The sequence below is a fragment of the Spea bombifrons genome, chromosome 7 (genome assembly GCF_027358695.1).
Source record: "Spea bombifrons isolate aSpeBom1 chromosome 7, aSpeBom1.2.pri, whole genome shotgun sequence".
NCBI classification, from domain to species: domain Eukaryota; kingdom Metazoa; phylum Chordata; class Amphibia; order Anura; family Pelobatidae; genus Spea; species Spea bombifrons.
The window spans coordinates 37570172-37642260 of NC_071093.1; the positions used below are offsets into that span (position 1 = coordinate 37570172).

At 40.6% G+C, this 72089-nt stretch overlaps 1 protein-coding gene across 1 annotated transcript; it reads right to left on the reverse strand.

Annotated features, from left to right (window-relative positions):
- Positions 1-10421: 10421 nt before the first annotated feature.
- CYTH3 (cytohesin 3) lies at positions 10422-60276 on the reverse strand. The gene is made up of 13 exons (XM_053471224.1): positions 60121-60276; positions 37689-37771; positions 35483-35547; positions 33296-33362; positions 32453-32571; positions 27593-27673; positions 26603-26715; positions 26324-26472; positions 23494-23605; positions 12426-12502; positions 11375-11446; positions 10799-10953; positions 10422-10537 (listed from the first exon to the last, which is right to left on the reverse strand). Exons 1-13 carry the CDS (start codon positions 60137-60139, stop codon positions 10465-10467), a joined length of 1185 nt encoding a protein of 394 aa, XP_053327199.1. The 5' UTR covers positions 60140-60276; the 3' UTR covers positions 10422-10464.
- Positions 60277-72089: the final 11813 nt, after the last annotated feature.

Consider the following 72089-nt stretch of genomic DNA (forward strand, 5'->3'; position numbering starts at 1 on the left):
TGATGACCCACAGGTGTTCCATTGAATGGAAGTAAATATTTGCGTGTCCTCCAGTGATGTTCAATACCATGATAAGGAGAAGACAATGTACACCAGACAGGTAAGCAATGAATGACTTTATACGCCCCGCCACATCCGTGCCAATCAAATGTCGTCTATTCTTCTATGATTAATAAATGTTATATTCTTCATTTCCCTTCAGGTGTTGAACACGACTTTAGTTTAGTTTTCTATTTTATTTACCGCTTGTTAGAAGGAACGTAAATATTTCAGATTTACTCTGAAGTGAGAAGAGTCTATTCTTTCAGTCGGTTCATTCTTTTATGTTCAGCACCAAAGTAAATTGAATCGGTAAAACAATGATGTGTTTTTCTTTACTTCGATGAACATGTCCTTGTATCACCCCATTCACTAACAACTAATCTGATTTTTTCCCTCCCTCTGACAGCAGTTTTAACTCAAGATATGTTGCACAAAAAGCATTGCTGTAGAAATGACGATCTGTTTTCATTTTCACTCAAGATAGAACTGATTATTTCAAAGTATAAACTGCCCTTATGGATGTTGGTGATAAATATAAATCTATATTCTGAGTAAAATGTACAATTCTATATTTGGGATATCACCTTCCAACCTTTCCAATGGTCAATGGATCTCTTGAAATGCTATAAATAAATACAATTACTTTCAAGGTATAAAGTGAATATAGAGGCAAAGGTGATTATTGTTAACCTTATTTGCATGCACCTACCCAGAATCCCTTGTGGTTGTGGCAGCACCATGAGATTTCTGTGAAACAACAAGCCTTTTGGCTTGTGTGGTGTCTGTAGATGAGTGTTTAATAATACTTCTACTTCCTCTTAAATTTAAATTGAAGGGTTGCCTTCACCTTTACCCACCATAACTTATGTAATGGTAAATATACACACACACACAAACGCACGCACGCACACACACACACTTTATAATATAAATGGTTATTTATTAATTTCAATAATCACAAAGTATACATATACATCTCTAGCATATTTAGTAGAGGTCTAAGTCTGCTTTCAAGGCCTCTTCTTGAATGTTGTCAAGTTTAGCTGCCATCCTGTTCTTCATTAGGGTGATGGCTTTCTTGATCTCATCTCTGGGTCAATGTCTGGTGGATTTGGTAATGCTGGCCAAGGGCTCTGCCCATCTCTTCATCTGTTGTACTATCCTTGTGATGGTCTTGTGTGGCTTTGATGGGGCGTTCTGGTTTGCTGAGCTTTCCAGACGGTTGTTTGGAAACATCTGTTTCACGTTGCTGCTTGTTCCGCTTCTGCTCACGGTCTGTCCACTCTTGTACTTCCTGACATGCATCTTCACTATTATTATTATCTTTTATTTATATGGCGCCACCAATTTACACAGCGCTTAATACAATACATATATTTAAGGGGTATGACAAGACAAGAATTGACAGACTAAGACAAACCGATAAATTAAGTGGAGATTAGGTGGAGGTCCTATCCTGTGGACCTCACCATACTCTTCTTTGGTTTTGGCTGCTCTAGTCCTGCTGTTGTTGACTGCTACCTTCTTCTTTCTGTCTTTTATCTTGGCCAAGGCCTCTGCTGTGATCCACTCTTTCTGCTGGTGTTTGACTCTGACTACATTCTAAAAAAATATGGATAATTATATTTTTCACAGTTTTGTTCAATGAATGGCATTTTCGGAGAAATTAGTTTACATTTGCTATCACTGAGATCAGAATATGTTTAGTTATGAAAAACTTTATTTTAGATTCTCATTTTTCGTTAAATCTCCAAGCCCCAGAGGAAATGTCAGGGATGCCAAAATTTCTTATGAGGATAAAATTGTTAAATGGTGAACCCATTTTCCATTTCAAAGAAGGTCATAATCAAATAGACGTATTAAACTCAAGTTCATAGGGTACCTTTTATCGACTTTTTTTAAACTATATTATTAATCTTCAAGATTTTCAGTCTTTGATTAATACTTTTCAAGCCGTTGAATTCTTCGGCAACGCGTATTAGTCCATGCTGTGATATTGCAAAGTGTGTTGATTGATTAGATGAACCCCTTACCCTCTGTTCTGCAGCAATTTCTTCAAATACTTGGACGCTGGCTAAAAAATATATAGCTGACTATTGATTTCCTGGGCACTGCTTAAGGGCTTTCTCTGCAAAAGCACGGTTCTTTATGACTTTCAATAATTCTGTTGAACACTGAGAACATCTTAACAATTTTACTTAGTGGTTTGCAATTCTCCGTTTTATGGAACACATTCTTAAAAAACTTTTTTTATGACTCGTGTTGAGACATGATTATATATCTTTCGGGTTAGCTTTACACTCCTACGTATTATGCCGTTTCTTGTCTACATGTTTTTTTTTACGTACAAAAAAGTGTACTGCTACTTAGGAGCATTTCAGCTTTTAGCTCTTTTTGGCCATTGTTTAAGAAAAGTCTCCTGTGGCAAACCGGTCTAGAAGCAAAACGCAAGAAACCGTCCTCTGGACAAGGGAACCAACAACTCCAGATGTACCTTTTTGGCTTTCAAAGGCCTAAAAAGTGTGTGCAGTCCGTATCTCTCTACAAACATGTGAGCAAGGAGGTCCATGTCTGGACTCATTTTTACACTTGGGATGAACCGCAAGAGATCCCCAAATGGGGACATTATTGCGTATTCTGCCACGGGAACCTTTCATGCTCTAGATCTCATACATCTGTGGTTGTTCGTTCCTTCAGATAAAGGAAATTTGTCTTGCCTTTAGGTTCTAGATTGCCATTGTGGGCAGGATCAGACTGAAATGTTGATGGAGATTGTTCCTCTACAATGACACTAGTGAGAACCTTGAGAAGCTCCTGAGCGGGGATACACAGGAGGCTAATAAGCTGTTATCGGTTCTCAAAGTTGTACTTTATGCATGTAACTGGTTGAATTTGTAAAATTATACGGTATAGAAAGGGCTCTTCTGTGGTGTAGGAATTTCATGGAACCTCAAAAATTGATTTTGTTGGACTTGGGAGAAATTCTCCCCTCAGAGGCATCGCTGTTTTCCCTATAAGATCCTGCAAAACAACACATCAATCTTTAACAAATGAACCTGGGGACTTGTTTTCCATATGTAAGTGTGATCACAGCGCTAATGTTTTATATGAGTTAACGTGAGGCAGACTATTTAACCTCTTATGAAGGGAACACAGTTGTAAATTCCCAAAGCTCGGTATGCTCTTAATAAAACATAGTCGCTGTGAGTCGATCTGTATTTATCTTGCATCAAATTGTTAACAACAAAATATTTGTTTGCATTTGAATCAGAGAGACACATTAGGGATACAACAATACAAAGAATCAGTGCGCAGAGAATACTATATAATGCCATCTCTCTGAAGTATAAATATTGGGGGATTCTGTCAACTTCTATCTAATTTACATGACTAGATGGTTGCCATGGAGCTGAATCAGTGGGACTGCGCTGCCCTTTAACCCACTGAGACTCTCATGCAAAATATTAGGTAATTTGATGTAGTGGCGGGCTGAGCAATATATGGTTATATAATGTGATGGAGTCCCCAATATTTATGCTTCTGACAGAGGTGTGCGCTGATTCGTTGTTTTATTGTACATAATAGTCATTTCCGCAGCACCAGGAATCTGAATGCATATGCTTTTTTAGGGTGCACTTAGCTTTCTATGTTTGTTTGTGTGCACATTAAGGATACAGACACTCCACCCTGCCAGGAATGGCCATCTGGCTCACCAGGTAAATGCCCGGTGGCCCACAGGCCATCTGTACCTCATACTCGTCCACGTGGAACATGAAAACGTAGCATGTAGCCGCACATATACTGTTGTCAGCCACACGTACTTCATCAGACGGCTGCTGGACTTAAAGTGCAGGGCCACCTTATGATTGTCAATCTGGCTCTGCACCCCCTCTATTGGCAGGGTGGTCAAAGTCATGGAAACAACATGGTGATGGTGAGTTGGCTCCTTTAACCGAAGACAGGTGGGAACATATAAGGGACTTCTTTAAGTTTGACCCAACGTCTCCTACTGAGGCACTACAGTTGTCTGGGGGCAGTTTCTTCTTTCTTCGCCCATATGAATGATATTTGGCCAAAGTTACTGCCTGCCAACCTTCCACTTAGCCCTTAGTGGATGAAGACTGTCTGGGGCTAGCTTCTCATGTGCAACTACCCCTATGCATGGCTAGTCCCAAGCTTTTACAAATCTCCAGGTAACCTACCCTGAAAAGTTCCAAGGTATAATAATAATGATATCCCTTTTATGTTTTGAGTGATGTCATCATTTACATTCCTGGTCACATTGCGCTAGGACTATATGATGTCAAAATTAACAATGAAAAAATCCTGGAGTTTAAGAGACAAAATAATATTTGAATGCAATGTAATCACCTGAATTATTTGTGTTTTGTTGCCTGTATATATTTAATCCTTAAACATTTAAAACATGTATTCTTCAATATCTAAACACTGCATGTCTCTATTTATACTTATATGCAACATTTCTATGTTTTATTCAACAGGTTCTGAAATTTAATGTATAGTTGTATTCAGAATTAAAAAGGGCGCATTTAGAAGACAAAATCAGGTGAGTTTGACCAGTTGATTTTTGTATATTTTCTCTCTATAATGTGTTTTATTGGTGTCTGCAAAAACTTACTCAGCCATTTAGATGACAGAACCTCATTTGATACGAAGTGAAGTTACACCACTCTGCCATCTAGTGACAGAAATAGTAATTACATGTGCTTGGATTGTAGATGTTCAGAGCTTTTTTATGTTGCGTATGGCAGCATATAAGAGACTTAACACCTTTTTTGTTTTTTAGATTCTATTCTCTGACTGTCTGAGAGGAGCATCAAAAAGTAAAAATGCCAACAATGTGTAGTATAAGGCAAAGGAAGTATATAAATGTATACATATAGGATACAGTGAATATATATTTTTTTCATAATAAGAAAGAAGAGACCTTTGAGGTTTCGAATATCATCTGTATATCTTGGGCTAATAGGGCCTTATCTATTTTTCCTACCTAAATACCTTGCATGCTTTTTAAACTATTTTTTGGAAGAAGAATCTAATATAATTGGCAATAACTTGTACAACTGCGCCATCTAGTGACAGAAGGGATTATTGTATGCGGTTGGCTGACAGCATGGGAAGTAGATGAGAGATTTTGTTGCATTTGATCCAGGGATGGCCACAGACATGGATCATGGGGACATTTTCACAGTTGCTGGACTCCGGGAAGGACACTGACAATTTTTTTTTAAAAAAAGAATACTAAATATCAATCAGTCAACATACACACATATACACTGCCCTTACAAATGCTTGCCCTTACACACAAACATCCTGGTTTACAATTGCCCTTGCAGCACATGCTTACACGCCCTAAGACACACTTGCTCTAACACACAAACGCTCCTTTCTCACCATCACTCCCGTTTGAGACTTTTTATTATGCTCATTATTTCACCATTTTCTTGTAACCTTTTCTCTTTCTGCCTGTCTCTCTAAAATATAACATTAACCCCTGACCCATGTAGTGTTTTATGTATACTGGATAGTGGGGGTTAGTTAGTGAGGAATTACTAGGGGGTTAAAAAAGCATTCATCCATATTTGTCCTGTGTCAACTGTTTCCTGTAAGCACTAAGTTATTTGATTAAACAGAGAAAAAACTCTCCACTCACTTGACTTACTATTTCAACTGTGATTGATGTCATCTTGGAGGCGCCTTTGACTCCCAGCACCCTGTGGGATTCAACTAGGCTACAAAACCAATTTGTTGGCACCGTTACCAAGATTGCATCCAGATGTATTAATTTATCTGCTAAAAAAAGAAACCCTCCAAAAATTTAAAAAAATTATATAAGGGGGTGGTTATGTAAATTAGTGCAAGCAAAAAATATATTTTTGGTAGTTTTTCACATTTCTACTAGCCGTGTATATTTTATATAAAAACTGTAACTATATTTTTTTAATTTAATTTTTTAAATTTTTTTACAACAAATGTCTTACATACTTAACTATGTAAGTTCTTGTCCTATAGTGTCCTGGTCCTAGAGGGGTTAATGTTTTATTATTTTGAACTTTTCCCCACATACTTTTTATTTTCTTCATCACTCTCTGCTTGTTTTTAATACTCTCCTTCTACAGTTTCTTTTAACTTTGGTTTCAGTTCCTTGGACAAATGATCTTTCCCCCAAACCTCTTTGCTTTCCCTCCCACTGTTTCTTTGAAAATCATGGGAAGGACAAGCAAACAAAAACTTAAATGCCCTAGGACAGACGTTTCAACTCTCCATCTTGCCCTCTGCCTGTATCTTTCCACGTTCCTCTTCAGTGTGTCCCTCCCTAGTCTATGTCTGGGTCACAGCTCCCAGTAATATTTTTCAAGGACCCCTATTCGTTTTACGATATTTTTTTTCTCCTTGTTGCTGTTATCAGAAAGCGAAAACTGTATAACCAATTGAAGTTGACCACTTGATTCCTACTTAGTGTTTTTACGTTTTTATCAGTACTACAACTCTGAGTTAAGCGCTCTGCAAAGACTCTGTGCCAATTCAGCCGAATTACAATATCTGACATCATCACCCAGTTTTCTGTGATGAGTAAAGCTGCAGTTGTGTGATTGCCTCGGTACCCCAAACAACTCACCTTACTGAGACAGATATAAAACATTACTTTTGGAGGATGCATGTATTGTTCGCCAGAGTCTGGAAGTATGTATATCATGGGGAGGGAGATCTCTGCAGGGCATTTAGTTGGGCAACGGGGAAAGGGACGGATTCCGCCACGCATTTGTAAACGAGACAGCATTAAAATTCAAAGAGATCCCGCAGCTAACATGAAAAGCTGGAGCGTCCCTTTAATATCAACATCTGGAATCATTTATACAGCAGCGCCATCTAGTGACAGAACGGACCACTGCATGTGCTTGGATTAGATTATGGAATTTAAGTGCATATTTTGTTCTGTATATGAGATTTTGTAGCATTAGACATCTGCTATACAGCAAAAAGGGGGGTTAAAAAAAAAAAAAAAAAAAGCTTCCAGAACCCCACAGTGCACATATAGAATATGGTCCTATTGATTTCAGTGGGAGCATTTTCCTGCCACCAATAGGGGAAAATGAAATCCAGAAACAGGACCACAGGGAGGACATTGTGTTGCAGCTGAAGGCATGTTTTATTTTTTTTTTGTGGTATGTGGAGTGGGCTGACTGGGGCACTAGCCTGTCCCGTTAAATGCCCATACCCTTCAAAAGAAAAGCTCCTCATTCTTGTGTGTTTAGAAAATATATATTTTAGAAAAATGTACATTTAATTCTAAACTAAAATTATAAAAAATATACGTATACAATTATTAGTTTTAAAAACAAAACATGATTTTGCAATTTTAGGTTTGTTCACATTAATAACAATATTGCGTAAAACCAGTATCATAAACCATCCTGTTTGCTCTGAAACATTCCGGCTCTTATGTTCTCCTTCTTCTGAGGGTATGACTCTGTGCTGGTTTGGAGCTAGACATACTTATGTGGCTAACCCCATCTACATGTATGATTAGCCATGCAATGGGCAGGACTAGTCACCCAAAAGGCGAGGCTAGCCGGAAATAAAATTTATTTGTATAAGAGTTAGATTTTACAAGCAAAAACGAACCGGCCGATAGACAATTATAACAATATTTGAGTACACAATAAATACGCACTTCAGCACTTTGTTCTCTGTTGAGGAACATTGTTCGGGTTACAACCCAAAACGGCATTTTGCCAGCAATTGGTAACATTGAACTGGCCAATAGGAAATTAAGACCCTACTTGGGCTATATTGGCTAAAGAAATAGGAATAACAGATGTCGCCTTGACTGTACCTAAATAGTGCTGGAAAGCGTGATGAATAAGCTGTAGTGATGGGGGTTTGACAATTTTAATAACTTCAGCTGTCATCCATTAAACCCGCAATACCCTCAGTCAGTTCAGGATCTATTCCGACGACCACGTAATGAAAACCTACATTTCTGGAGGCTGCCCAGCTGATGGATCTTAAAAGCTCCATTTTCTGCTGCATGAAATTAATATTTAAAAACAGATCTTTGCAAAATGCATATACATATAAGACAAGAAACAGCCCAAGTGCCTTTTAACGATATACTTTATTTTCCAAGGCAGATTAACAGTATTGCAACTGATTTTTCCAGTAATCGTTTGTATCGAGTTTATACTCAGAAAAGATACAGAATTCTTCATGCGGAGAATTTGTTTACATTTTTTTGCACGTAAGTAAACAATATATACCTGTACAATATTTACACTTCAAAATTATACTTAAATGCAAATAGAAACATTCGGAGTTTGCTAAAAATAAATAATGATACACACCACATTCTAACTTTTCTGGTATACAGACAATCCATTTGCATATTATATATATATAATTTTTTATTTTTTTTACAGAATAACCATTACTGTACATTGCTTCTCTAACATACAAATGTACTGTAAAACCACAAAGTGTTACATGACATTAAAAAAACACCAATAATTGTTTTATGAGAGCAAGATTTAGGCCAGCTGAATCTTGAAAATGGCAATAATCTTTGTGAGACTTTAGATAGCTGTGTGTACGATTTTAAAAATAAAAAACGATCACAGTCTGGGATTTGCAGTTTCTGGTAGGAAAGGTGTAGAAAACATTAAAATTATGCATCTGGATGAGACATTTTAACAAAGTCTATTTTTTTTATTACGGTGGACGGGGGAGAGCAGCTGCAGCAACGGGGATGCTTCTAAGTCAGGTAAGTGCCTTATTTAATTATTTATTATTAATATTTTTTTAAGAATGCATATTAATTATTAAATGGGGATGTCGGTGACATTAAACTGTCCCTTTAATATGAGTGAAGGAACAAGACGAGCGGCAGTCAAAACCTCCAGTGTTCCTCATGATACCGTCTGCTCTTACAGAGAGAAGTTAAAAAAACAGCACTTTTCTGACTAATAGTATTTTTTTGCTTGTTTTTATGGATTTATAGCTTCCAACAGAAGTCACAGGAGTATCCACCAATGGAAAACAGGGAGCTTAATGCAGATTTCCCTCTACATTCCATAAAAGCTCTCAATGAAGAGTGTTTCTTTATACCTTGTTTTTACACGATATGTATTTAGTCCTAGATATAGATAAACAAGAAAACTATGAGGATTTAAGCAAACTCAAATATCAGAGAAAGGGACAAAAAAAGTAAAAATGTGTCATATGGCAGCAAGCTGAATAAAAAAAAGAAAAAAACTGTTAATAACACATAGAATTAAGTAATAAACTAGACTAATCTAGAGATTTTGCCCCTAACTTCCATTAGAAGAATTTGGGAAAAAATATCAGAATTTTTCAATAGCAATGAACACAATGGGGAAGCAGCCAGCAGAATATGGTGTTTGCTACAAAACTACATTTTTCATGAATTGTAGCGATTTTAATGATCAAACCTTAACTTTGTGGCTGAAAAATAATCAAATATCTGCTTAACATTGTAGTACGTTGCAAAAGACCTAACTATTAAACCCATAAACAGAGACAAAGGAAGCCAGAGCTAATACAAAAAAAATGTGGTTATGAGGATGGTTTTTATCAACGCAGACCATAGAAACAAGCACGGGTCCTATTTCTTCAAATAAAAAAGCACATTTGTACAGCTCTGCCAAACCCTGTAAATGCCCCCCCCCCCATTTATAAAGGTCAATTCACCAGCCGCGTATCCATAGAGTAAAAATAACCGTACGACCAGGCGAAACACATTCTCTGTGGTGTCTCATATGAGTTTAGCTTAGAAATTCAAAAACAATAATTTTCAGGAATAAAATAATTTGCATCATCCTATCTGTTCATATGTATACAAAAAACATACAATTTAGAACTGTAACAATTTGTCCTTTGCTTGGTTGCAGCAGAAATACCGTTCAGATGATGCACCCAGCTGCTTAGACCTTTTGTATAAGTATAGCTCACCTATAACTACGTTTACTTTCGTATGTGGTTAACATGCAAAACCCATCAGGGATAATATATATATATGTATATACTATGATATAGTACCGTCTATATAGCTGCCACTCTAGAAAATACACATTTGCATATGCTTGAATAAGGTTTTATGTGATAAAAATGAAACCAGAGCTCCATTCTGGATTTGGGTCTTAGTGTTCCGGTGTCCAGTAAAATACCAAGGGAATGGAATTGGATATTTACATTCTGCCGAGGGGCTTGGCATTACATAAGTGATTCAGAGTCATTTGGGCTTAAATTTACAACGTATTGTCTTTGTCGGCACTGAATACTGCCCCAACATTGGGTTGAAATACCAGTTATATGGTATAACAGACTGGTAGTTTCTCTCATTTGTATTGTTCAGTTCTTCAACTAGATGATCGGTAATGACTGTTACTTCTTATTGGCAATTCTCCTCTTCCGTGTTGCCAACATATCATAGAAAGGATCCTTGCTAATGCTCGCTCTAGAATGGGAAAGAGAAATAGTAATTATTTTCTTGGTTGCGCATAATCAGCAGTTTCATTATACATTAAATGACCAAAAGTATGTGGACACCTGACCATCACACCTATGTAGCTTGTTGGACATCCCATTCTAACAGACTAAAGCATTTTTTCTAATCATAAAACACAAGGTGCAAGCAGAGAAAATTCCATAGGATAATACCCCAAGAAGGAACAGACCCATTAATGCTGAGCTTTAGGCAGTCCAGTATCTTACTTACTTAATGGATTTGATCCATTCTTCCTTTTCTTCAGGGGTTGGTGCAGATATTCTGTACACAACATGGTTTCCCTCCACCACTCTGCCATCGGCTTCGGTTTTGCAGGCCTTGATAACTTGTCCTTTGTGACTCGGGTTGAAGAGTTCAAAGCAATTCTGAGTTAGGTAGGGGAGAGACGATTAAAAGAGTTAACAGTGGAAGATCGAAACAATCACAACCAACCCCATGTCTCAGGAGCAATGTACAGACCTACCAGCATTAACATACCCCAAATCCACCTGTCCCGGGCCTGATAATAACAGAAAACTTTTAATATTTTCATATCGGGGAGTTCCCTTCAAAGAGGCTAAAAGGTAATTTTAACTACAATTTCTCTTTAATGTAGCCATTTTAAGTGCCGCAACAACGCAGATGCCTCAAAATTACAATATTACAGGTTATCCTGACTATTCAGTTGGCCCGTAAGGACAACCAAATGAACATAATATTTCTTAATATAATTAAAATCTAAAGCAATAAAAAGATATATTTTTTTTAAATTCATAATGAATCTAACAAATCAGACATCTCTCTTACCGGCTTGCGAGGATCTTCAACTTCTCTGATACTCAGGTTTTCTAAAGGAATTATCCCCCTTGGTTCCTTGTCCTGTTTAAGCAAAAGCACAATAACTAGGACTGCTTTATTAATGTATACGTTCACATACTGGCTTTACCTATTCCTGACAGCAGAGGGAGACACGGACCCTCATACAGTGAACGGATTTATACATTTCCTTTTACATACATGAGAATATTCACTTCACAGCACATTTTGGATCCTACAGGTTTAATCAATAAACTCTGCATTACCCCCCTAAAAGGGGGCACTGGACCCTAGAGATCCCACCGGTGTACTCCCCCCACCTCTGTACCTTTATTACCGATGTATAGCTGGGATTTTACATATAGAACCCAAGGAAAGAAGGGGGTGTCTTTCCTTTTCTAAACAAGAAAAAATAGGGCTTTTTGTTTGAAACCATTGAAACTTGCAAAAAATAATAATTGTGGGCACTAGTATGTAAAGATTTTTTAGCAACGTCGATTTCTTTACACAGTAAGTGTCACAGATGAACATGTTTTTTTATGTTCTAGAGGGCCACAGCCAACCCTTACATAGTACCCTGGCTTAAGAAGTTTGGTGGTAGTTAATTGGGGGGGGGTTCATAATTTTTACATACATCGTTTCTCATTCTCTTCCCTCTTAACTCCCATGCAGGGATCACACTGTGGTCAGCAAGCAGGGCTCCATAGCTTTGCATTGCTAATCACAATGCATGCGATCAGCAAGCAGGGGGAGCATTCTGAGAACCCTGCTAGGCAAACCTTTTTCTTTTACCCGTTATTTATTACTTTTTTTTAAGGATAAGCAGCTCCAACTCATGTTCCCAATGAAATCAATGGTAGAGCTTTGTGCGATGAGCCAGCACCAGAGCTGACTGACTGAGAACACCATGTGGGCACAGACAGCAGAAGATGTGCATGGCCGACCGGTTCAGCCCTTAGACTGTGACAGCTGGGGATTAATGGAACTTTGTATAAAAGACCTCAGTTCATACTGCATATTCAGAGCCAATGGGTCTACTTACTGTTGTGTACTCAAAGTAATAGAGACAGTTATCGGTCAAGATGAACCACCTTCTCTTCCATGTTTTTACTCGTCCGCCTAAGGAAACAAAGCAACAGTTTGTTAGCAACTCTTTCCACAACATGGTTTGAATTGAAGTTTTAGGTCTGGTTTCTGGGCCTAACTCTGCGCTTCCTGATAGCATCAAGATGTCTTGCAGATCAATGTGTAGTAACACATGCTGTGAATTAGCCAAGCACATTTTTGGTTACTAATCATTCCCACACTAAAGGAACTCATTCAGAGCCAGGGAATGTCGCAATACACTGCAGGAACACGTAACGCTAAGCCTTTCCAGCAGTGCTAACGATAAGGAAAATTTATGAAAAACTTTTGCTCTTATATCAAGTTTATCTCCCATTATCATAGAAAAATATATATTATATTTAGTTTTTTATTAGTTTAAAAAAAACTAAAAAAAACTAAAAAAAAAACTGCAGTGTGCGTTTGGAAAATGTGACAAACTATAACTTGGCAGATTTTTCCCGCCGGTGAAAATCTTAAGGAAAAAAACTACAACAATGAAGTCATACAAAATGGAATATTTAATTAAACAGCGCCTAGAACAAGCCGGAGACTGGAAGAATAATATATCCTCTGCCTGTTTTAGATTAACTTTTCCAGAGGTGGGGATTCGGAGGGTCGGGTCGAGTAAGGGAGCTAAAATATATTTAATTTCACCGATATCTTCCCATGTCAGATACCGGTGATGTTTTCCTTAATAATGTAATTCAGGGCCCATTCCCGCTAGAGATAACATTCGAAAACTCAATTAGAGTTAAATGAGATTTAGGGATTAGAGAGAAAGGCTACACTAAATAAGAACAACCACATAAATGAAAAAAAAAGCAAAACAAATATCTGGAGACAACAGTGAGAATGACGACAAGATAAGCAGCCAATGGAAGCGCGGGTTACAAAGGTGAACTTATAAGCATGTTCAAAAGCCATGAGACTCATGCTTTTGGCTTGATGTCAAAGCATACAAAGAACATTATACACTCCAAATGCCTGTTTAAGAATCCATGCTTTGCCCCCCCCCCATTTATTCAACTGAAGAGCCATTTTTTGTATTTATGCATCCATTATCTATGACCTAACAGAGTTATACGTAATGTCGTTATGGTATAAATGGGTTAAGGGCGTATTCTTAGAACTGGAAATCGCATTATATTCTTTACCTATGAGCCATCATAAAATGAGTGATCTTCAATTCATCGGCGCGGTTACCGCACCCTATCGAGCATTCAGATCACTAGGTACATGACAGTACGCTTGCCCTCAAAATGACGAGAAGATGTATCTGACTTATCGGTAAATAAAAATGTGAACGTTAAAAAAATACTGTGAGCGATAAAGTATAAAAATCACTTTATTGGGTCACCAGAGAAAATGTCAAGTTACAGACATTTGGGACCTCAGAGGTCTCTTCTCATCAAAAGAGATCTCTAAAGTTTATGTAACGTTGCATCTTTCTATACGTTGGTCCAATTAAAAAAAAAAGTATCAAACTCAACTATAGACTCCATTAAATACATCACGTACAATTATAGTTTATAGTTATAGTTTACAGCACTTTGTATTTGTGAAAACCGCACCTGAAAAGAGATAAAGTCTCTTTGCTGTGGCAACGAGGTGTTTATGTGAAGTATGTGGCACCCAAAGGCACTCTGTGTAACACATCTCGGTATTGCCCAAATACCAGTTTCATTCATTCAGTCTATATTACAACCTTCGCTTAATAGCTGCCTCGTGAAGCTAACATTGCAAGAGGAATAGCAGAGACCCTCTCGCATTTTACAGATCCTTAGGTTGGTCAGGGAGGATCAGTGGATTTTCCCAACTGGCCCATGAACCCCCAAAAAGACTATTGGGAGGTATGGATTAGAGCTGAAACAACGAATCGATAAAATCGATAATAATCGATAACGGAAATCATCGATAACGATTTCCGTTATCGATTAATCGAGTGATCAATTCGTTGTTGGAGCACTAGGCTCCTTTTACTTACCTCCGCCAGCGTTCCCCGCTTCTGCTCCACGCTCTGCAGTCTCCGCCTTCTTCAAGCTACGTGACGACGGATGTGACGCGCGTCTACTTGGAAGTAGTTGGAAGTGGAACAAGTTCGTAGCGGAGGTAAGTACTCTTTGTCTATTGTCTGTGCGAATGTTTATGTGCGAGACTGGGTGCGCGGCAGAGTGTGTGTGTGTGTGTGTGTGTGTGTGTGTGTGTGTGTGTGTGTGTGTGTGTGTGTGTGTGTGTGTGTGTGTGTGCGCGTGTGCGTGTGTGCGCGCGGCAGAGTGTGTGTGTGGGTGCGCGGCACAGTGGGGGGGGTGCGCTGCACAGTGGGGGGGGGTGCGCTGCACAGTGGGGGGGGGTTCCGCGGCACAGGGGGTGGGGGGTCCGCGGCACAGGGGGTGGGGGGGCAGATGATGCAGGGCAGGATGTGAGTGCAGGGCAGAGTGGGGCCAGGAGACTGGATGCAGGTCAGAGTGGGGGTGGGAGGGCAGGGTGGCAGACTGGGTGCAGAGCAGAGTGGGGGTTGGGATGCAGGGCAGGGTGTGAGACTGGGTGCAGAGTAGAGTGGGGGTGGGGGGGCAGGGCAGGGTGTGAGACTGGGTGCAGAGCAGAGTGGGGATGCAGGGCAGGCTGTGAGACTGGGTGCAGGGCAGGCTGTGAGACTGGGTGCAGGGCAGGCTGTGAGACTGGGTGCAGGGCAGGCTGTGAGACTGGGTGCAGGGCAGGCTGTGAGACTGGGTGCAGGGCAGGCTGTGAGACTGGGTGCAGGGCAGGCTGTGAGACTGGGTGCAGGGCAGGCTGTGAGACTGGGTGCAGGGCAGGGCAGGCTGTGAGACTGGGTGCAGGGCAGGCTGTGAGACTGGGTGCAGGGCAGGGCAGGGTGTGAGACTGGGTGCAGGGCAGGGTGTGAGACTGGGTGCAGGGCAGAGTGGGGATGCAGGGCAGGCTGTGAGACTGGGTGCAGGGCAGGCTGTGAGACTGGGTGCAGGGCAGAGTGGGGGTGGGGATGCAGGGCAGAGTGAGGGTGGGGGCACAGTGCAAAGGGGTGGGGGCACAATGCAAAATTCTTTTAAATAAACGAAAAATTTGCATATTGTTTTTTTTTATCCGATTAATCGATTAATCGAAAAAATAATCGGCCGATTAATCGATTATTAAAATAATCGTTAGTTGCAGCCCTAGTATGGATGTTCCTGACTGACACGGACAGCAGAGCTAACGCTCCATTTCCTATTCCCTTTTGACTACTCTCTGTAGCTGTGAATGCCATGCTTTGGATTATGCCTGCTAAATCCAACAACCACTGAAAGGCCTACATTTGCTCCACACACTGGCCCATTAAATTTGAAACTCCGATGTAACTATGCATTATGAGGGAAAGATTTTGGAAAAGATTTTGCCAAGTGACCTGGTCGAGCATTGATAAATCAGTGAGATAACAGTCAATAAATCTCATGAATGTAAATATCAATTATACAGGGCCACGTTAGTCTTTCAGAGGAAAACGCATCGGGTTTGGTCCTTCCTGGTACATACTGGAGTCTAATAACTTGCAATCTCAGAGTTCTATAAATAAAGCAACGTGAAAATAATCAGATTTAAGACAAACATTGGCAGTAGAATGGGTCATATTGAAGAGCTAAGTAAATGCGAGTCGTGTCAAAGGTTGCATCCTATGACAGCCCCATTTACTTTGTGAAATTTCTGCCCTACTAAATTCACCCAGGGTTGGCTGTAAGTGCTATTATTGTAAAGTAGAAGGCTCTAGGAGTAACTACAGCCTAGCCAAGTGTCGGCTGATCCTGTGTAAAGCCCGCCACCACTGGACTATGGAGCAGGGGGCAAAATGGTGAATCACGCTTCACTATCAAACTTCAAGTCTGATGGATAAATGTGGGTTTGGCAGAGGATAACACTACCTACCAGAATGCATAGCGTGTAAAGTTTGGTGGTCTCATGTCTGCGTCCCTGTGGACAAAGCAAGGTCCATAAATACGTGGTTTGGTGTGGATACACAGAGTCCTGACCTTATTGGAAAGCCAGTTGCAAGCCCTGACCTCATAAATGCTCTTTTTGGCAGGATCGGCACACATTCCCACAGACTCTCTCCAAAATCTTGTGAAAAGCCTTCCCAGAAGAGCGGAGGCTGCTGTAGCCGGAAAAGCGGTGCCAACTCCGTAATAACCTTCATGGTTTTGGAATGGCATGTCCAACAAGCTCATATAGGTGTGATGGTCAGGTGTTTCCATACATATGGTCATATAGTTTAGATACAGAATCAGTTTTTCACTGACTTTTCTACACAATAAACAAAATTTCAAATTTAATTTAATTTTGTTTGAAAAGTCAAAAAAATACATTCAATATTTGAGATATTGTCGCATATATTCTGATATTTGCTGCTTGGGGCCAGCACCAAATAATTGTCATAAATATTGCTGAAGGTTGCCCCATGTTTATTTAATTTTTTTTCTCAGTTTCCAAGAATGTGAGTGATTTTTATAGAGTCGTAATCTTGTCACAGGTTGCTCTATATCCGACAACTAATTCAAGGATGAAAACTGAGGCATTGTTTAACAGTCTAGACCTCAAGTGTACCGTTTCAGGTAACCCAATAGAAGCCATGGGCTTTCCAGGCAGCATGGAAGCTGAACATAACGTCTCAATGGCCACCTATTAAACAAGGGCAATCTAATGCACTTGTTTTCAGACACTCCAAAAGAAGCACAACTATACAGAAAAATAAACAAAGGATAAGTTTAGGGTTAGAAGAAAATGGCGCAAAATATCAGGTATAGTATGGATGCTTAGTTTACAACTAAAGTTGCCGGGAAAGCTTTATGAACACATTTTATAGTACTTTTCCAATAAATCCAAACATATTATGTATAATTTGCAACTTAATAAATTACTAAACTTGCATTGTGAAAAGTGCTGGGTTGACTAAAAGATTTCACTTCTTGATTACTTAAACATTTCCATCCTTGCTTTTTGAGGGGCATAAGGCCAAGACAGCAACCTGAAGGGACAGTGGAAGTGGTGGGCTCTGGACTTGACTGATGGAAGTTTCCTTTTGGATTTATCTGGGGTCTTAATGAACTCCTTTCTTGCCAAGAGGCAGTACTAAGCAGGTGCCCATGTATCCAACCGGCAAAGTTATGCCGGTAGCAGAGACTTCACACCCACACTGACTGCATTTCATACGTGTAACTCATACGCTTTAAAATCAAAGCACTGAGTAGCATGTCCAGCATCCTTCAATAAAATATCCCACAAAGAAATTGATCTGGAGAAGGCAAAATTCCAAGACCACTGGAAGTTTTGCAAAGGCTTCTGGAATGACAAAATTCCATTTAAACATAATGGATTAAGTTCATGACCCAATTGACTCAAAAACACAAGTAGAAAGGTAGGCGGTATTTATAAAAAGTTAGTGGCTAACTGGCAAATGTGGAGCAATCACCAAGGAACCAACATATTACTTGCTGACTACACCGCATGTAGTGCTTTGAACACAAACTCTGAATCTGTGTCACTCTCACTACAGTGTAACTTGGCATTCTGTAACACAGCCAGCGAAGCTCTTGAGCTCTACCATCACCACTTATTTTGTTCAGGGACAACAGGCAAGTTGTAATCGGCTACCGCTGGGTCAAGCCCATCCTCTCATCACATGCCAGGGCAAGCCAGATACTCCTCTGGAAGGATTTGCCATCTGTTGTTGGTAAGCTTGGCTCATCCAACTTGCCAGCTATAACCCACATCTAACAACATGCAACAAAATAATGGTAAATAAAAAAAAAAAAATAAAAAAAATAAAAAAAATCACCCCTCCAAGAATTAGAGAGAGAACTTAAGACAGTGCTCAGGGTCTTGTATGCCCTTTTCCCTTTAATACTGCATGCTATGTCTATTGCCTAGAACTTGTAAATCCACATTTAACATAATGCTCCTAATACTTTAGCTGCTTATTTTGTAGCTTTATGTAATGTATTGTGAAGTGGGTTAGATGTGCCCTAAACTGTTCCTAGAGCAGGAGAGGACTTATAACCCAGCCAGATACCACCAGTAGCAGTACTACCAACAGCAAGTGGGCATTGTGTTATCAGAAAGTAAGCTTTTTATCCGATCCCGAAAAGGCTTCTTACACATCAGGACCCCCACAGCTGTTGTGCAAAGACAACAAAAACAAAACATGGGCCCTTTTTTAAGGTTCTACTCATTAACCAATAAGTGTTGCAAAAATAAATTCAGCAAGTCAACATCACTATAGCATTTAACATGACCATTTATTGACAACACTTGGCTACAATGTACCGAGCTATATAGTGTAGATGCTGAAAAGTACTAATTTGTCCTATGATGTTCTAACCACGTTTACATCGATTATCTCCCTGACCCCATTATTATCTTTATATAAAAACCTAAAACATTACAAAAGAAAATGAAGTAAACTGAAGGATGGAACAAAAATGATGCCAATCTCAGGGGAATTTTCATATACAAAATACAATTAGTTTGCCAACATAAAGTGGGCTTTATTTTAAAACATTTTCATCAAGTTAAAAATGTATATAAATGTATATCAATATGAAGATTTCCCTTTAGATACAGAAACGTCTCTCTACCCAAATAAAAACATAGCAGGACAAAGTGCAGCGTGAAATGATGCGTTCTTGAGCGCTTTCTAGACCATTTGTGTCCTGTGGGAACTGTGGCCAAGAAAGCATCCACTGAATTGTTATGGGCAGAGTAAGCATCTAGAAGCACAGAATGTAACATATGCCAACGCGACACAGCATGCAACTCATCACTCTTTTGGGTTCTACAATTCTGACGGTATATTTCAAAAAGCGTCCCGATATGCGCAGCCAGGAAAGATTTTATGGTCAGTGTAAATCCCTTGGAGTCGGCTGCTCTGATTTACTGAATTCAAGTGACCAGGAGGCATCTCATTCTGTCCCATCTACTACTAAATGAGATTGTGTTTTGGAACGGTACGCAAAGGACAAAGAACATATTCTACTGGTTGTAGTATGTTGATAAGGAGAAATATGGAGTTTGTATTTTTTACCACTCCTTAAATACAAATAAGCTGAATTTACAAATCTGGACATATTATATTTACTGAATGTGGCTATGCATAGTTGATGACTATTAACCATAGAACAGGGTAGGCAGCGTCTGCAAAAATCATAGTTTTACATCAGCTGGGTTAAATGTCAACCGTGAAAGCACATGTTAAAGTAATTTATTTTATTTGTGATGTCTTTACCAGATTTTGTTTTGGGTACGCTAGCCAGCACATAGTTCTTTTCTTTTCCTCCCTTCCTCAGGTTGCTCTGGGATTATTTGCCGTTTCTGATTCTTTAGGTTTAGCACAAAACAGGTGTCTCACAGTGATTAAAATCCAAGCTCAGTGGGGTAATAGGTGTTAAGGTTGTAGGAAAATGGGTAAACCCAATTAAAAAGGTCTTATTTTTTTCTCAAAAGGAAAAAAAAAAATATATATATATAAAATTAATAAGGAATAAATGCAAAATGTTGCTTTTAAAAATGAAGTTTCCATTCTGTGATTTTGTTTTTGAAATGATAAAAAAAATGAGAATAAAAATAGGAGCGTTATAAAAAAAAAAGAATGAATTTAAAAATGGAATTAAAAAAAAAAGAAAAAAAAATATAAAAAAAAAAACACCAAAAATCTAAGTGCATGGCTGGAAGCAGTCGTGTACGTACCTCCTAATGCAGAATAAGCAGAGACAGCCAGTCACAGAACAGAAAGGTGAAAGGTCATAGGCCATAAGGAAAACAAGAAGGCACATTTAAACCACTTTTTTTAAAAAAATCATAGCCAAACCAAATTAATACAAACTCACAGATATGGAGAAAGTAAAAGACACACAAAAATTAAAGTATAAATAATCTGTAGATAAAAGCATTCTTCCTTAAACCATATTTTTATAAATATAGCTTTCAACAATTAATGTTCAACCTTAATTTTCCATTCTTCTATGTTACCGACAGACAGCCTTTTGACAGTAAGGCATATTTAAGCTACACGCCACGTTTATCGATGAGATCTCTTGGTTATAAATGAAACGATGGAAATTCCTTGTAACCGACCGAGCAATGCTGGCCAACTACATGCCAATAAAAACGGTATGGCTTGAGAAACCCACTGCCAAATCAGATTTTCCTTTTGCATCATTTCCTAAAAAGTTAAATGTTTTAAAACACGACAGGAAGTGAGGACTGTGACGTTAAGCCCCCCAGGAAGTGCTGCACGGAACACTCCCTGTTCAACGCCAAACAAAATCAATTTAGAAAAATGCCAACGTATGGAACGTTTACCAATAAAACACATTCTTCCAAGAGAACGTTGTATTTCCCACATTCAGCTTTGATGAAGGATATGTTGATGAAAATATAAAACCGAAAAAGGGAGCAGCTTTAGGACAAAAACACATTTATTTCAGTGATCCAACTGGCAGCGGAAGTCAGATCATCTTATAAACAATTACAAAGAACAATGATTACTTATAGAGACAATAAACATATTATATGCTGCTATTGGTATAAGTGGGGCTAGGTAGGACATTAGTCATTGATAAATTAGTTTTGAACAAAAAGCGGCTGCAATCACCTTGGAACCAACTCATAAAATAGCTTCGTGAACATCAAAAGATCAAAAAGGTTACATCCTCTCATTCAATTATATAAGAAAAAGTGGATGAATGAACCTTGTTTAAATAAATACCCACATCATTTTCTCTATAGGACAACATTGTTATGACAGTTGGATTGATTTGTTCCTCGGTGTTTGTGCATAAAGCGTACAGAATGGACACTGCGCACTTAAGAACAAAATGACACGGACACAAATGAAGATGCCATGCTGATGGCAGGAATGAAAAAATATTTTCATGCCAACTACGAACAAAGGAAATCATGGCTAAAAAAAATAGATGTTTTAAAACCCATTCCATTCAGGACAGATTTCAATCAGGACCAGAAACATTCAATTGAACATAAAAGGAAGCCTATGCTTAACACACAATGTATAACATAATGATGTAAGAACATAACTGGGAACTCTTTGGGTCACTTTCTTCTTTCTCTGGCCAGAAGGGCAGTATTTGGCTGTGCCCACTCACCCACTTTGCACAACGGACCAGTTTTGGGGCCGGCATTTATTTTTTATTTGGGATATTTAAGTTGCACTTAGTTGTCTAACTAAATAGACCCATTAACCCCTTCTGGGCAGGGGATTTTTACTACTTTAAATTGAGGAAATTTTTTTATCGTCACTTTTAACATATAATATATATATATAAAGCATAATAACCATCAGTGCTAATATGAAATTTATACCAAAAATAGAAAATGTCGTTCTACTTTGGATTTCTTCTACACAGTAGGCGATACTGCCGATGTATTCTCTGCAACATTCCCTGATTACAGGATTCCACATACATACATGTTTAATGTTCTAGACAGCCACATCCATCCTTTACATGTTACCTAATATTGTAATATTTTTAACACTTCGGATTTAAGGGGGGGGTGAAGGTGTATATTTTTTTTTTATTTTGCTATTATTGGTTTCTACTTGTAGTGGCAGAGGTAGGGAATTTGGGGCACTTTTTAAAATGTTTTTAATTATTTTTTTGGTATAATTTTATGAAACTTTACAGATAATGTTCTGTCTTGGTTTTCAAACTCAAAGTTCTAAAACTACAAATCGGATTAACTACACAGAACCTTTTAGTGGACAAACAGCTACAGAATAAACAAACATATAAAGGCGGTCTCTCTAAGGGCTTGGCATCCTATGTGATTGTACATCTTACTGTATTACCGTCTGGTTGGATATCATCTCTAGGACTTATCCAGCCATTTCCATTTTTTTTGCTCTTGCTCAACAAATTCAAAAATAATACATGGAGTTTTTTGTGACACTCACTTTAAAGAGTAGATAGAGGCAGAAATCCATAATGGGCTTAATGGCAACCTATTATCAATTTATTTTACTAAAGTGGGTACAACATATACAGTAATCTGCATTATTTTTGGTAATATATTTGGATTTTAGCAGGAAAAAAAAAGTGAAAAACACTGTAAATTATTATTAGATAACATTAAAAAAAATAGGAAAGCTATTAGATTAATGGGGTAAAAATCCTGCACAATGATTCCTCTCATAACGCTTTTTTTTTTATAAATTTTTGGCCTAATAAAATAATGCTGAGTTGTGCTGTTTGGTTTTAATAAGCTTAATTAAATGTCAGGAAAAATAAGTAATAACTTGGCAATATGCATATGTACAGCTCTCTGGTTTAGTCATAACGTTAGTCATACATAAACATCAAGATAACATACAGCCCCTGGGCAAATTCTAATTGGGGAGAAAAAATGTATACCTAAAGGAGAAGATTTAGCAAGAAGTGAAAAGTTCAAGTCCTACTCCAGCATAACTCGATTGAGCTTTATTATTGAGCTGTTACATCATAGGATCTGTAAGTAAATTTACCCTCAAGGTGACCTTGGTAAAAAGATTAATTTATTAAGGACAATCATTTGATTCGCTATAAATCAAAGTGGTTTAGTTGAAGAAAAAAAAAAAGGTGCCGTATATTGACGTTCCTTAGTTTTGCTTATGTCTAAATAAATTAACATACTATATACTACTTGTTATGTCCTGTCTACCCATTCTACAGCGCTACGGAATTTGATGGCGCTATATAAAACAATAAATAATAATAATAAATAACAATAATTAACATAATATAAGATAACTAATTGAAGACTACAAAAAGTTATAGAAGCTTCCATTATAGAAGCTCCAGGGCGCTTGATCAAAGTGATCATTTTAAATGGTTAGCAAATTGTAGTACTAGGTGATGATCATTAAAAGCATAGTAGGTAGATTAGCAGGAAGCAGGTATCAAAAAAGAAAAAAAAATGTATATGGCAACAGAATAAGCAATACAAGACAATTCCATTTTACTGACCTAACTTTAAGAGCCATCCTTCTCGGTCAGGGTTGAAAAAAGTGTGCGTCAAATCATTTCCATCATCCTCTGGGATCTTAAAAGGCTCGTTTTTAATGCTTTCGTATAGATTCTGTAAAAAAGTAAAAAAAATAAAAAAAATAAAAAAGGAAATATTTAATAAAAATAAACAAAGTTAAAAAGGCAACACCAGCATGTTTAGTAAAAGAATGAAATGCCCTAAGGCTGCCCAATCCTCCCGCAACTCACTTTGTGTCCCTTTTATTCAAATTGTGATGACGATCTTCCATAATAACTCCATCATGGCTCTAAATCGCTTGAACAAAGTGATCATGTAAAATAATTAATAAATCTGAACATTTGGTCTCTTGGGAAAATAGCTTTAAGTAGTCCCAGGGATAAATGAGTTGCAGAAACGAAACCCAGATGCTTTCCCCATGGGCGGAGGCCCATATGGTCTTCCTTTCACATGGACACGGTATGCACATTGCACTTTTTTCAATATGTATTTTTTAACACACTTCGAAATGGTTGAAAGTGCCACAGTGGAGTCAGGTCCCTGCTGCAGAAGATGGGCTGGCCTTTTGGCCACCAGCTTCCTTTATAGACTTCAGCGGCTCCCGTCTTTCAAGGGGGACCAAGAGGATCCCTCTAGCTTTGGCTATGGAAGGAAGCATGGGGTCACATACTACTATGGGGGAAGAGCAGTTCCCGAAGTGTAACACTGCCTTTGCACTGTGGCCTTGGGACACACATCTTCACACAAAGAATGAAACCACAACTCCTCAGGTTTCAAGGGAAAAGGGTAGTCTCTCCTGAATAGAGGGTTGAATAACTCAAGGGTTGAATGGTATAGCCAGCCTGCCATGGGATTTGTGCACATTGCATGTGATGGAGAACATTCTTTGTGAGAGAACCTTGGATGCATATTTGTCGAGAAGACTTCCTTTACTCCAAGAATTGAGAGCTGGTTTTTGTAGAGACCAAATGTCTTCTACCTTAAGGAACTATAGATTGGCCTCTCAGTGATTGTTATGTCCAGGTGCTTGTTGGAGACAGTCTTTAAATCAATCACTCAAGTGCCTCAGTGAGAAAATACAGTTGGTCGGTTTACTCAGAAATGTATTTCATTTAGTCCTGTTAATGTCTTGCACGATACACTGGTGCATGACCATTTCAAGACTGTGGAGGCCTCCGCTCCAGATGTTACATTTTTGATTACAGGACTAAGCACAAACCAGCAAGGACTAAATTTGTAAAGCAAGTTTAAAAAAAAAAAAATAAAAAAAATACAATGGAGATTTCAAATTTAAACTAAAACCACATGGTATTCCCTCAAGAAACTTTTATTTAAGGGTCTTGCTGCTTTGAAAAAAATGAACGTCACCAGAATGGAACTCTCGTTACAGGCTAATGATCTCCGCCTGTAATATAAAGAGTGGGGAATGTCATGGGGAATAAGAAAGCGAGGGGTATTTATTTCCACAGCCCATTAGGAAGCCTTACTGCTGCATTCCAATGACATTATTTCAATAACACCAGACAGTGAAGGAAACTGGGTTTGGAGTCTACAACCTGCAAATTTAATTTTTCAGGACTAGGACTCGGAATGAGCTACAGCTGGATCGCTCGCAGAGTTATGTAACTAAACCCCACTCCAATTCGCTGGCGGCCATTTGTTATTTAGGCAATGTAAAAGCTGAACCGCTGGATCAGGTGCATACACGCCAACCGTGGCCATACTGTCTGATCATATGGATTGAATTTACGCACCATGTATTATATTACACCATCATATCAGAATTTACACAAAGCACTGTCAAGATACAAACTGCAGGAAGCATAGATCTGATAAAGCATACTGCGAGAAGTGCTGGGAAAAGGTAAATTTGCTTACTTATTGCTCAATCTATTTAAATAATCACAGTGCAAGCCTCGCTTATATTATTTTATTAAATAAGGAATTTTTTTTTTTTTTTTTTAAAGAATGTTAAAGAAGTAGTTCAAATGGCTGCTCCGATGGCATATACAACCCCCCATTCATACGTATATAATATGGAAGAAAACTAAGCTAGACTCTGATTGTGGAAGTCCAGAGGCAAACACTCCTTCTAAAAATGAAACAAAAAACGCCGAGGCTTTTTAATGCCAGTCGCCTGATTTGCAGGGAAATGCCTTAAAGGCTCATGTTATTAAAAACAAATGTATTTTTCTGTAAACACAATTATTTTAAGGAACAGAAAAACAAAATTATGGCATGATTATTATATATATATATATATATATATATATATATATATATATATATATATATATATATTTGTATTTTGCAGTTTTTGGCAAATCCTGTATAAATATATCATTCAGTAACTCGGGTTTCTAAAACGGGTAATTATGAGCTTTCCTGTTTGCGCTCAGAATTGAGCTTATTGCCAGTTCTTTCACTCTTCCGTATCTTTCCCCTAAAATCTGAGAAGACGTAGACAGCCCAAAGCAGACGTGTAGCTTTTATTTAATCTGCTGGAATATCCAGCTGTGTTTTGGAACTACAGGATGGCCGACATGTGACAGGATATCCAGCATCCTTGTCAACAAGACACAAGCCAGAGCTCTGTCTCACCAACAAGTACATCGTAAGCATGCAAACCTCATGTATGTATCTGGAAAGCTGCACTGGGACAGCAACGTCTGTCTATAACCCAGTATTACTTCACCAAAACAATATCTTCCCATACTGGCAAGTTATTATGTCATTTTCTGTATAACCAGGTTGATTAAATACTTTAATTATAATACAAAATAAGATTGCGTCATTGAAAATGGAACTTACCCTTAATAACTCCTCGGGAAGATCCCCACCTTCGTTAATGCCACGATTCATAGATATAAACCGCTCGACTGACGGCTTATCTCTTACATTCGGGTTATGCAAACTTGTGTTAAGCATAATGATGGCAAAGGACAGGACGTAACAGGTATCTGGAGCGGTGGAAAAAAAAATATTAGCCAACTTAGTCATTGATTCTATATCATAATAATCTCATCATGTAGGGTTACAAATTTTACCTACACATGTTGTGCTTTGTGGAGGATATCAGCATATACTAACCTGTAGATTGAAAAACGCCGGGGTTACAGAGACAATAGCGCGACGCGAAGGCCTCCATCATTCTGTCGATTTTCTGTGCTTCACCAGGCAGTCGGAAACTCCACAGAAACTGTCTGCAAGGACGTGGTTACCAAAGTCAGTACGGCGGTCAAAGAGTTAATGACAGAAAGCTCTTCCTGACAAGCATTAATTATGGATTTTTGAGAATACTTAAAGTCAGTAATGGATGCTACGCTAGGTTATAGTAAAAATGACCTTTAAAGAGTTTGGAAACCTACAGCTCTACAGCTAACAATAATAATCAGTGGCAAGCTAAGTAACTAATTACTGTGCAAGCAAACATTACCCATGGTTCGTGTTCTGAGATTAAGTGAGGCATTAACGTTTTTCACGAATATATATATACACACACACACACACACACACACACACACACATATATATATTTAGCAGAACACACAAAAAAGCCAATCAAAATCCACGTTTCATTTGAAATATCAAATTACTTTTTTTGTGTATTTCTCTACTACTCCAAATGATCTGCTTCCTCGAACACAGGAGCCTCAAACAATACAAGGACATAGTCCGAAAGGTATCGCAGACCCATTTTAACCGCTCTTGGTGTGGCATTTCTATTTTTACAAAGCCAAATATTAGCAGCATTACTGAGCCTTTAAATTAGCCGCTGGTGATTGGCAGTCAGCTTGTGCTGTGAACATCACAGAAGAGGACCTGGAGATCAGCTGCTATGTCCTAAAATTCTTCCCACGGGACCACAGAACTCTGTTATCGGAGTTAAATAACCAAGGTCTCTCAACTATGTCCCACGATTAGCATTGCTTCAAACAAGTAACGCCAAGGGCAAAATGTACCCCAAATATTTAACCACATAAAGGTAGTGAGAAGAACCTCTTGGTCAAGAAGAGGAACACAAGAACAGATGCCCCACAAGCAGAGAACAGATATGATTTCCCAAAGTGTTGTACTTACCTTAAAGCTTGGACAAGATTTAAATCTGCAAACTCATGGAGTTCAACAAACGCTTGAAGGACAAGGATGTTAAAGTCATCCCTAGAAAAAGAAGAAGAAAAAAAGATAAACCCAACCACCAGAATCAGCCAGCGCATGAATCTACTACTAAATTCACTGAAACCACGTATCAATTGCATGCTTTGTTTCTCCCCTAGAATGTTAAGGATATATTTGGTGTAAAAGGGGAAAAGACATCTGCAGTGAAGTGCGGAAACTGCTATAGCATTTAATTTCCTATTTGGAGACCTCTACTTTCTCCTTTCCTCATTCTCACAAAAGTAGCAAGCCATTTCTACCAACAAGGAGCAGTAATGATAGAGGTTAAAAATTGCTGCTCCTATGATATGATAGATGGTATTCATACTGTTGCTAAGATATCAAAGCAGTAATCAGCCTAAGTCATACGATTTTTAATAATTGTGGCAATACACAATAACTACACAAAAACTATTTGACCCAAATTCCACAAGAAGTGTAACCGATTGTTGGAACCGGTCACGAAAGGCACTAATTAAAGGTGCTGCTCCACCTATTCTGCAGATGGTAACACTTTAAGGCTAACATTTAGTTGGCAAACATTGTTCCCAGTACTGCTGACTGTCCAGACAGGAATAATTCTTTAACCTTGTTACATTTTATCTCAATAGCACATGTTCGATGGGCATAACTGTCATGTGACACAAAGCAGACCTTGATAAAGGGGTTTATTCAGTAAAGGGGCACTTTGCTTTTAACTCTCTCACTTTACTTTACTAAAAGGCCAATACTGGCAAGTTTCTCCAGCAAGAAAGGCTAAGGTGGTCCTGTAATAAGTTATAATTAAAAGGGGTAAGACTGAAGAAATCTTGCCGATTTAACTATACATTATACAGGGCCGGCCAAGCTTTTCCTGCATCAGAGGCTCACTGGGGTTGGGCCTAAAACACAAATCAAGTCTACCATTTGGGAATAAACCCCGAAGTGCTGCAATAGAAAATAAAATACATTTTCTTAAAGTTTTTTCCTGTGTTTTGTGTAACTAAATCTTTGGAGGAAATAATAAAATGTTCTACGAAGGTGCATTTGCTTAATATGTTTGAGAGCTCAGTTAATGCCCTATCTACGAGGAACAGGTTCACCTGCGCCTTAAAATATCAGGCTTATTTAAAAATTATCATGTATTTAAAATCTGCCTTGAAGGACCCCCACAAGTACTCCTTTGGTCTTCCAACCCAAGGTCGCCGGAGAGTCCAAATGACTTCAACGCAAAGGGTGTCAATCTGGAGATGTTTACAGCACACGTTGGACTGTCCCCAACAACAACATTCAACAATCAACGTGCCCTTGTACTGCGCTTACACTTTAGCACATTCCTGGCACCGGATAAAAGGAGTATTACATTCCTCACGGGGGGTAAAGTCAGTATAACACATCAAAACTTATTGAACATGTTCCCCACTAGGGGGTCTTCTCCATGTACGTTTCTCAGTTACAAAAGTTAAACCATATTTAAGTTACAACACAAATACACCAGGTTACCGGCAAATGTCTGTTACAGGGAACCGATGTGGTAATAGCAATGTGCTTTCCCTAATTTCCCTCTCCACCCCACGCAACAATGGAGGACATTGACTCGTCTCCGAGGCTAAAATGTCACCGTTCACAATTATTTTACGAGTGACGCATTCAACTGCCCTCCGAGCCCACGGGGTTACTAATTTGCTCTAAACGTCTCAATCGGTTTCAAAGGGCAAAACATTATGGAAGCGGTCAACTGGACTGGTAGTGTACTAGGCACATGACTCACCGAGTGTTATGAATAATAAGTAATCCTGGTGCAAATTAGCAAATGGGGTGAAGTTACCATAGCAACCTACAGAATGTTCCTTAACAAAATCAGTTTCGTTTGTGGCAGACAAATGTTTGCATTAGAATCAGGAGATGACGGCCGATACGGCCTTAACTGTCATTTCTTTACAATGCAGCTGTAGCATTTTTAATACTTTGCTTGTTTTGTTCATACAAACCTGATCCTGACCCCCTTTGGATTTAGAAGGTCTGAAGCCACTACACCCTTTAGAAAGAATGCAGCAGGCCTCTATGTCTGAAAATTAAACCTCTCCACTGGTTTCCTGCCAATGTTACTGGTCTAGTCTAAAGCGCAGGAATGTGTGCTATTTAAAAACACAAAGGGCGCTGGGTTCGCTTTCTAGCTGTTATGCCCGTAATCTCTGTCCCCGGCCAATCCCATTATTATACCTCTGGCATTTAAACCCCCTCAATTACACCGATCATCAAACTCTTTCCTGAACTGAAAACATTTTATTACCATTTCCAAAAATATAAATGCAAGGTCTCAGATCACAGGGGTTGCGTCACTATCCAGGGGGGCTTTGAATACCCTAGGGGCTGGTGTCTAGCGGGGTCACGTGACCCTACACTACTAGAATAACGTACATCACAAGGCATTAAATGACTCCAGACAGGATGTCTGAAGATGGCATAGAAGTGAAATCAACACAGTAACTAAAGCTGCATCTCCCAAGGAGGATAGCGTGACATGAATGTGAGCCACTGAAGCGCTCAGATCTGCCCCCAATATCAAAGCCAAAAGTAACCTGTGTACAGAATAAGAATTCAGAGGTAAAATGAGCCAGGCGCACGATATGAGTACGCTGATCATGGGGAGCAAATGAGTGGCCGTGGTGTATGTGGCCGACATTCTCATTTTGCTGAACAACCGTGCACTACTTTGGTTGAGAACAGTATTCATATTTGAGTATATGTTAGTGCGGCTGGGAATGATCAGAGTGGTTAAGGATGGTCACCGAGTGCATCAGTGGGCCAAAGTACAACCTGTATGGTAAAGATCGGTCAGTGCGCGGCTGATATTGCGTCAGTGTGAAAAGTGGCTAGGAGTGTGCGTCAGTGTGCCTGGCAGACACACCAAGAAAAAATAAGTGAACCTTTAGGAATCATTTATGTATAAATTTGTTTTATAACATTATGTTTATTATCTATTATGTTCTTCAAACATTCACAGTGTGAGTTGAAAAAAATGTGAACCCAATGCTAATCACTTCAACAAAAGCTAATAGGAGTCAGGGGTTAGCAAACCTGGAGTTCTGTCACTGAAACAGGATTGGAGGTGTGTTTTAGGGCTAAAAAACAAAAAGGACGCAAACATTTTGAGTTTGCTATTCTCAAGCATGTGCTGATGTGAACCATGCCTCACAAAAAAGAAAACTCAGACCTACGATCAAGAATTGCTGATTTGCATAAAGGTTACAAATTCATCTCAAAGAGTTTACAAATTCATCAGTCCACAGCTAGACAGACTGTTTATAAATAGAGACAATTTAGTACCATGGCTACACTCCCTAGAAGTGAGAGCCCAGCCAAGTTGACTCAAAGGGCAAAACACAGAATGTGCAAGGTAAAAAAGGTACCCTAGAGGCTTGAAGGAATAATTGGAACTGGTTAAAATCTTTGCTCACAAGTCACAAGTGTAGACAAACTTTAGTTGGAGAGCAGGGGCTTCCTCTGCGGTGTCCTGCCATGGAGGACTGTTCAACGCATACGGCAGTATGCATTGAACAGTCCTCCATGGCAGGACACCGCGGAGGAAGCCCCTGCTTTCCAACTTAATATTGCTGTTCACAAGTACAGACAAGCTTCAGCTGACTTACACCAGCTACTAATTAATACTTAAACATTATTCCATGGAGATTTTTAAACTACAAAAACTAAATATGAAAGATCCTGACTAAATAAAAAATGGGCACAGTGATCTATGGGACAATAAGACTAATAGACATGTTCCACATAGTAATCTAATCTGTACCATAAAACACAGGCCTGTGGGACTGTATGTTTTTTCCATGGCACCAGGGAGAACACACACACTTTATTTAAATCAAGTGAGGTTCAGAGTTTAGTATTTTTCTCAATTAATGTTCGCTTTTCGTGTTTGGATAGCATCCCACCCTTGAAAGGTTTTGCAGAACACTGTTAAAAACACAAAATCAGACTTCAAAAGAAAAGTATTCCTACCAGAAATGCACACAAACAGAGCCTAGTCAAATAAAACTAATCCTTGTGCTTTAATGAGCACCACAAATAGATCTGAGACAACACAAGGAACATTCCCCTTACATAAGGAGACATAAAGGACGAAGAAGAATGTATATTATTGTGAAACATATTGCCCAACAGAACACGTAATACAAAACAAATGCGGGCAACTGAATAATAGTAAGTCAAGGACACGCATGCTAAATAAAGGGTCATCCCAAGACATCATCAGTGGGACAGCGCCCAACCTCGCTGCATTTCTTTCAATAAAACAGGAGGTGTTTCTTTCAAACAGCACCCTTTGACTTTATTAGCGGCTGCTGCTCGTTTCATGGCAGGCACCAGCTAGGGGTAATCCAGTGACTGGAGGAGCTAATTAATGCCCCTTGGTGGCAGGGCTTAAGACTGCAACCTGCAGGCACCTGCTTGTGCCACAGTAGTCTGCTATACAAGTAAACTTGTTATGAGCGGAAATGACAAGAGGTTACCCATTTGGGAAGAGGGTGGATGTGGAGCCAATTTTACAAGCAGGGACTCCGTGGACTCTTTATTCAGTAAAGATGGTAGCAGGCAGAGTATAGGGTCAATGATAACTTAATACCCACATACCAAAGCTGTTAGGCTGAACGTTCTCTACAGCTTTGAAGTAATATATTTCCACGGGTAGGTGACCTCATTTTCATTTGTTGTAGACATATTAGTCATTACATGAAACAGATATGTTTCAGTAAGGAGATAGCATGTTGGTATGAAGAAAGAGGTTACCTTTCACCCAGGTAATCGCCAATCACAGTTTTATTTAGTCCTTCTCCTTTGTAGAGGAACTGTGCAATGTCCTCTGGAGTGTTCTGAAGTAAGTCATTCTCAATGAGAAACTGGATACCCTGTTAAATGGAACACAGAAACAGCAATGCTCACTTGAGAACCCAGCAAAATCATTTGCACCAATAGAGCCAAGAAATAGTGTACGTCAATGGTCAAAAGGGCCATTCAACCAGAACATTATTATTATTATTATTAGATTATCTTCAATACCACGTAGGACAGTGTTACACAAGACCTTTCCTGGATGCTACAAGGACGGTGAAGAATATGGCAGAAGCTGGCGTGGTTACTAAAGTGATTTGCAGAAAGTTTAAGCTATTAATAAAAGTATTTCTTGCTTTAAAAAAATGTGTTCAATGAGTTGAGACAGCAAGAAGTAAAGAAGCTGAAAAAACTCGTAATAAGGGAAAGCACAAACTATGCAACACATCTCCCCAATAATGCCCACGTTACTTATGAGGACAAAACCCTTCTTCAAAGGGAGTCAGCAGGTGAGCAGCCAGCACATGAATAAGCTCAAGGTGTTTCCAGCTGTGCCAGGCTGTCAGACGGTCCATGCACTCACCCAGCCCTCTAATCTCTGCAACCATAAGACCCGACAGGCAAGAATTAAGAGGCAGATGGATCTCATCCTCAGCAGGAGATGCTGGGTGGCAGTGGCTGCTCTGGAGTCTACATTCTGCACAGACCTTAAAAGCGCGTCGGTAGCGAGTAGTAGGTGGCCTGCGTCCACAGAACCGGTCAGGGTAAGAACACTTTGTGATCTGTAGTCTTTTTTCTCACCTTTTTGGGGTCCATGTTGAATTTTTTTCTTCCCATGGCAATTTGCTTATTTCTCTGGGTAGTTTTACTGTTTTAGAAAAAAAAAAAAAAGTTAAACGTTATAAAAGAAAATACTCAAACAAATCTCACAAATTGCATGATCACATAATGTAGGTAAAAAGTTTTTTTTATTCATCTCACCACAGGAGCAATTATGCACTATACAGGGGCCAACGCCAGAGGGTTTCTCCTCCATCAAAGGCCAAGTTGATCCACAAAAACGCATGGATGATACTATGACGCATACGTGACATATAGTGGATAAATCCCGATGAGTAAAATACTATTTTTAAACATTACATCAATCAGACAAAAAACGTATTGGCCGAGAGTTAATGGAAAGGTTGAATAGATGGGAAAAAAAGAGAAAAGTGTAAAAGGACCAAGTTTCCCCAATTATTTTCTTGCTCTGCTGCACGTGTACAGGGTTTGGGATATCTCCCTGCCTCTTCTGCATACAAGTTGGAGAAGCTATGGTTATTTTTTCCAAAAACAATATAAAAGAAGCCGCAGTCCTTGTCACCTCTGGAGAGCGGATTTGCGTAGGTGCCTGGCTAGACACAAACAGCCCTGGGTGGAGAGCGGGAGGCACGCGTGTCCGGCCAAACACAGATAAATAAATGAATAATAAGTATCAGCGCTAATAAAATAAACATACTACAAACTACACAGCGGCCTCGGCCTCCCCGGGGAAGCAGGCCTTTACCCGGAGACTCCGAGTCAAACCCAGATATTGGCGTTGGCCTGTAAAGAGCCAGCATTACCTAATTAATGCGCTGCCCTAAAGATCTCGGTCTTCTTCAGCAACAGAGCAGATATAAGAATAATCATGCAGATCCCGAAAACAGCAAAGTAAGATACCTTTCCCCATAGCACACACAGGGGGGGTTAATACATTGCTTATTTAGATTTGTGACTACCGTTCACAGGCGTATTTAGAGTATACCACCATAACATGTAGAAAGTGACAGATCCATTTAAACAACCGAAGAGGCCTAGCGAGTTAATGATGGCATCACCAAGCACCTAAACGTGCAATTAAGCAGAAATAAAAACAGGCCTGATAACCAGAGTCTCCATTAAGCGTTTCATGCCCGGTAATTACATGCAATTCTGCTTCATTCACATTAACAGAGAAGATACTTTTTATTATTATTTTAATTTTCTTCTCTGATGGGAGAAAGAAAAAAAAGTGTTCCAGCTTTTAAGCAAACATCTGTTAAAATAGCCTTAACTACATGATCTCAGAAGCAGATGCCCCGTATCCACGTCACCGAATGTTCCACTTACTGTGCCAAAGTGAACCATTTTATTTTAAACTTAACTAAAAAGATTCCCTTTACAAGATTCTGATTTTTAGTAGGTTAAGCAAATAAACAAAGACTAATCTGTCAATTTACTGCTTTTTTAAAAAAAATCATATAAAAACACAAACTTTTAGGAAGAATTCCCTTTCCATGACGGCAAAAATAATGCCTACCTTTATATATCATTAGGTCATACATGACCATTTAGCGCTACTAAAAACTGAACGAGGCAACATTTTAGGAGATTAAAGAGTTATTTCTGGAGAGGATTTGAGCATTACTATTAGGATTTATTGTCTTATATAGCGCCATCATATTCTGTAGCGCTGTACAATGGGTAGACAGGACATAAGTAGTATACAACATAACAATTAGACTGCTCAAATCACACATTACTAGGAATTAGGTAGGGTATAAGACGCAGAAATAGAACGTAGGCAGGTGCTTGTAGCGGAAGGGGTTAATACAGGTATAGATCTTCTCTGGCTATCGCGCTATTCATACGCTAATACCGAAATATTCAACAGTAGCATCAGTATAGGATTCAAACACCAACCCTGTGTATAAACAAGCCAGATGAGTGTCAGGTTAAGGAGACTTTGTGGCTGGAACATACAATGCTGCAGGACCTGTAAACTGTGGCACCCCAAAAAGGAAGAACCACCAATGTCTGGCTGAGAGTGCTAGAGATTGTAGTCCAGCTAGAACAGGAAGGCCGCTGATACCCTGCGTGAGCCAAGTAATTATCCTTTGGGTTTTCTTTGTACCCCGTAGCAGAGGGTGAATGTTTGCCCATAGAACGTTGCACTCACAAGCAAGGAAACAACAAAAAAAAACGTACCTTTCTTCTACCGATGTCAAGTTATCGATTTCTGTCATCACCTCCGCAATTTCAAATTTCAGCCTCTGAAAAACAAATAATAAAAAAAGTTACCGGCATCCGAGTGAAAGCGATCACCGAGGAGAACTGCAGAGGCTTGAAACTGACGGAATGATTGCACGTACAAACGTTTCCCGGGATTAGCCAGGCTTAACCATCACAGAGGCAGCGAGACACACTTTAAAGAGTTTATATAAACCACCGATCAAACAGGAGCAATATAGAAAACTTCAAAAGCGGCAGACTTAACAACGTACTTGTGCGTGTGGGAGAAGAATTAGCAACTCGAACAAACTGCTGTGTGGTTTATAACAAAAGATTTTACTTTTCAGGGTAGTTGGGGAAAGTTATGATGATGATGATGATGATGATGATGATGATCGCGGCAAGTGGCGAGCCACGAAAAGTAGTAAAATGAAGTAGAGACAAGACCCAGGTGGGAACAGAAAGATACGCTCACAGACTTTGTACCGGGGTTTTTAAAGATCCTCCTTGGAGAGATGAACAGATAACAGCGAGATCTGACATGAGTCATTGTAAATCGGACCCCTGATTTCCCAGGAACTCCACACCCAAGCGGCTTTCTGATTCATTCGCTCGGCCATGCGGAGGCTTTTCAGAGGTCACACCGCGGAGTCATCCTGGCACAGCGCGTGATCCATGCCTCTTTACCCCCACACAGAAACACTGCTGCTATAAATGAGGCACTTGCCGCTTTGTTGTAATTAACGGGGAAATCGTGCCCAATTTGTTTCTTTTCAGGGGCACTGAAGTAAACAATGTTTCACTGCGGAACGGGGCAGCTGCCCCCGGACATTAGCCTGTGTGCGCGCATGCCCAGGGAGCACAGACCCTCACCTCTGACATCAGCAAGAATGTCTTCAATGTATAGGGTTTCTGAACCACTATGCTGTTGTACAGGGGCATCAATATTTTATTTAAAAATTGAAAGTAAAAAAAAATATTTCTGCCGTTTTCCGGAAGATTTGCTTTCTGCAATTTTTTTCTAGATTCTGACATTTCACAGAGACGCTCTATAATTTAGAAGCTTTATAAATATATATACTGCAGGAAAAACAGGCAGACTAGATGGGCCAAATGGTTCTTATTTGAGAAACATTTTTATGTTTCTACGCTTATATTTGTAACCACAAGTTGTATAAGCGGTAAGTGGCAGACGGATTATTTTGTGGATGTTACTCTGAAAAATAAAAACTTAAAGGGACACTCCAGCCATCATATGCACTTTAATATATACGATATCTGAGCGGCCCCCCTTTCAAATACATCGGAGCCTTTAGAATCCCCCAATGCATTTGTCTCTTTCCCAGCCTTCTAGTAACTTGGCCTGCGGGTGCTGCCTGCACTCACCTCTAGCAGCTCTGCAAGGGTTCCGGATGGTCTAAAAAGACCTTCCATCCACAAAAAGTATTCCCTTTGATTTCAATGGGAGTACTTTCCTGCCATCAGAGGTACAAAAACTGCACCACAAAGGGGCTTCCAAGAGGTAAACATTTTGTTTGGGTTGAAGAATGCATGTACGGTACTTTAATATGCGTTCTTCATTGGTGAGGCTGAATTGGACACCTCCACGAAAAGCCAACAAGACAAAGCTAAAGACACCAGTCCCATGAAGATGACCCGGCAAGGCTGGGCAGACCTAGCATATTAGGCTGGTGCAGAGGGTGCGTTGTGAGCCCGTCATGCAAAATACAAGGATTTGGGTAGGCGACAATGGAAAAACATGTAGGCACAATTATCTTTACCTTGGCTGAAATTAAGATTTTTTCACGAACTAATATTTCAAAGCAGAAGAGTCAACAGAGGCACAATATCAAATAAAACGAAGAATAAAACAAAAGAGAATTTTATACAATTCACCTTTTCTCGCATTTATTATCAAGGACGTTAGCGACGCTTTACTAAAAGCTTAACCGGTCCAACAACAATCCCAAAGCGGTTATCATTCTTCATCAAAGGGGGGGGGGGGTTCAAATCATGCCTCTTATAAACATGTAATAGGCTTTTTTTAACCCATTGAGCACCCTATGAATGTGCAACGCTTTCCACTGTATTAAACACTCCGCTGACGCTCAGAGAGCGATCAACCCAGCTTGAAATGGGCAAACCAAGATAGATTCTCCAAATTATACATCATATACCTTACCTCGATATCATCTATAAGTTCTTTCTTTCTCCGCCGTATATTCAGCAGTTCCTCACGCTCTTCTGGAGAAAGATCTTCAGGCACTGGAGAGAGAGAGAACATAAATGTCATAATACACCAGAAAGAGGAACAACCAAAAAGAATGACCACTTCCTTCACACGTAAAACCAAGAAGCTTCACTCCAGAAATAATCATGCTACAAATCAACAAATCGAGACCCGATTGGGTTCCGTAGCTCTCTCTAAGGTGCTGTTGGTCATAGTCTTTTGAATGTTTCCCTTATAATTAAATGCTGCACTAGAAACATAACTTCTGTTACTACCCAATGCCCAAAAATAATTCACACAGATGATTCTTTAATGAACATTTTGCCTCATTCATTCAATCATTGGGAAGGCTTAATTATCGCGTGGCACAAAAGCCGTGGAGGTTGTTGACGTACAAAGTAAAAAGGTAATTAAACCTTCCTAAGAAATAATAAAAAAGTATATGGGGAAACAGCTTCTTGATCCAAGGAGAGATCTGACTACCATTCTGGGGCCAAGAAGGAATTTTTTCCACCCTAGTTTGTTGCAAAATTGGAAAAAGAGCCACAAACTGGGGTTTTTCTGCCTTCTTTTGTATCAACAGCAATTAACAGATATGAGAAAGGCTGAACTTGATGGACGCATGTCTTTTTTCAAACCTCAAGCCTGTGTAACTATCTGCTAATGAATGCAAACCTTAAAGATCACCTTTAAAGGGCAAATGTTACCATTGTATAAAATTGCTTAAATTCAGTTCTTTATTCTACCCATAGCTTATGTGATGTGTATGTCGATCCGTTTCGGAGATATTTGGTTTATATTTATATATATATATATATATATATATATATATATATATATATCTTCCTTTGTGGTATTGAGATTTCTCGTGTGAGCTTTAAACCACTTTAGCACAAGTCGAGCTGCAAGGAAGCGCAGGAGGCGATGTGCAGGCTTTAGCGGTAACAGCGGTTGACATCTTCATGGTATATATATTTCTGTATTACTCAGCTGCAGCACGTGTAGCATCAAAACGCAAGGCTAATGCCGACCTCCTGGCCTTTACAGGAATCAGACTGACGTTGTTAATGTAAAGCGAGATGTGACCGTCCGTTCCAAAAACTTTTACATAAAATTCCATGTTTGATAACCAAGGTCTGGCTGCATTATCTTCTAGACCCTCGTTTACCGCTACAGACTTTCAATACGCATACAGATGTGATTAGTATAAAAGATTAATGTTAGTACTTCTTTAATATCCATCTCTTCATTTTATCTAATCGAGGGACTTAGTCATCAACACTGGCCACGGCATCATAAGGTTATCTGAGCGGTGCCGCGGTAGAGCCCTTATTGAGACAAGACTACTCCCAACAGGCAAATTCCAGGTGAGTTTATTATTTAAACACGAAAATGAACTAAATGTTGGGTACAGGAATCAATCTCGTGATGTCTACCATACCTAGGGAAAAGCGGGGCAAAAATATATAAAGATGTGTGTATATAAATATGTTCTCGGATGAATACTGTGTTGTTCAACAGACCGCAGGGCAAAGGAGAAAAAGTAGGTTCTAAACTCGTTCAGATAACTTCAATAGAAGTCAAAGAGATTCGGGTCACATGGTCTCTGGGGTTCGTCCCCAAACACATGAGTTGGCAGGAGAGTTGGGGTCACAACACATTGAATTCCTTATGATTTAACGGTATTATATCCCATTGTTCAACCTGCTGGGTGACTTTAGTTATGCTTAATATACAGGCTGCTAAGCATTGAGGTTGGTCCTTCATAACGTATAGTGAAGCCAGCGAGCTGAAACCTCACCTTGCCTGCCAGTTCCCACATTAGTGAATAATCCCCTCTGCGTAAGCTGACGCACACATTATCTTGCGTATACATTTTCTATTTAATGTGATTTATGTTAGCTATGTAGCGAGCAATGGGTGGTTTAGACAGCTTGTGTGACGAGGCCATTCTGGTCTGGTCCACATCCAGAAAAATACTACACGAGTAAAACTCAGCTGTTCCCCTCACTACTCGCTCCAAAGAGCGAATGGTCATTTCTCAATAAACCCTTTTCACAAGCCATAAACAGGCGGTTTGGGAAAGGGCTTCAAAGAGGACCTCCGACGTACCTCCATGGTGCCCACGAGAAGAGGCCAGGGCATGTTTCAGCGCCTGGTAAACGGGAGTTGGTTAGTTGTTTTTCAGGAATGCGTCCTGGAAATAAAGTTGATATCGGAACGCCTGGCTGGAAGAGCGTGCCAATTATTGTGGTCTGTGAAACATTCATGACACTTTCCTGGGGGCTTTTGTCATTAACCCTTTCAAAACTGTCAAAATAGAGCTCTAGGCCTTCGCCATCCAGCCTCTCCATGGGCGAATTAACAGGCAAGAAAGAAATATTGTGTAATGAAATTAGCCGGACTCAAAGCAGTTCTTCAAGTCACAAGATTGAGTTACTGAGAAAGCACAATTGCCATTTACGTGTCTGCTTTTCCTTCCTTCCTATTACAGGCCCTGCTGGAAATCCACCCACATGTGCTTTTTCAAAGCAGCCTCTCAGTCCCAGAAATCCCCCCTTCTCGTTTCCCACCAGTTGAGACGGTTCTCAGACACAGGGTGGGTTCTGCGCTGGGTCTGGATTAGGTCGTCTGGTGTATGGGAAACAGCTCTGTGATTTAGGTCAGGAGCAGCCCTGAGATCGCCCACCCAGGCATTTAACACCAGACCGGTCTTAACAAATAAAAACCTCCACAGATCAGGTTAGCGGCTTGTAACGTTCTTCTGTAACGCTGTGCAGAGGGGCCGTGCTAATTGGAGTTTTTCTTGTTTATGGAAACCATTAAACCAGACATATCAAACTCAAATCAAAGCAATTTATAGCAAGGACGGACTCCAAAAAGAAACATTCCAGTGTCTGACTCGGAGTCGGGCTACAGTGTCATGTTTTTAGAAAATTTAACAATGATTCAAAAAAAAAAAAAAAAAAAGTATTTCTAAAAAGTGTTCAATTGTTCCACAATGCTTTTAAGTACAACACTATATGAAATAGGAGTATCAAAAACAATGGAACCCAATTAATTGCATCTCAATATCCTTACACTTGGCTAACACTATCCTTGGACGTGGCCCTAGGGAGCGTACATGGTCCAAGGGCGCGCAACTCAAGCCGTCGGGGCTGCAAACCGGCCACATGTTGCGGATAACCCAGCCTGAGCACAGGCTTTGCAATAAAAAATTCATTAAAACACTTGTTTTCATGCGAGGATACACTTCCTACCCTGTTTGTGGCCATCAAAGACTGCAGTTATGTACCCTAGGCAGCCCAATAATGATTGCGGTGGCTCATGATAATCGCTACACATTTGCAAGAGACCCTGGGCAATGGCTCAGGTTTCCTTGTGGTTAACCCTCCTGTAACTCATGATGTTAGATAGCAACCCATAGTTATAAGTATTAGACTATGCACAGTAAGTGGAACTGCACCTTTCATTTTGCATTAGACTAGGAAATGGAACAGCCCTATGTGACACGCACTCATGGGCACAATGAGAGGGGGATAAATGTCATCCACTTCTAACTGTCAGGAGATAATTCCCCAGTATCAAGAAGTTATGTCCTATGGTGTGAAAAACATATCGCTGCACAATTGGCAACTTATAAAAGAAGAACGCCAAGGACACGCTGTTCCCAAATAGTCCATTCCAAGCAATAGTTACAATACAACAGATAACATCATAAAAAAATAAGGAGTTTAAATACGCTGGTATAGCAAAGAAGGGAGTCTACTAAGACTGCCAAGCGCATGCACAGAAAGCGCTCCCAATTATTTCAATGGCAGCGCTGTCAATGGTGAGAATCCGCAGACCACAGAGGTCATAGGAAGCTGCAGCTTCTCCCAAAGGCAAGTCCATGTTTTAGTGTACATTTTTTTTTGTAACTTTGAACAATACATATGAAAGTAATGCATTACTTGTTTAGGCGGCTCTCAGGGACAATTTAACTTGACAACATAATACTGCAAATACAGCTGCTCACAGGGTCTACACTTCCGGTGGGTTTTAACACAAACATTTGTTTTATTCCACAGCATATTTACTTAGTATACTGAACTGTAAAAGACTATTTTGAAAATATAACCGATCTGAACAGAGACCGGCTTCCCCAAGAGGAGCCCTGTGAGTTCCTAACCGCGATCATTAGAATATCGGGAGTTTGAGTATCGGTTTTGTATGGGTATGCTATGCACATTTTCATAGATTCATGCAATTTTACAGTAAGCAAAAAGGAACTAAAATTGAGAAGTTATGTATCATTTAAACAGGTTTTGCAAGAGTCCTGGGAATATACAACAGAAAGAAGAAGAACGCAACCGAACAGCTATAACGCTGTGAAACTGCAGCACCCCAGAGCCGCCTTCAGGATTTGGTTTGGGCACACGTTGGCTCAGAGACCACACCGGACAATGGATAAGAAGCTCCTGTCGGCCACGGATCTTTTCCTAAGCATGTTTTTCATAGCAAACCACCATGTAGCGGGTGTTTGAAGTGAGGCTTGGGCTGTCAACATAAAGGGGATTCATTGCTGCTCTTTGCTGGTTGATGGTGTTGGGTCAAGTTACCATACAAAGACTCCCTTCACTAAAACCGCCGCTTCCACCTTAAGGCAAAGATCAAGAGAAAAACATGCAGCCATCAAAAGTCACTTTTTTGCTTTTGGACGTTTTTTTTTTTTCAAAATTTGAAGTTTGTCCAGTCAATCCTAAAAAAGAGAATTTTACTCCTGGAGGCAGCATAATGATCTGTAATGGAAAATCTGGCAAGCGTACGTGTAAGTGAGCATGCGGTGATAATCATGCTTCGTGTCTACACGGGCTTTTCAAAGCCTGAGAAAAGGCCGCGTGGACCTAAAACATAAGAGCTGCCGCATGTTCACAACATAATGTACCTCCGACGTTTCCCTCCGTAGGTGGACGGTCCCCAATTGGGACCTTATTGCATCTGTACTAGCTTCACCCCCGTATCATCAGACTTTTTCCGAGAACTTAAAAAGGTTTAGTGCTTTTGAGTGAATCCCAGGGTGATGTAAAGAATCGGAAGAAAAAGTGTTTATAAACGAGATAGTATACATTCTCTATATGGTCTTCTACGTGTCATACTCATGACTTAACTCCTCAGCTGTTTCCTTCAAGAATCATGCGACCAAAACGTTAAAGGGAAACACGTGCATGGTCAAAAAACTTGGCAGGACAGTAAAAACCTTTTACAAGGACGCAATGGCATCTTAAAAAAGGAGTCCAAGTGGCTGATGCAAAAGCTCCAGAAAGAATTGACGTATTATGGACACACCTAACCCAGCAGTAACAGTAACAACAGTAACAGTCGCTTATCGCTATGTACACACAAAGAAGTACTCTCTGTGAATTCAGGCTCTTAACACATTGTTCAGGCTTAAAGCTAAACTCCAAGGGACCATAAACTGTTGAAGCAAGTAAATGTTCTACTAAAAGCTGGATTGGGTTTACATCCCTGCGTCTGACCCCCAAAGACCACTTGCAACCCAAGGTCCAGCACCAAGGTCTATGACCTAACACTGCTTACGTCCACAGCTCCACACACTTCATACACGAGTGATTATTTGCAAGTATACAGAAAATGGCCCGGCCATAAGCAAGAGCGACGAATACAAGTCAGCGTTGTAAGGACTGCAGCTCTGTTCATCTCTAAGATTCATGGATTGAGTGACAAAATATGGCCATGGTGGGGTTAATGCATAGGTTTATTTAGTGCACTGAATGGTAAACTGTAGGATTGGGGAAATAATCCCATTTAAATGGCTGGTTGACCGTTGATGTCCTTTTAAGGTGGACTTTGTTGAATTGACAATTATAGAAAAAAAAAATATGACTCCTCTGCATCCTCACTACAATGTTTAACAGCCACTGCGCATGTTCAGATAACAGCTTGCTGGTTTTTTTCACGTTTTACCAGTTTAACCTCTTTGCACATTTCACGCTGGATCACCGAAGCCGTGCTCTTTATTTAAGTACATTCTTTCACAGGAGAATTCCCCGTAAAGACCAATGGCCGAGGATCACAGAGACGCCTTCTGGGTTCAGCACCAGGGCGCGTCTCATTCAGTCAGGATGGGTCCAATAGGCTTAAAACTACCAGCAGCCACGTACATAGGGGTAGCGTAAAAAAGCTCGAAGCCATCTTTTGCACTCAGTCTGCACTTAGTCTGGATTCCCCTGGTTAGGTACATATTAAACTTTCGGACCACAAGGTGCCTCCAGTTCTGGCTGAAGGGAACATACCTCTCAAGTATCCCTGTTTAAGCTAGACAGTCCCGCTTTCGAACCCTAATCCATTTGTACCTTTCCACCCATCATGTCCCCTTTGCGGAGGGGCTACTAGTCATATCATAGTGTTCTAAAGTCATAAAAGTCATGACCATGTGTGTAGAAATAGCAGGAAATGTGTTCGTAAGCTAAACAGCTCAAATCAAAGACATCGTCTCCTAACCACCTTCCTCGAAGCTCCATAAATAGCGATCAGTAAGTCACATAAAATATCTCGTGAAAGCCCTGCAGTCCAACCGCACCCTCTATAACAAAAGTGTCTCTCCTTCAGAGACTCTTGTTTAAAGAGGCACTCCGGCGCATGGACTTTAATGGATACTATAGCTGTGCGCTCCCTTTGGCAAATATATGGGGGGTCTGCAGAATGCCCTGTATGCGTTTGCTCCTTTCCGAGGCTCCTAGCTATTATGTGCCGGAGGTGTTAGGACGAACATCTCCATGCACGAGATGAACTTATTGCTGGCGGAGAGAACGCTGTGGGTGGGGGTCAGACCCCTGCATGGAAAGTACACCTATGGGAGTTCAATGGGAGTTCTTTCCTGCCACTGACTGACAAGGTTATTCCGATTATAGTGCAATCCTGATGGATCATGGCAAACAATATAATCACTGCACCTTTGTATCTTTCAAGTCAAGAGGAAGATTAATGAAGGTGGACCAAACCAAAATCTGCCACAAAGCTTAAGAATGAGGGGTCATATTTATAAAGGGAAATCATAATTCTAAGTATGGAGCAATTACCGTGGAAACCAAGATAATCCTCAAACAGAATGCCCCAAAACTGTAAAAAAAAAAAAAAAAAAAAAAAAAGTTTTTGTACACATCACCTGAATATCATATGACAATTCACATTATCTGATGTATTCCCTGCCCTACGCAGTCCTGGATACCAAGGCGGCCATCCTCAGAGGGACTTTCCCTTTAAAAAACCAAGCACCTCTTCTACGGAGAGTCTCTACAAGTTGGAGCAGATCAGACCCAGATGAAGCGTCTCTTCCCACTGCTGTTTTACAGATTAGTTTTTCAGGGGGAAGACAATTAGTTTCTAGAGAAGCTGTAATTACCATTTAAGCGATCACAATAGCTGCACAAAACACTGATGGTACAGGAACGCTGTGTGAATGTGAGAAGAAGCAACAGGTGAACTCATACATTAATATATAATACATTATATATATATATATATATATATATATATATATCACAAACACAGTTTCAGCATTCCTCCAGGCATCCCTCTCTCACACGTCACTTTCTCCTCCCCGATCAGTGTTGGAGGTTGGATGCTGTATATCAGCGTTCTAGATCCCTAAGAGTCACAATAATACGTCTAAAAACAGAAGGAATTATGCAAATATGTATTGTTCTTATAAATGGCTTCATAAAACTACTATGAATGGGTGACAAATTGACACAAAAGCCCTTTTGGCTGTTTGTGATGTAAGGAGGATTAACTAGTTGAGTGTGAGCACATGAAATAAAAGCATCCGGATGATCTCCGCCATCTCCGGGAGCCGGGGCCGGCGTTTGGCATTTAGCGAGCAGCGTGCCTGCTGATTAGGATGGGTGCCGTCCCTAGCAACCAAAGGGGAAGAAAAAGCCGACCTTTGACATTGGGTTACAGGAAACCTAAATCTAGAGCGGCTTCCATGATACACGACGAACCCGTTTGACATCCTCCCTGCACACAATTCATCTGCATTCTCTCGGGTTACGATCTTGTATTTCGGGTTTCATTTGAGGCAGCACTCCAATTACACTCACTCTAACGTAAAGCTACAGCCCGAATTACACCTTCTTAAAATAAATACGGTATTAACCAAGCATACGATTCCCTTCCTATGTACAGAATACTGCGTTCAGGTAAAAATATATCTACACACAACCTTTCAAAAGTTTGGGGTCACTTAGCTGTTTTCATGGAAACCGAGGACATCATTGCAAAAAGGTTGATCAATGATCACTAAGCCTTTTAAATTTAAACTTAGCGAACACAACGTGTCATTGGAACACAGGAGTGATAGTTGCCGAAAAATAACTTCTGTACGCCTATGAAAACATTCTATTAAAAAAGTCAGTTGTTGCTTCTCATCCATTTCAATGGACAAAATCTGTCAAAAACAAAAAGAACATTTCGAAGTGACCCCAAACTTTTGAACGACAGCGCACATAACACTCAATCTGCAGTATAATTCCAGGTTACTAAGAATACGTACTTAAGTATTTTAAAAACTGACTCACTGGAGGAGAACGTGAGTGGAATATTCAGCCTGCATCTAGAATAGATACACAAGAACATTTAAAACGTATTCCTTACAAGGGCTGGGAGTAGACTGGGAGAAGCACAAGTTTTATGTCAGTTCTTGAACATGTAGGATTGAAATATCCAGCAATCAGCAAACCAGTTTAAAAATGGGCACCCTGTATCCCAGTATATCAGGAAAGCGTGGGGTTTACTGATTTTAAAAGGCTCGTTGGCACGGGGGTCTCTGTATAAAGGTTCGGCTTTTGCCCTTCAACAGCTTCTCCTTTTCTCATCCACATTCGCCAAGACAGACCAGCAGAGACACCTTCGGCTGTTTTTCAATCACCAAACACTCCGCAGAACGAAGACGTTTGTCCAAAAAGAATGGATTTCTACACCAGACCGCAGCAGAACACTTCATCAGAAAGCTTTATTTCAATGCCGCCCCTCTACCAGCAGCCCAAACCCAGTTACCAGCCGAGCCTAACTGCATCTCCAATGTGGTTTAGTGACGGGTCTGTCTACACCAGCAGAAAACGATCTCAGTACAAGCTGTATTTAATGGATGCCGTATGGCAATAAACACATTGTAACCTGTTCCTCTTGCTCAAGCGAGTGGTGCTTGGTTAGAAATACATAGGAATTAGTCTTAAATGTTGCTGATGAGGCATAAAACAGGACGGGGCAGAAGCTGGTACCTCATTATTTCTCCTAAAAAGCAGGCATGGGACCTCTACAGGCTCAGGTAGACCTTTAATGCAGGAGTGAAACGTATTGTTTAGCGATTTATTAGCAGCTTGTTCTTTAATGTTAGGAAAAGGGGTAGCAGCTCAGGTCCCAGACAACGACGGCAAAAAAAACATGGTTCACCAAACCACCACGTGCATCCGGTCAACCGGGGGCACAATGTCGTTGGTTTTACTTTCTTCCAGCATGCAGACTTTTAGAAATACTGTATGTGGCAAAATAATGCAGAAAAAATTGCCTATGGGCCCTCAAAAGGAAAACTTGCATGTGGCTCATTACCGTTTCAGGTGGCCCTACTCTCCATCCACTCTCTGCATTACGGGAAGAGCCTGGGAATTCTCGTCCTAGAGGTTAAGTGACTTTCTCCGCTGGTGTGTCAGCGAACGGCCGCTTTCAAGTTAGTGAAGAAAAGGCAAAGTGAATAAAGATGATGGCCAGGGGCCATGTACACGGTTTGTACCTAGTAGATATTACACTGCATTTTAATGAAGAGATGGACCAACATCTGCATGCAGCATGCAAAGTGATGCCCTCACTTAAATAAGAATTCTTGCCGGCGTGCACGGCCCTCGTGATTATGCTTTCTAGCAGTGGGGAGAGCGAAAGGACTTAAAAATGTACATCAAGAGTTTTGGCAGCAACGAACAACTTTTAGTGGAAACAATGTGACCCGTCACATCTGAGCTACAAATCTGTATCAAACTCCTTTTAATATAAAAACATCCCTTTCATGTCTTTCCACGGTAGATATCCGATTGGCCGCGGATCGTGTGCAGGGCTCCGGACAGTTCCCCCGTAAATCTGCTCCATCTCCTTCCGTAGGAAACCAGAATTGGACGGCAAGCGATCAAAATGTCGTGTGGAAGGAAATTCAGGGTGTGCCCCGGCTAACGCGTCGGGTTATTTTCCATCATACCGAGGAATAGTAGTTAGCAAAAGCCGATTTTAGCCAATTCCTCTAATAATACAATCGGTACTCCTAACGGAGATGCACAATCATTCAGAAAGGATGGCAAGTACTTCAATATAAATTCATAATTGGTGGGGCACAAATCTATCCATTTAATAGATTAAAATGGGGAGGAATTTAAAAACCTGGGGAAAAAAAACAAAAAAAAAAAAACAAAACAAAAAAAAAAACACCTTAACTCGTGGACAAGGCGGAAAAAAAGACGTTTGTGTTCGTTCCGTGTATTGTGATGGACCCAAAGCCAGCAACAATAAGCATCTGGGTAAGATTTAAACATACCCTGCATACTTTCACAAGAACGGGGGGAGTCTACCTCTGATCCACAAGACTCTTGGTGGATTTGTCAGCAAAAAACAAAATGTTCATTGTTTTAAACCTGTTAACCAGAAAAACCCCACAGCCGTCCGGATTACAGCACTACGCCGATGGAGTTTATCTACGTCTACGTTATCATTTTCTTCTTCTTTTGTTTCCAAAAATGAAAAAAAAAAACAGATTCGACAGAAGGAAAAAAATATCAAAAAAAAAAAAAAAAAAAAAGGAATATTAAAATCCAGAAAGACGTTCTCTGCTCACAATTCTGGAGGCTCCCGGCAAGGGGTCAGAAACTGCAATCAATCCCATATGGAACCCTAGAAGACATGCGGACTGCACCGACAGACCCTTTAAGCTTAACCGATTTTAGTAATTCTTTGTAATTTCCCAAAATAAAGTTAAGCTGCAAACAGGGGCCACTTTCACACTGAGCGCTGCGTTTAGCTAATGAAACCCACACTCAGATCTGAGAGATTCCGTGATGTTCTCATATTGGAGCCTTAAGTTCCTTTTTTCCCCCTAATTTTAATTGAGGAAGCACGCTTTCAATATCATAGTTTCCTTTAGCCTTAGTCTATATTTAGATGCATTTTAAGGAAAAACAGCTTTGTTTTCCTAATGCGAACTAGATTTCTATATCAGGACCTGGAGAGAAGCTATTAGAAAGAAAAAAACTAGCAGAAAACAAATGTGTGGCATTATTAGCATGAAAAGAATTCACTGAAATTGCCATAAAGGCATAAAAAAAATAAAGATCAAAGTCTGACAAGACTACAAACCACATATCAACGCAACAATAATGTATTTATAGCAAAACAAAACAAAAAAAAGGAAGTCACGTACTTTTCTTTCCAATTAATTCAGATATACCTTCTGCTATTAAACTTCTCTTGAAGTTGCGTTGCAGCCATCGTATACGCTTTAATGCATATGATGGCAAAGTCACGCTAGACTTTTGCGTGGGTCACCTTTGCAGATTTCTATAGAATCCTCCCACAAGCGTTAGCTTCTCCTTCACCACCCCAGGTCCTAGGTTTGCAAGAGATCTGATCGTCAAAACACTTCACGCCTACGTGGTATACTAACCACCATTATGTCAACCATTGTAACGAGACCCCCTGTTTGCACGCGCAGAAAGTGCTCCTATTCACTTCAATATGGATTTTTTTGTTGGTGAGGTTGCATGGGGCACTGAAGTATCCCTTCAAACACCAACCACACCTGATCGTGAGGGAGACATGCAGACAATGACTAGCAAGCATTGTACTACACGACCTGTGAGCAACTTCGCCCAAGACAACAAAGTTTTATGTTGTGTGTGGAGAGAGGAGGGTCTTCGTAAACACTTTGAGGGTTCCCATATCTGTGCGGTGGAGTGAGATTGGACATTCAACTGTGGACCACCTGTGCCATCAAGGTGAAGACCAGACCCCTCAAGCACACAGAAGACGACAGATCCACCATTCACTGTGGTTCCACCGGAGCTTGGCACAAGGACAGCACCTAACTGTCTGAAAAACAATCTTGGAGGGATAGCCAATCATCAGCAGGACAATCATGAGTTTTCCCCCCCAAATATAATTCCCCTTTACGATAAAACACACAGCATGATTTGATAATGCTTTTCCCACAGTAAAAAAACTCAATCAACTAAAAAAAAAAAGCAAGTTTCCCACAAAAGGATGTTTTAGGTCCTGACACAGATTTATGGATGATTAGAAATCAACAGGGATTACGGAGATGCTTCGCACGGCCAAGAAATTAAAATCAGTTCCATGTGTGGAGACTCTGCTGCAGATCTGACAGCCGAGACACCAGGGAGCGAGAAACCGGAAAACCGAGAGGCATCTTTATCTGCGATCGGAAGATGAGTAATACGACTGCGATACGAAGAGCATCGTCAGCGGGGAAGTCTTTATAACTAAGCTTTTAACTCTTATTTTGGTCATTTGATTTTTGACAGTCCATGGGGCAAGAGGGGCAGACGCTTACAGCGATGTGTGAGGGGTCTGGCAGCAATGCCCCTGCACCCCCACCTTCCAGAAGCAGATGAGACTTTAGCAGGGGACGGGAGGTCTAATTCTGGCATTCCTGTCTGGACCAGATTCGCTAAACTGGTTTTTTCACCCAAAGTCATAAAATACTGTACACATTAATCACGGCTTGTGTTACCAACAGGAAGCTCTCCATCTGCTGTAAAACAACTCGTTTGATGATATGTCAGCACAAGGTACACTTTCCTTGGTGAATTGTGGGAATTGTAGTCGTATGGCTGCTGCGGAGTGTATAGGTTTATCTAAACAGATCCAGGCTGCAGGACAATCATTTTTCATCGCGTTCGTGATATGTTTCCCTGCAACCTCGCGTTCTTATGCTGCACTTATCCCACGCAGCAATGTGCGAAACTAAAAGAAAAAGTAGTAGGGTATTTTTTTTTTTACTCCCAACATTATAACACTTTAGCTTCATATATGGCTTCAAAACCAAACGCAGGGCATCAGCAGCACAGATGGGGAAAAAGCTTTTCGGTTTTCTTCTTTTACAAATCTATAACAGAATTATTTACCGCAGGGAGAGAAGTTTTTTTATATATTTTAGCCACCGCAAGATATCAGGTTCCGGTATTAAGAATATATTCTCATTAAGTCACTGGGTGTAACCAGACTCGGCCGCTGGATCTCTGAACGTACAAATGGATGCGAGGGTGGAATGGATTATAGATAATTGAATTAATTGTGCGCACTCTGCGCGGCATAGACAAATTATTATGTGTTCTGAAACTACTTTAAAATAAGAGGTATTCGTAATGCAACAACCTCACTAACCCTTCCTAAACGTTACACAAATTTCAACCCAAGATCTTTTATCTTCCATCTATGTTGTTGCCCGGCAACAGCATACCGTTCGTTGGTTAAAGGGACACTCCAGCCATTGTATGTACTTTAATGATTGTGGCAGCTGAGAGTTTCCTTTTAATTATTGTTTGTGTTCCACTGTAAATGAACAGAGGGATTCTAAAGAGCCCACCCTTTGCCTTGCCTCCTAGGCTTGTAGAATACGTGTTTGGGCAAACACATCTCTTGCTTGTCAAAACACATGAGCGCTACACTCCCCACCAGATAGCGCCTGTGTCAGTTTGCATGCGAGAAGCAGGGCCTTTAACGAGACCCCCCCAAATGTATGCATGGAAAACGCTCACTGACTCCGGCTCTGGAGCTACAGCTTCTCCTAAAGGTATGTGCTTTTATTGCTTTTTTCCTACATGTTAAGTAATGCATAACAAAATACTTAGAAAGCATTCGATTCGATAAGCATTCTTTATTGGTGGAAAGGGATGGGACCCTAGAAGAGAGACTACCTGTAAATGGAATATTTAATGCACACTTTACATTGCTCTGCTTTATAACGTAAAGATACACTTTTGGTTATCCTTAACAGCTATGGTGGGCTAGCAAAGCTGAGACAGTAGCCCCTACCGGGGCGCTCTGATCAGACAGATGCGAGTTGGCCATACAAGCCTTTAGCGGCTAAACCCTCTGTGTAAGTACGTTACCAAAACGGTTTCTCCGCTTTCCAGGTTCCTGCTTCTTTAAGAAATGTGCACTATAGCGTCAGCCCAATCCTTCTCAGCTTCAGCCATAATCCCAGTAGCTGCGCAGTCTATTATTACACTCCACGGTCGCCGACTAACTCCAGAACCAGACGGGAAGGCAGCAAACAAACAGCAAACCATCTCTTCTACTCACCTCCTTTGAAACGTTTCACAAAGAGTGAAAAAAACGTCCTAATATCCATTTTATTCAAAGCGGGGTAGAGATCATACGCAGCCAATCAAAGTACAGTTTATTTGAAGAAGAAAATGAAACAAACCTCAAATCCTTCAACGTAAACAGGAATGATTTTATGAGCGGCTTTGCTTACATAAGCTAATAAATGCACAATAAAGCCCCAAAAATGTCCTCCTTTTAAATGAACAAAGAATTTTTTTTTTCTTACGCCTTGATCATTCGGTTACACGGTAGATATACATGCGCCAACCTGTTAGAACAAACTTCTGGGGAACCAGTGGGTTGCTTTTATTATACGTTCAAAGAGAAAGCAAATGAAAATGTAATTGCTAAAAAAGCTAGAGATGGGAAAGGTGTGAAATGCGTTGTCCTTCTATAAAACCTGCATGAAAGATCATGAACTTTGCTAATAAATGATTTGAAATCTAGAATCCATCATGTGAGAAATTTCTAGATATATCTGTATTATTATTAGATTTATATAGCGCCATCCTATTCCAGACGTATTTTATTTAAAGAAATTGGGGAAATTTGTCAAAACAAAACACGTATGCAAAATGTAACATTTTTGACCCAGGAGAGGACACACAAAGACTGAGATTGTTCCTGGGATTCGTCTGTCCCTAAAGCATAATCGCTTGCAAAGGTGTGTGAATTGTGTATTTTTCCTACAAGCTCTTTTTGCTGAACAGACTTGAAATGTTGCTGCTAAAGGCTTCCACAACACACCATTAACGGACAATCAAGATGATGTAGGAACCTGTTACACTAAACGAGTAAGTGCGTCTTTAAAGTGGATTTGGGGGTAAAATGCATTATTGCTTGCCCTTTAAGAAGAAGCATTGGGACGTAAAACATTAGGAGGCTGTGTGCTCCCATAGGAAAAATAAACTGCAAACAGACAAATGGCAAAGCTAATGGATTATGTATTCACAATGCATTAAAGGCTTTTCTGCTCGTTAGTACGTGAGATGTCCGGTTTGAGAAGACACTGATCTGCTCTTCTGATGCTGCACGCGTTCCATGCAGACGTGATGCAAAACTAATACACATGTGGGCCATCCGAGTCTCTGCGAGAACGTCCTTGCCTATGGATCCCAATACCATCGGAGGACTGGATAACTGTGGTCTTTCAGTTGTTGATGGAACTCCCATCATTCTCAGTCTTTAGGGAACAGTTGCCTTAGTCAACTCTAAAGCCTGAGAACAAACGGCCCCTCTCAGCAGATATGATCACTTTTAAAGGCTGAGCTGGACTTCTCATGACACTAATCCCGTTCCAAGGATGGCAGCTTTTCACCATAACTCCCATCACACAAACTGGTTGACTGTGATTGATAATGGCGTTCACCATAACCCAAGGATGGTTATGATGCTCTGGCCAAACATTACACATCACCGTGCCGAAGGGCCAGATCTATCCTTCCAACAGAAGATAGTTTACTATTCCATAGGATCTGCTGCCAAAGGCTCCGCTGACTATGTTCTGCAGCCACGAATCATGCGCAATCCACCCAGCACGTCGGAGATCTGTACATTATCTCTCCACACTTACAAATGAAAAGCGACAAGTCTGAATAACCATAACGTCACAACTCCACAAAATGAAATCAGCCCATGTAATCATATTTAGGTAACAAGGGAATCGTTCCCAGATACATGCAGTACCTGCTTTTCAAACAGCAAAGGATTCAGAGAAGACAAAGAGAGTTCTCTTTCAAGGGAAATATATATGACATTATATACGTTCATCATGGTCCCTTCAAAGTGCACTGAAATAAATAAAGCTTAAAGCCGTGGAGTCCATTGGGAAATTCACAGGATATTTTCTTAACATATTGAAATGGCACATGTGACACTTTTTAATAAATCCTAAAGATCTCCTGACCTCTGCACCGTATGAAAAACAGTCACTTGGGGAAAATGGTTTAATTAAATAAAGATTTCTTTTTTTAGGCATCGTGTCGGCAACAAAGAGCTAAGTAAAATAACTCGGGTGACCTTGTCTGCACTCTTTTCTGCTTGCCATACCCAGCATCCGAGTCAGGTTGAAATCACATTCTAATAGACATCTGCTGACCAGTCAAGAAATGGCAAAGAGCCTTCCGAGGATCTGAGTCATCTCAGCCCGAGCCAACCATGTAAAAGCACAAAACTGAAACGTGGTTTGGAAAGAGAGTTGACTGATCGGTTTACTTAAGAAATCTTTTTAAGATGAGCAAGCATGGGCCGGTATAATTAGACCGTGCTCGGAGCTAGGCATGTTGACTTAAGTGTTACATAAGATTTACGTATCCATCAGATTACACGGTGAAAACAGTAAACTTATCAGGGAGCGGATACATAGTATCACAGCAAGTAAGAAATCCAAGTTCATCTACACGCGATAACCAAATCCCACGACCTGGCCTTGGCTTCACAACCCATGCTACGGTCTGGGTTTGTGACATGCAATCGACTGGTTTTTCTATGGCTGTTGAGTTAGGAACATACCCTCCGACTCAAACTGTACTCTAGAACCATGCAACCCTCTCACACAGTTGTGCTCATACATAAACATATTAAGATGCAATATATATAGCCATGTGATCATGCAATAATTCACAGACCCATGTGGGTCAGAATGTCACCCAGACCTTTCTTAAAGTCTTAATGCACCCAGATGTACTTGTTACAAGATTCAACCAGTTCACACGTCTACTTTTTCATAGGACAGAAGAATGCCCAATAAGTTGCTTTCTACCCAGAAAACTGATTATTATTATTTATTGTTTTATATAATGCCATTAAATTCCATAGCGCTGTACAATGGGTGGACAGGACAGGGTGCTCAAACGAACTAACAATCTAGCATTACAATTAGGAGAGTATGTCTGTCTGGGACAAGTAGCAACAACTTCACACTTTATCCATTATTAGCAAACAAAGACATGCGCTTGTTTTCTTACAGCTTGCAAACAACAGCATTTCTCTCTCAATCTCAAACTAAATGCTCAGAGGCAAAGCGTGTCCGGGGCGAAAAAATAAAAGAGGAAAAGTAACACAAAACAGGCAACAGCTTAGACAATTAACATGATGATCGCCACTCCGGCCATGCTTTCTTGGAGTTCTTAGAAGAAACCATGGCAGTTAAGGAAGTAGAAGGTTGTTTGGCAAGAAAAGGCCAAGCACAGAACGCATTTCAATAAAGAAAAAAAGATCGTTCTTGAAGCCATCAATGTAGCAAACAGCATTTTCTTAAGTCAGCGAGACGATAGCCTTTCACTTGGAAACCCTGGCCAATTTCCTTCACCAATGGCCGATGACACCCGGCAGGCAGCAACGCTGGATCTACCCCTGCGCATGTACAGTCATTACATTCCCTTTCTGCTTTGTGGCACATTAGTCTGCTGACATGCCAAAAAGTGGGAAAAAGTTCATGGGTCTTGTGACTAAAAGTGAAACCGCATAAAAACCGAGTAACATACGAGATTCCTAGTTCTATATAAAATAAAGACGCAAGAGCGTCCCCAAAAGGTCTCTCTCTCATATATATATATATATATGAGAGAAATGTAATAGAAATGTAACCTCCCGGGTCAGCCTCGTTCATACCCCAGCGATGGGATTTTGCGGAATTCTATCCGTCGAAAGCTGAACAGATGGAACGTACCGCTAACAATGGGTAGATTATACGGTTAAACCGTCAAATGCCACCAGCAGCCGGCAGTAGCTTAGTCTAAGATTTCTAACATAATAATCTGCACTTTGACATACTAATGGAATCAAAGCCTGAGAGTTTATAAAGTGTTTTAAAAATGTCCCAACTTGAGACATAAGTCTACTCAAGTATGGTCTGCAGGAGCCTTCAGGGGGACGATCATTAAGTTGAAAGACATCTCCACTGCACTAAGTTCCTAAGTTTGGGACCTAGAATTCTAACAAAATAAACTGACTTCCAATTCCTTTTTACACAAACGACCATAATCCTATACTCTTAACTGCACTTGGCTCGGTTCTTGAGGTAAACTGAGCAGACAAGACTTTGGTCGGTGGACCTACTTGGAATGCGTTTGTTTTTGGATAGACTTCTGTGCGATCTCAGATGTTACGGGACATCACCATCACAGGCAGCACCCGAAATACTGAAAACAGGTCCATTGGTTTTTTATCTGTTGTTTTAAATAGATGTGTGCATAAAGACTTCAATATGAAGCAGAAGGACAGTTCGTTAACAAGAATATTAGACCTTTATGTGTGTCAATATTAGCGAAACCCAACCAAACGTGGATTATATCCATCACTTGGATTATACAGTCTTCGGAAGAATAACGTTCTGAAACCACCCTTTAGTTGGTGATTGTCATTGTATTTTAGCCAGACTACTTCTAGAAGTATTTACAGTAGTAAACTAATTGAAATTGCATTGTTTCTAACTTAGAAAGGGGTTAAATATAATAGAATTCCAAACGAGACAGTAAACGGCACCAACGGGGACACAGGAAACTCCATTAGGTGGAACTGTGTCTCGAGCAGTCTAGCAGCGAAAAAAATTATTCTGATCGTGAATTAAAATACGTTTGAAAAAAAGAAAGTTTCATAGGTTGCTACACTATCAACTTGTGGTTTGCAAGAATTTGGAAAATTCAATGTAATAAATTGAACACAGATGTTCCCCAAAACACAAATAATAATGGTTTCATTTCATGGCAGCCAAACAGGTCAGCCCACTTCCTTCTTAAAACAAATGCTACAAGTCCCTGGAGCCCTCGGGATACATTAAAAAGAAACACATGTACGGCTATGTACAGCCGGGTCCCCGCAACGGGCTCCACAGGTGGTCAAGCAGGCGGAATGCTTCGCCGGCCAAAGAATTATCAAAGATTTATAACATAAGCAAAATGAATTTCAATTTGGAGGGTCGCATGGCTTAAACATTCCTTTTCCTCCAAACTTAAGTTCATTTTTCAGAGGGGAACAAGAAGGTCATAGATGCTGAATAATGCTGCTGAGGGGGTTACAGACTCCAAATGGGGACCGTCTTTTGGGTTGCAGCATCTAACGAACAGGGCTTGCTGGTTCCGATCTCCGGTAAATGTGAATGAATGATTACTTAAAGGGACACTCCAACCATAGTATGCACTTTAACACATTTGATAGCAGTGCAGTCCCTTAATTTCTAATGTGCCCCCCTTGCATACGCACGGAGGGATTCTGCCCGCTACGCATTTGCCCTGTACCCCAGTCATTTTCCACGCAGGAGATGTGTTTGGCCGAATACATACATCTCCAATGCACGACACATTCTTACCGACAGTCCACTTTAAGAAACGCAAACGCTGCAAGCGGGGGGTCTCGTGGAACGTATCTGCAGAACACGCTCTCATCGATTTCAAAGGAAGTACTTTCATGCCAAAGATTGGCTGCTTCAAGGAACCAATCAGTGGAAAGAATAAGACACAGCTGCAGGGCTGCAGCTTCTATCTCAATTAAGTGCTATTCTCCTGCTTGTAACCTGTCCCTTTAAGAAGTTAAACCTGCTTAAGATAAAAGTAACTGAGGTAATAGGGTCCTCGCACCAGGAGGGTAAAAGATAATTCATAAAATGATTTAGAAATCGGCCTTTAATCGAGGTACATGATTAGCGTATATAGTTTTTCTGTAATCATGATGATTCTGGACCGCAAATATTACCATCCGCATCTATTGGTAACGGAAATAATTTGGAAGACAGGGTTTGATGACAAATGGTTTACCGGCAGAAACGTTATGGCAAAATCAGACCGGTTTTCAAAGGGTATTTCTAGATTTCTGGCATGCCAAAAAAATTACCCAAACTGGAGCATGGAAACCAGGACAGCAAACAGCCGGAGAGGAGTGCAATCAGCGAGGGATTAGGACTGCAGATTACACGGGGCGCTGCATTTATCCAGATCTCAATAAAGCGGCACAGATAAGATCGCACCATCGATACCCTGGAAGCTGCTTCGCGAATAACGTATTTGAAAGAAACGTCTCATAGATGGGAGATCAAGCAGCCGGGGATGTCCTGCTGGCTTCAGTGCAACACAAAAGCTGATGATGAGGAAGCTACGCAAACAGTCCCAGGTGACAGCAAAAGAGAAAAAGCAACCCCAACACACAGTGCAGGCGCTGGTCATTTCACAGATTAGTGCATGCGCCTGAATGAATGTTGGGTGGGATGAGAGAAAGATCCCCACAATAATGATGATTTATGAACGCCTAACCATTGAGTTTCTCCCCCAAAACTTGCCAACTTGGGGCGGCAGAAGGCATTGTTACAGCAGCTCGCCCGCCCCGTGACGGCTCTGCAGAGTATCTCAGGAGTGCACACGGAGCCTGCCACACGCCAACAACTCCAGGACGTGGAGAAAAGACACTCAACCATTCATCAGAGGCTGCCAGGACCGGGGACACATAACGCACCATTTACTTTGAGTATCGATTACACAGGAGTAAACAGAACGGCCCTGCCTTAGGGATGAAGCAGAACGCCAGCCGTATCAGCAGAGCCCTCTGTCTCTTTCATGTTAACTTTCTATCTTTCACTCCCTGTAACAACGTTACGCATCAGAAACACAGAATGAGAACCATTCCGACGTCTAATCTGCCCTTTCCTCCTTCCGTAAAGATTGGGACCTTAATCAGTCCTTGGTCTCGTCTAAGATTCAGCTTGCCTTTATGCCCATTGCATCCATGTTTAAATTAATTAGCATCTACCACTTCTGCTGGGAGACGGTTCCCAGGTTGCAGAAAAGGAGTCGGCAAACAAGCCTGTTTACGATACGCAGCAGACACACGGATCCGGTGTAAACATGCAGCTAATCCCTCTTATTCCCAGCCTCATGTCTCAGCGCAGACTACCACCAGCGTTCTAGAATATTATATACATGCGATATTCGCATCCTAGGTGGAAAAGCTCCCAGATCATTACGCAGCATGTACGGAAACTCTGCTGTAACCAGTTAGTGGCCGGGTTTAAAGCTGCCGTACATTCTCCGCACCTCTGGTCTTTAAAGGGTAAGAAGGATATTTTGTAGCGCGGTGCGTAATCGCACTCATCTTATCATTTCTGCAGAACTTCGCCGGCCTACGCTGACCTTATCAGGGCCGCCGGCGTGTTTTTTAATTGCCGTTCTCTTGCCAGACGTGAACAGTCAGCCAACTAGTAGACAAACGTACTCCGCATCGTGCCATTCCGGCCCGCCTTGCACATCAGTCACACGCAATGAATTAATTGCTGATCTGATAGACCGGGTTAACCGGCCCTGCGCTAAATTAACCCGCAAGGACAGCAAAAAAAAAAACCCAACCGTTTCACGGCGTGTATTCGGCAGAAGCACGTGGAACCGTGTGTTCCCGGCAGTGGAGCGCATACCGGCAGCAGCATGCAAATAACCGGAAATAAGGGGTTAATCAGATTATTGTTACCATTAGAAGGGTAAATACAATGTATTCAGCAGCGTGCATCCACGCTATCTCCTCACCAGCTGAATCAATTACAAATAAAATATCACGCCGTTTCCGCGGCTTACGGTAAATACCCATTAACTCGTTACTTGCTGGAAGGAACCAGAAAAGGTCAAAAATCCATAAATCGCTACATTACGGTAAATCATTTTATGCATTATTTTTATATACATAGAAGAGGCAAAGTTCTAGGTACTGAATGAACGTCCATATTAACCATTCTCTGCTAATTAAATTAAAGTGATAAACTGCTCTGCTCCAACCGAGAGATTCAGGTGAAACCCCAGCCAGTGCAAAAAACAGCATAGTATTAACCCGTAAATATCCATTCTGCACAATATCTACCAAAAAAAGGGGGGTTAACCTTTTAGCTGCCGGAATATATCCATAAGGCCACTGGCTAAAATCCCCAATGACAGGGCTGGACCCTTTCGCTGCCGGAATGTGAAGGATAAAAACAACATGCTAGCCATAGGCTTCTCGTGCTGCAATAACAGCCGCTACTTACCGCCACCGTCGTCTTCCATGCTGACCCGGTGAATTACAGCTTTTACACGCAAAAAAACAACCTCACGGGAATCCGTCACGGAGCAGCAACACGGAGCGGATTATCACCGTAACTCTCCCTCACACACCACCACACACTGCAACAGCAGCTGCAGCTCCCTCCCTGTGTCACCACCCACAGCCACGTGACCCGCACGACACCCCGCCCCAAAATGCGGGGGGGGGGTGCAGCTTTAGTCCCCATACAGCAGAAAGGACTTGGATGACATTACAGGTCATGTGACTGTAGTAGTCACGTGACGCGGCAAGCTGCAGTGAATGCAGGGTGGGAAATTGAAAAGAATGTCAGAGAGCAGAAATTGGGCATTTCCTTTACACCTGAGGAATATAAGCCGGTATACGGTGTATTTGTTATATAACACCCGGATACGGAGACGCTGAGGAAAGGTCCGGTGTGTCTGGCTGTCTCTGACACGCTCCCTCTCAGTCCCTCCATCCATGGCTCTGGTTCTCTCTCTCTTTCCCCATCCCTCTCTCTGTCTCTCTCAGTCCTTCTCCTTATACGTCTTGACTTTCCCTCTCCCTCCGTACATACCACTGACTCTCTATCTTTCTCGCTCATCTCTTTTAATCCCTGCCTCTGTCTGTCTGTCTGGCTATCTGTCTGTCTGTCTGTCTCTCTTCACCTTGGGCTAATTCACAGTATGGGAACCAGCTCATCCTCTGTGATCTCGCTACTTCCCATCCTCTAATAGGAGGGTTAATAGGGATCTGGTTGCAACCTTATCAGAAGAAGTGTGTATAACTGAAAGTCATTGTGTAGTAGAGGATGGGGTTGCTATGACAACATGTTTTTTTGTAATGCTTATAGTTATTAATGAAATATAAATAGGTGTAGGCAGCACTTTGCTGTTGATAGTACATTGGGATAGGCATCATGAGCAGCAATGATCCGAAGTACGGGTGGAATACGGTGAAGATGAATAGAAGCTTTTAAGTTATAACCATCCGGGTCACTGATAACAAGGTGTGACTATGGTGCCTGATCTGCCTACTGAAGAATCCGGCTCTGCGTAGATCTGGAGCACAAAAACAAGGATTTTTTCTGCAATTTGACTCAGATTTGCTCATTAGCTGCCAACCGTCCCAATTTGGCTGGGATAAGCCCGGCAAGAAGGCTTATTCCCCCCCCCCACCCCCGGTTATTTGCCCCAAAGCACATCCTATATATAGGGACTGCTCGCAGTTTAGCTTGCAAGGTGCCTGGAGGGTTCTTTAATGTTCCGTTACAATCTTACCCATCTCGAGAGAGACAATAACACAGGAAGCCACAAAGAGATGACAGCGAAGTGGCATATCACCTCCCGCGCATGAATGTGGCCACTGAAAGGAAATGCAGGTTTCTCAAGCTTATTGATCTAGTGTCTTTTGCTCCCTTTCCTTGAGGTCGGAAAGTTCACCTTATCACGGTGCTGCAGATCACACACAGATGAATACTTTAATAAGTACTCTTCTTAAGTGGCGCTGACAGTAATAATAATCTGTCTCTTTAAATGGTTATTGATCAGGTGCAACTATATTGTTACTACATCCAAGAAAGAATCTTAACAATCCAATCCAGAGTTAAAGGCGCTCGTGTTGCATATAAATATATATGGTATAAGGATCTATATGTTGCTTAAGCTGGATCAGCAATGTTATAGTTAGGAGCATTAGATGATAATTATAAAGAATAGTTCTAAATGTGGAGCAATCACTATGGAAACCAATAGATTGCCCCTGCTGGTTGCTTCTCATGTAGCATTTTGCCCTAAATTGCTCTTTATAAATATGGCCAATCTTCATATGACCTTTAATGTCAAATGTGTTAACCTTATGTGTGTTAATCTTTTAGGACTTCAGTGCACGTCGATAGATCTAAATGTCGAAAAACAATCCCGGGATCAAGAAAGATGTGCTACATTTCCGATCTACTTAATTCTAGGTTGAAATCATAAGGACACAAGGGGGCCGCCTTTAGATCGCTTGGCCACTTTTATGTGGGATCCCTCATTTGCATATAAATATACTATTTTATACACAGCTTTGTGCATAGTATAGCGTTGGAATTGCAAGAGATCAACAGATATACTGTATGTTTATATATGTACTGTTACACATCTCATGTAGCGACTACTTGCTCATTTCTTATATAACCGTAATACTTTTTTTCACCCCAGTACCTGCCTTCCTGAATCGACACTGTTACAATTCCTTCAATAGACTGATCATTTTCATTTCTTTACGAGAATATTTAAAATAAAATGACCTCTGTACCTTGGGTTTTGAACTATAGAAAGAGAAATAAATTCTTGTACAGCGCTGCGCAATATGACAGCACTATATAAAACAACAAATAATAATTAGAGTAGTTAGAACAAGGCGGTGTAGAACGGTGTTTCTCCTTTTTAAATAACCCCTCTAAATTCTGGAATTTCCTTCTGGAGCAGAATTTGCCCCGGGGACATACCCCTAACAACTACCCCTCTAAATTCAATCCAATCTGGCGAAGCAATTAAGTATCTCTTCCTTCCATGTTGTTACCCTGTAGTAAATCACATCAGCTTCTTCTAGGGTTAATAAAAAATCATAAGTCAAAAGGGCTTTACATACAGATGGAAAGATCTTTACGTAGCATCATCACCATGGAAACCGCTGAAATGTTTTTGTTGATTGCTCCACTTTTTTAGAATTTGCACCATAATTGTTCTATATTCATAATCCCCAGTAAGCAAAGCAGAAGCATTATGTCATGTTGAACATCAAGCGAGTAGAAAAAGCAATGTAATTATAAAAGATTGCTACTAATTCTACACCACCTCACTTATGCTTAAAAGGAAACCCCCAGGCACCCCCTGAACCATGAATGACAATAAAGTACTTTCATTTGCATTCACCTGCAAAAAAACAAAACTACTTAAGTTGTGGAGAAGCTTAAGTTCCAGATCTGCAGCAGGGCTCCCCCTCCATGGTCCGAATCTGTGCACCACTGATTGGCTCAGAGCAGCCAATCAGTGGACAAAAAGCGCTCCCACTCAGTTAGGCCCCTCCCCAAAAGCTTGAACAGTCACTTGAACGCGTCGACTGCGTAGCGAATAGCTGGGGGTGACGAGCGGCGCAAATGCATATGGAGGGATTCTCCATTCATTCACAAAGGAAACGCCAAGAATATTTAAAGGGACCAGTCACATGTCATATGATGCCTGGAGTGTCCCTTTAAAGAAAGTTTTAGTTTTTTTTTAGCCTTATTTTTAAAACAATTATATCCGTATACAAAGAAATGATAAAATCGGGTTCATAATCTTAAACCCCCGTAAAGTATAAGGTATGTCGTGCATCGTCTGGTTTAACAATCAGCAGATTGTGTTATAAGGCTTTCTATTGTTTTCCACCAAATAGTTTGAGCACAGGTGTAACGCTTCCAAGCAGGCGACCGTACGCAGCAGCTGCTGCTGGCAGCAACAAATGTCGCCCGTCCATGTGTCCCGCAACACGGAGAGAATAAAGCAGTACTTTACGTTCTATTAATATCTGCTAAACGGCATAAATCGGATACATCTGGCGTGTGTTAGGAGAAAGGCTCGCATTTCTGAATTTAATCTGGCAAACACGACGCGGATGAAGAATTGCATCTTAAGAACTGGAATCGTTGCTCGCTCAAGGAGAAGACCGTCAGGAAGTAAATGCTTTCCTTGGCAGCGGATCATAAACAAAAGAAAATCTAGCGCCCCCGCCGTAACAAAAATCTAAAATGACTTTTTTGGGGAGTAAAAGAAATGATGTCATTTATATACTGTGTTCTATCAGAGCGATTTAACTACAGGAAGCTTGGTATACACAACGATCTCCCCCCGAACACACATAAAGGGCCTCATACACATAGCTAGAACAGAACTGTGCGTCAACGAAACGTTATCTACATTTCTTTGCTTACAAAATATATGAAGCCGCTAACGATATTAAAGGCTGCATGATGCCCCTGCTATAGACATACCTGGGAACTCTCAGGGGTTTTGCCCCAATCTCATGGTTAAGGGGCAGATTTTGGGGGTCGGACTACTTCCTATTATTAACTGCTGTAATCATAGCAAACACTCCCATTGGTGCTATTGCCAGTATATTCCTGCTTGAATGCAGGTGACTCTATTGCATCTTTAAATAATGACAAGTTATGGTTTCCATGAGGACCGGTAATGGAGCCATCTGGGTAACGTGGTGAGTCACTCCGTAGAACCTTCCCTATAGGCTATTAAAAGGTTAATATTTTAAGAAGCCCAGGGGCGGCTCATTTAGAAAGTTCCCAGGGTAGGCTACCTGAAGCTGTTTTTCTCTTCTGTGGGTGGGGCTAGTGACATATGGGATGGGGCTAGTCACATATGGGGTGGGGCTAGCGATACACTAGCTACATCCATCTACTATGCACTTCTAGAACTGTTACTTTTTTGTTATTGGCCAGAAAATGATTAAATTACATTAATTTCAGGCGTTTCACAAACAGGAAACTATATTTTTCCCCAGCGCGCCTAAAGCGTAGATTGGAAAAATATGTTTCCATCCACTGTTTTTTGGATTTACTACTACTGGTTGAGACTGTTCTGCAGGAAGCGACATAAGATCAAGTTCAACATTCAGTGCGGACGTAAACCAGCTGCGAAACTCCAATTCAAGGCTCAAGACACTTCTAGGCACAAAAAAAGGAAAGCGGATTTATGATCCCTCTGTGATGTTTGTGGACGGACTTCCCCCTGGTCTCTGGTGGCAGCTCTTCAGCATCCAGACGTGTGGAAGGAGAATATTCTTAATATACATCTGCTGGATTTAGAGGGCCGAGCGGAGTTTCTTATGTAAAGAAACAAATTTTCTACTAAGCGCGTCCCTAAAGACAGTCCCAGAGTTCTACTCATTTACACTTTCATCTTTCACAGAAACCCGCGGCTTCTGCACCGTGAGTCTACCTGGAGTTGAGTCACTGAATTGAGTGTCCGCTGAAATTAGATGATGGAGATCAACTCTTGATATTTTGTGGAAGCCACAAGAACCAAAGGTTACAAAATGGAGAATACTACCCCCATAGACTGGGTCATCTGTATTATTGTGTACTTGCCTAGTTCCCTTGGTCAACTATTGATCAATGTCTATAGGTAACTGATATTGTGAAAAGCAGCCTTTTCAGGATGTGCTGAAGGAGGTAGGCTTGACAACCTCTCTCCTTGTTATTCTGAGCATCCGTGTCATCAGTTGGTGAGGAGTATAAGAATATGACATCATATCCAGCGTTTCCTGAAAGCACCTAGGAGTACAAGAGAATAGTGACCGAGATCTATGCAGGAAAAGGCACAGACCTCATGCATCATCACGTGTGGTTCCTATGGCTGGACCCAGACAGGCCCTTGGACCCTTAGGCAGCTTTTAAAAGCTGTGTAGGTGACTGATATACTTTAACAAAAAAATAGTCTGTCCATGAGGTTGGAGGATTTAAAGCTTGCAGAGTTCTATAGGGAATGATGTCATACCGCTACGCATTATAAATTGCCAAAGAGGGACACTTTTGTGTTAGGGGGTGAGGTTACAGGTGTGGTATTTACCAATACATTTGACCTATAGATAGTTATTTATGTAACAGAGTAAAGCATTTAGAAGAAGACGAAGAATGTATTTTTACACCATTTAATTTCTATACATATTTTCTCCTGATTCTACACACATTATGGTGATTGTAGGCACTGTGATGCACTCATACCCAGCAAACATTTTGAGATGGGGCAACAGGGGAGAAAAAAAGGGACATTTTTAAAAGGGGGATTTAATGCCAAAAGAGGGACTGTCTCTCCTAAAAAGGGGCACTTGGGAGGTATTCTATATAGTAAAAGAATGTTCGCTTATGACGAGAGATTCTATCCTGTATAATGAATGCACGGCAGAGAACAGGAAGGACAGGAGCCTACATTGTTTGGCGTTTTCTCGTATTGCACTGTCCCCGTTTAATTGTGCATTCACTTCGCTGAATACGGAACGGATAATAGCAGGCGCCTGCTTTGGCACAGCACACACATACAAATGCCTCTTCCAAAATGCTTGATGAATAGGCATTCTATTCGTCGACAATGCTAAATGACTAACCTTCTCATACAGTAAATGCTGTAAAATGCCACATACTGTAAACCACGGCTAAAAAGATTACATCGCTACGGCCCCCCATGCACAGAGCGGGGGTCCAACAGCTGTCGGGTCTATTAAGTATGGGAGGATGTAAGCAAATCCTTTCCAAACGCGCCGCAGAGCACCGAAAAACAAAACGATTACAAACACTGTTACCATTCCCTGTAAAAATGGAAGCTTATTATACGGCTCTGAAAAACATAATTTATTATATATATTTATTTATATATATATAGTATGATCTATTATCAATTTATTTATCAAGTTGAAATTGTATTATGATGGTGAAGCAGCCAATCATTGGCAGGAAAGTGCTCCCAATGATATTAATGGGAGCACTTTCAGGGCATGGGGCTCTGAACACGTATGAGGAGTTAAAAGACCACTTTCTTTATTTCACAAGTCATAAAATATATCAAGGTTTGTGTACTTGCGTGATATGATCCACAGCTTCCAGTGACACGTTTAGTACACATGCTGAGCTCTGGGACGTAATGTTATCAGGAAGTTATTATAACTAATAGCAATGTCAGGAGGAAGTCATAAAATGTTCTTCTCCATTCTTTGGCTTCAACTTACCCACAAGAGGCAAAACCACCGACCAGACTGAAATAACTGCGACACATCCAAAACATCGTACAATAAGAGCCAGGATCATAACCAGCTGGAGGGAAATTAACCGTCATTTTATGCGATCATTTTCAGAATCACAAAAAAGAACATATTAGACAACGAACACTTGGTGAATAATACATTTAGAATTTGCAGATGCTTTATAAAAGTATAATGTAGATATTAACACTGGGGGTTTTTTTTTAGAACAGAAAGAGTCCATGAAAAAGCTTTCCGTCAAACATGGTTGAAGTCAATAAAGCAAAGGAATTCTAAATAGCTTGGGATAAATAAAGGGATGTTACACCCCTGGCCTCAAATCTCCTTCCACCTACCCTATCACTGGCTAGAGCTTGTTCTAGGGGATCCGAGGCAGTCTCTGTGTTTCATTTTAGTAATGTGGCTTCAATACTTGCCAGAATGTCTGAAACTTGTTCAGGGGTCAGGCATTTCTTATATGAGAAAAATTATTTAAATGTTCCAAGAAGGGACACTCATGAATACTGTATACTCATGAATACTCATGAATACTCATACAGTTACTTCTAATCATATTAGAATATATAAGATAGACCCTTTGTCCCTCTTTTGTAAGAGCTCAGAAGGTTTGCTGGGTATGAGTATATCGCAGTGCTCTGCAGCATTGATGTATTCTAGTTGACAGGTCCAGGAGCAGCAGTCCCCGCTGCAAAACTAAAGGGCAGATCATCCTCTTGGACTATCGGGCTCCCCAGTGTGCCGCTGCTCAATGAGGCAGTTACAAGGGAGATCTCTCATCTCCCCAACCAGCCCATTTATACCATGGAGACCGTGCTTTTAGATGACATCATATCTCCGCACTCTTCAGTGAGAGGGGGCGGCTGGGTCAGACATAGGGCAACATCCCACGTAAATATGCCTCTGCTTAAATATCACAATGAAGTGCATAGCAAGAGCAATACATTTACATTAAGAATTATTGGTAACTTTTACACCTTAGAATTGTAACAAGTCAAAATCATCCTGATCCAAAAAAAACCTCCATAAAACAATTAAAATGCTTCTTTTATTGTTCAAATGTCTGCTTATTCACGCATAGATACTTAAGTCATCAGGCCATAAAAAAAAACGATGCAGCATAAAAAAAGAAGAGAAAGTCCTCTTTTACGATATTTAAAGAACTGCCATCATCCATCAAGATAAAAAAAATAATAAAAATCTCCTGTGTGGTGGATTTGTTAAACTGGAGTTAAACCACCCAAATGTGTTTGATGTCATAAATAAAGTTCTTGTGTTATCATCAAAGACACTTGTTTTATTTAATGATATTGTATATGGCAGTTTACAATGAAGCTAATGTATTGACAGATAGATCGATAGCGACAGATATATTGATGGATAGATAGATAGATAGATAGATAGATAGATAGATTGTAAGTGCATCCGCAATTAATAGAACCCAGTGCTTTGTGGGGCCGTGTCGATTATTTAAGGGATGGTGACAATTAACACTAATTGGTGGGGTCAAGTCAGATATCAGCTGCTGGAGTAGTGTTTGGCAGCTGCTGTGCTGGGCTCACACCCTACCCCCTGCCTCGTTGCCCTGATTAGCTTTGATACATCACAGTCTCAGGGGTCCGGCCCAAAGTGCCTGTCACAACAAGAACATCACTGTTTGCTTCCCCTGTGATGCCAGCGTGCTGCAGGAAGCAGGACCGGAGTTACTTCAGGGCACATCTGTAGATGAGGAACATCTGCATGTGATTAGACCTGACTGGCTGCTAATAGTGGCTCCTGATTCCGGCTACTGCTCGAATTCTCATTTATCAAACAAAGGGCCGGCAAGCGTGACCAGAGGGGCATTTGCCCCATGGGCTGTTCTTAATTTTCAGGGCACCAACAAGTTTGTTTTATACCGGATGCTCTGCACAAGGCCACAGGGAGTGACAGTGGCAGATCTTGGTCAAAAACTGGCCTAGGTTTTGTAGTAACTGCTGGACCACATTTATTTTACCTTCCCAGATGAATCTTTTTCATTAGCCTTTGTCTTTCCTGTTAAATCAACCCTCCCACATTAACCTCTGTCTCCTATTTCCCATCATACCCCCCATACCCCCTCCTCATATATTCTATCATCCCTTAACCCTTCTACACTCATCCCACTGTCCTTTCTCCTTAACCCGTTTTACCTTTCTCATCCCTTGGTTGTCCCTCATGCTTTTTTCCCTTTTCTATCCCGTTAACCTGTTTTTCTCCTCTCTCTCTTAATTCTTTTTGAGAAAATTCCTTCACCAATCCTCATTTCCCCAAATCTATTTGATCCTTCCTTGGCCGGGAACTGTCTTAGGGGATTGTATAGAAACTTTTGACCAAATATACCATATTTAACTCCAAGCAACTCCAAGCATGACTCTTTCTTATGAGGCTTCATTGTTCATGTTAAATTGTTTCAAACCTCCCACATTAACCTCATCCCCCTACCATTTTTTAGCCCTTTCTCACATATTTATAACATTATAACCATTATTAGCAGTTTGTCTCCCACTTTATCCCCTATACACTGCATGTCAACACTCATCCCTTAACTTGCTTAACCTCCCTGATACCCTCACTCTCTCACAAACTTTTTCCTTCTCTCATTTCATTAATGTGTTTTTCACCCCCCCCCTTAAATCTTGTTGAGAAAATTCCTTTCCTCATACTTCATCTTCCCAAATCTATTGATCCCTCCTTAAGTAAAAGGCATTTGTGCCCTTTCCAGGTGTGGTGGTGGACTCTTTTCTGGTGGCTTATGGTGGACCTCTTCCAGAAGTTATCCAATATGTGTACCAACACTCTCAACAAGAGCACTGATTGAGCTGGACCTACATTAGCTAATACTGTAGGTGACCCCTTTCGACTACCAAAGACTTCCATTTGGTTTAAATCATTATGTCAGTGTGATGACTTTAATGGCCGTTCGTCCTGCATATAACCCTGCGTCAGGACAAATCAAATAAAATTCATATTCTTCCAGACATACTCTTTCTGTCGTGTATTTATGGAGGACCGACGGGCTGTATGGAGGAGGGTTTGGTCTGTCAGTTACTGTGAAGGATCTGCTGGTTGGGGATCCCTCTGGGACTGGCCTGTAGATAGATGTTCACTGCAGTGTATAGCGCACGTGAGGGCCTGCACTTTCTAGAATGATTGCCGCAAAATAAATTATTGTTATTTTCTTCACCATTTTTAATATATACTTAACATAGTGTATTTATTTATTCATTTTTAACACACCCTTATGGATATCTTATACTTCCTGTGTCGTCATTCTTCCATTTCCTCTTTATAGAAACTGCCATATGAACTTAATGAAATGCCTTCACGTATTTCCAGCTTTTTACAATGTACAGCATTGCCGAGTATACTTTACAGAGAGGGTGGTAGATCAGTAGAACAGCCTCCAAATAGAAGTGGCAGAGGTTGATACAGTGAGGGAATTAAATATGCATGGGAAAGGCACTGGGCTAGCCTGAATCTAAAACGAGACCAAGGACTGATTAGTTTGAGTCTTTATGTCAGGAACAATGAGCAGACTAGATGGGATAAACGGGTCTTACCTGCCGTCAAATTCTGTGTTTCTGTTCTCTACAAATTAGGTTAAATTTATCTGTTTTTCGTTGATAGGATAACGCTGTAAAAGCAGGTCTCCAGGTTTAGGAGAAAGACAAAAGGCTACAATCCAAGGGGAACGTCCGGAATCTCCTCAGGGTGACATAGAAACGTTGGCTGGGGATATTTGTACCAGACGTTGCCGAAAAAATCCCCAAATCCCAAAATCGTGATCATTTCATTAACAAACACGGCAAGGCTATTAACTAAAAGAGGATTAAAGGGAGAGACCTGTGAAAGCATTCTGTTCGAGGATGACCTCAAATCACTGGTGCCCTACTTTATATGACAATATATTTTGTGACTAAAGTAGATTTTATTGTGTTTACTTTGAGATCTTCATCCATGGGTCCTTCTCATCTCTGTCCCACATTTCTACAAGCGTAGAGAGTGCTTGGTGTGTACAATCATATACCTGTGATCCACATCTTCCATATCCATGCATATAAATAAAAAGCTAGTCAGCGGCAAGAATCGTACGACTATGGAGGAGGAGGGTCATGTCATTTAAAGGGGCAGTAATGCCACGATTGGTTGACGGATCCATGTCTGGCAACTAATTAAGCCACATTTCACAAACCTTATTTTACTTGCGGCTGAACAGCTTTCCGAGAGAGGGGTTTATTCACTAAATTGTGAGTTTTAGGTCAACATTGTACGTGACATTACAGTGCAATTGATCTCATCAACCCCATGTGCTTAGTGAATGCTTAGTGAAGAGGTGTGATGGTACTCACTCACTGACACAACTTCCAACTGTCCTCCTTTAGAAAGGACAGTCCCTCTTTCCTCCCTTGATATTTATCTAAATTTCACCAATGGTCAGGAGCATTTTAGTCCACGCAGAAAGTCCTTGATAACGGTCCCTGTATGATCACTCGCTTTTCATATATATATATTTCAGGCTCTCTCAATAAATAATATATTAATAATTGACATGATATATTAATAGTCTAAAAATGTATATTGCATGTACAATTACTGCTTAAAGAGGATGAGACGGAGCCAAATGCTCTCATTTTGGATGAATAGGCAGCTGCCACAGAACAGAAAGTAATTATTATAAAAGCAATTAGAGAGACAGAACTGGAAATTGATTCATCCAGACAGCTTGACTGGAACTGCTGGGCAAATACTGTATTCAGGACAAACTGTAACCGTTATACCCGCCTCCTGTATATATACGACAAGCCAGGAAATTAGAGAAAATACAATGTTTTAATACCTTTCAATATCCTAATAGGCTTGTTTCCCCTGCTAGCTGTTACAGGGCCCCTTCTCCCTGTTTGTACCCTTCTATGAATCCAAAAGGCTGTGTCCCAGATCACTGCGCATGTTTGAATACAGTGCAGTTATATGCATTTATATTATGGGGCAAATACACACAATGTGTCGTAAATAATTATGTGATATCAAACCTCTTGTGTCAGCCTGGTAATAAATAATCACAAAAGGGCATTAGCAGAAGATGCCATAGGTGTCAGTTTCAAAGGGCCCTCTTAATAGCTGGGGGCCACCCCATAGCTCTGG

Coding starts and splice junctions, on each gene's coding strand:
- CYTH3 (XM_053471224.1), bottom strand. Junction 11,447..12,425: donor ATTACTTTGAGTACACAACA/GTAAGTAGACCC, acceptor TTGCTTAAACAG/GACAAGGAACCAAGGGGGAT. Junction 10,538..10,798: donor GAATGGATCAAATCCATTAA/GTAAGTAAGATA, acceptor TTCCCATTCTAG/AGCGAGCATTAGCAAGGATC.